The sequence below is a fragment of the Brachyhypopomus gauderio genome, unplaced genomic scaffold (genome assembly GCF_052324685.1).
Source record: "Brachyhypopomus gauderio isolate BG-103 unplaced genomic scaffold, BGAUD_0.2 sc47, whole genome shotgun sequence".
Lineage (NCBI taxonomy): Eukaryota > Metazoa > Chordata > Actinopteri > Gymnotiformes > Hypopomidae > Brachyhypopomus > Brachyhypopomus gauderio.
The window spans coordinates 1529700-1590647 of NW_027506873.1; the positions used below are offsets into that span (position 1 = coordinate 1529700).

General features: G+C 44.8%; 5 protein-coding genes and 1 long non-coding RNA gene across 9 annotated transcripts; 3 read left to right on the forward strand and 3 right to left on the reverse strand.

Moving 5' to 3' along the window:
- Nucleotides 1-3190: 3190 nt before the first annotated feature.
- grk3 (G protein-coupled receptor kinase 3) lies at nt 3191-39110 on the reverse strand. 2 transcript variants are annotated; one of them, XM_076986676.1, is made up of 21 exons: nt 37883-39110; nt 29786-29862; nt 17132-17205; nt 16838-16939; nt 16530-16604; nt 16279-16340; nt 16117-16168; nt 15726-15817; nt 15543-15642; nt 15198-15276; nt 14936-15066; nt 13303-13397; nt 12733-12840; nt 12100-12166; nt 11126-11226; nt 10740-10806; nt 10393-10488; nt 9510-9672; nt 8608-8810; nt 7097-7210; nt 3191-6962 (listed from the first exon to the last, which is right to left on the reverse strand). In XM_076986676.1, the coding sequence occupies exons 1-21, from the start codon at nt 37993-37995 to the stop codon at nt 6801-6803; spliced, it is 2133 nt and encodes a 710-aa protein (XP_076842791.1). In that variant the 5' UTR covers nt 37996-39110; the 3' UTR covers nt 3191-6800. The 2 variants fall into 2 exon arrangements, with proteins under 2 accessions (XP_076842791.1, XP_076842792.1); XM_076986677.1 differs by having other exon boundaries at nt 8674-8810; nt 37883-39109.
- Nucleotides 39111-39166: 56 nt separating this feature from the next.
- Nucleotides 39167-40835, forward strand: LOC143487632 (uncharacterized). The gene is made up of 2 exons (XR_013124316.1): nt 39167-40479; nt 40628-40835. It is a non-coding gene; the product is annotated as an uncharacterized LOC143487632 (long non-coding RNA).
- A 171-nt stretch (nt 40836-41006) lies between these two features.
- Nucleotides 41007-43769, reverse strand: cryba4 (crystallin, beta A4). 2 transcript variants are annotated; one of them, XM_076986675.1, is made up of 6 exons: nt 43258-43769; nt 42528-42571; nt 42163-42281; nt 41717-41858; nt 41443-41585; nt 41007-41190 (listed from the first exon to the last, which is right to left on the reverse strand). In XM_076986675.1, exons 2-6 carry the CDS (start codon nt 42564-42566, stop codon nt 41043-41045), a joined length of 591 nt encoding a protein of 196 aa, XP_076842790.1. In that variant the 5' UTR covers nt 42567-42571; nt 43258-43769; the 3' UTR covers nt 41007-41042. The 2 variants fall into 2 exon arrangements, with proteins under 2 accessions (XP_076842790.1, XP_076842789.1); XM_076986674.1 differs by having other exon boundaries at nt 42528-43769.
- A 3017-nt stretch (nt 43770-46786) lies between these two features.
- Nucleotides 46787-48371, forward strand: crybb1 (crystallin, beta B1). Of its 2 annotated transcripts, XM_076986555.1 has the most exons (6): nt 46787-46809; nt 47097-47246; nt 47417-47535; nt 47657-47789; nt 47868-48010; nt 48188-48371. In XM_076986555.1, exons 2-6 carry the CDS (start codon nt 47118-47120, stop codon nt 48369-48371), a joined length of 708 nt encoding a protein of 235 aa, XP_076842670.1. In that variant the 5' UTR covers nt 46787-46809; nt 47097-47117. The 2 variants fall into 2 exon arrangements, with proteins under 2 accessions (XP_076842670.1, XP_076842669.1); XM_076986554.1 differs by lacking the exon at nt 46787-46809 and having other exon boundaries at nt 46929-47246.
- Nucleotides 48372-49141: 770 nt separating this feature from the next.
- On the forward strand, nt 49142-57343 carry acads (acyl-CoA dehydrogenase short chain). Its single transcript, XM_076986639.1, has 10 exons — nt 49142-49242; nt 49910-50061; nt 50249-50398; nt 52869-52980; nt 53409-53560; nt 53944-54114; nt 54238-54375; nt 55039-55134; nt 56601-56657; nt 56747-57343. The coding sequence occupies exons 1-10, from the start codon at nt 49215-49217 to the stop codon at nt 56897-56899; spliced, it is 1209 nt and encodes a 402-aa protein (XP_076842754.1). The 5' UTR covers nt 49142-49214; the 3' UTR covers nt 56900-57343.
- Nucleotides 57344-58178: 835 nt separating this feature from the next.
- Nucleotides 58179-59457, reverse strand: cldn5b (claudin 5b). The gene has a single exon (XM_076986582.1). It carries the CDS (start codon nt 59257-59259, stop codon nt 58612-58614), a length of 648 nt encoding a protein of 215 aa, XP_076842697.1. The 5' UTR covers nt 59260-59457; the 3' UTR covers nt 58179-58611.
- Nucleotides 59458-60948: the final 1491 nt, after the last annotated feature.

Genomic DNA, 60948 nt, shown 5'->3' on the forward strand with positions numbered 1-60948 from the left:
GGCGTTTTGAAAATAAACAACCATTAAATAATGTGATAAAAAGCGAATTATTTCGAGTATATGTATAAATATTTAACTTAATTAAGTTTAACGTGCTGGAAAATATTGAAATGGACCTTTAAAGTGAAGTACAAGTGCTTTAATTCCACATTATAAAGGTGTATGAACCCTGCAAACATGATTTTGTTCATTGCGCTGAAGCGTGTCACGCGCGAAGTTACAAAAGTCAAGAGGTGCACGACCTCGCGAATGGACAGCGCGCGAGGCCCTCGCACACGGTCGGTGCCACTGCGATTACGTCATTTTCGCGCGAACCCTCGCGCCGCTCGCGACGCGTCAAGTATATAACCAGTCAGCTGTCAGAAACAGCTTTGATGTGTGGCTATATTATATACTATATGACCTAACACAAGGATTGTCAAATGACGAAATTCAAATGACGTGCGCCGGGGGGAGGGGGGGGCACATTAAACTTTCTTGTCCCGGGCCCTAGCAAGACTGTCAACGGGCCTGTATATATCTCTATCTCGGTCTGGGCTGCTCTGTGTGGAGTTTGCATGTTCTCCCTGTGCCTGCGTGGGTTTCCTCCCACAGTCCAAAGACATGCGTGTTAGGTTGATTGATCACTCTAAAATTGCCCGTAGGTGTGAGTGCGTGTGTGCATGTGTGTTGGCTATGCGGTGGACTGGCGACCTGCCCATGGTTTACCCTGCCTTCGCCCGGAGATGCTGGGATTGGGTCCAGCCCCCCTCCCGTGACCCTGACTAGCAGGATTAAGCGGTTCAGATAATGGATGGATGGATATATATATAACATATATTATATGTGTATATATTAGTGCTGTCAATTCCAGGTGCCGCGATTAAAAGTCCTCACTAGGATTTTGCTCAAGCTTGCTAGATTTTCTAATTAGCAATCCGGGTAAAATTAGTGGAATCAACACAATCCAGGAAGCCTGAGCAAAATCCTGGTGAGGACTTTTAATTGCGGCACCTGGAATTGACAGCACTAATAATATGTTTTTTTTTTCAGCTACCATTTTCTAAAATATATGTCTCTTCCCATTCCAATATAGGCCTACATGACTGTTGACTGGAATAAATTGGAGACATGACCAAAATGGCCACCGATTGGCCATAAATGTATTTATTTCTTTTAAACAAATCTGTTTGCTAGGGCCTCTCCATCTTTTAGTGTTTGAACTTCTGATTTAGCTTTCCCGATTGGTTAGTGGGCATGTTTGGGTGTTATTCAAAATCACAAATACATGCTAATATAGCTACCATACATGGAATATAGTTAAATCAGAAGCGCAAACTGAATAACTAGTTGTTTCCATAACAAGCCACAGGACAAAGGCTACATGTTTGGGATTATTTATTTATTTGGCTAATATGTAACATTAATTCAATGTGCTGTAAGTGTATGAACTATAGATTGTTAAATACGTTCAAACTGTTCAAACACGCGGTATCCTCCTCTGGACACCACAATAACAATAACAAACAATAACGAACAAAACAAGTAACGAATCTAAATCAGCAGTGGCAGGTCTATCCCAGCTTTCTAGAAGTCTTAGTCTGGGTTCGCTGAGTGTAGGCATGTTCCAAACTCATCTTCCCAGGGCCAATGCAGGGACATCAAGGGGTGGAGGGAGAAACCAGTCACAGCAGCTGATACAAGACTCTTGTTGAGATAGACTATGGAGAAAGGTTAGGGCTGCAAAGTGTTCCAGTGAGGCTTTTCAAAAGCACTCTTCAAATGGTGTTACAAGAACCTTTCTCAGCATGTCTTGTGAAACACTGGCATGATGCTCATGCAAGAACCAAAATAGGGTCAAAAATGTGGTTTATATATTAATACATAGAATGCAACTATCATAAATTGCTAATATATATATTTATATTAATTTAATAATAAAAATTAATATTTTTTATTAATTTATCTTTAGTATTATTGGGATCTAGTTTTATTGCTAATTTGCGCATGGCTGTCCCCCGTTTTGATTTTCATGTTGCGTCTTTATACTAGCAAACGCTGTTGATGTAAACACCATCGACGACCACTGATAATATACTGCTCAAAAAAATAAAGGGAACACTAAAATAACACATCCTAGATCTCAATTAATAAAAATCTTTGAAATCAGTTGAAAATCTCTCATTTCTACCTGTTGTCTGTTCCATTTACACAAGAGCAGTTGAAATTGATTCACAATCAGTGTTGCTTCCTATCTGAACACGAAGTGTGGATGACTTGAAGTTACATTGTGTTGTTTAAGTGTTCCCTTTATTTTTTTGAGCAGTGTATATAGGGCTGATGCAAGGTTGTCCTACTTTGTAGGATTTCAACCACTATTCTTTTGAATGGCTTCAAACGGGCACGGGCATAAAAATAAGAAATGGGATAGGGTTTTAGTATAAATGTCCCTTTCTTCAGACATACTACTGCCTGTATAAGGATTGACAGCCTGGAGATATAAAGTATTCCTAACTAATAAAGCACTAATGCGGTTTCCATCCACCATGTTTTTGGCTCAAAACATACCAACCAATCCTGAATAGGAGTGAATCATTTAGTTTGAGGGAAAAAAATAAATCCTGCCTAAATATCGCATAAGTATTTTTACGCTAGCATAAGGCGAGAAATCTGCTAGTGTGTGTCAAATATGACGTATCGAGCCATAGACCCAGCTAAAACACTCCAGTGGGCTTGTTTTGATGCCGACTCTAATAATATAGCCGGTCATCTAAAGTTTTTAACTATAGTTGAGAGAAACTTAATTCGCCTGCTTTGTCAAAATTTTGCATGTTTGGAAAACGTATGTTTCCAACGTATGTTTCCAAACGTATTTTTGGATGCCTAGCTATTGTGGTTGTGACTAAATTAAATCGGATTCTTGTCGAAATTAATAATTATTTATTATTAATTATTAATAATATTATTGTTGATATTGTGTTTATAATCTGTCATCACCTGTGGCTGCTGTTACACTTAAATTTCCCACCTGTGGGACAATAAAGGGTTTCTATTATATTCTATTCAAGTCTCGACCTTTACCACCACTCCTGGCGGTGCTGTACGTGATGTACCAGTATGACCAGGTGAATTATGTCCCCACAGGATCAGGGAACATGGCTGTGCATGAACTTACATCCTCAATACAGTAAAAGCATAATCACAACAAAAGCAACACAAAAAAGGGGCTTTTATTTTGGATCTGTTTTTAATGGCCAGTCCCAACAGGCTTCTCTGGGAAGGAAAAATAATCATTCTTTGTGTATCTTCATCAATAATAATAATCTTTAACTGCAATAACCCCAGACAGTAGTATTTGCATTGTGACCCCAAAGGGAAAAAAAGAAAGAAAGAAAAAAACAAACAAACAAACAAAAAAAAAAAAACAATTTAAAAAAGCATCTGGTTGACTGTAAACTGGAATCTTCTACAGCTGTGCTCTAGAGAAATCCACGTACACTGTTAGCACAGAGGGGCTCCCCAACCAGACAATAAATATGAAAGAGCAAGAGTCCTGTATTAAACAGACAAAAATAATCTGCAACTTGTAGGTACACTATCTAAACGTATGTGCAAGATCTGAGCTGATTCGTCACCACAAATATTTGAAACGTACATCAAACCCAATCCTATCCCGTCGTTTGTTTCTACATTGTTTTAAATAAACCTAACTCATGTCATTTCATATACATATATTTGTTAATGTTTTCCTATTCACTGCTCTCACTTATTTGTCAATAATTTGAAATCCATGTTCGCCAGACAAATTCACCTCTACAGATTAGACACAGAAGCATTTGAATGAAGCAAGCGACATAGTGAATAAAACGCTACCAATGAAATAAAAATATAAAAACCCCTGAATAAAACATGAATATTTGGGATTGCTGGAGGTGCCACCACCTTTGAAAATTGGGCAAGAACATCTTTCCTTTTTGTGTAGGTACCAGTGATTGCTGGTAGATCGGAAGCTACCCATTTCTCTGTGACATCTGAATGCTTCTCTAAGAGCACTGGATTACCTACATCTGGTCATCATTTTGTACCCTTTGACCAATCACCTTCATTCACATTTTAAAAAGTGCCAGTTTTGGCTTTGAGACACTGGGAATGGAGACAGTAAGTTGTGGTCTGTAAGGATCACACAGTAAAAGTTCTTCATTGGTTCTTTTACAGTTGTTTGGCACATTTCTGTCAGCTAGTGAAATCTGGTCGTCAAAAGTGCAGCGATATTCATCAAATATCCAAACCAATTTGGTTTGGAAATAAAGTCTATGAAGGTCTGTAAAACGCTTCTCCTTGATGGCACCTCCCCAACACTTAAAGGCTATAAAAACTCAACCCAAAAACCTGCAATTTTTGCAAAACAAACTCAGGGTCACATGCAAATCAATGCTGCATATCAAAATGCATGGACAAAAAACACACACAAAAAAAATTGCTGCATGGAGAAACCTGAAATTTACAAACATAGGAAACAGCCTAAACTCCCTTTCCAATCTGTTTTATGACGTTTGCTGTGCTTTTACTGACAGACAAAAAAAAGCACATATACTTCAAAAATAAGTCATCTATAGAAATCTGCATTTTCTCACATTTAAAACAATATAAAAATTAAAACTATACTGAAATCAAGCAGTACAACGAATGGGTTTGCTTTTCCCCTAGCATCTAAGTAGCTCGCCTTCTTAACACCTGTGTGATCTCACTCAGCGCAGGACACAAACACACCTGTGTTCAGCAGTCTGTCTGCCCATGGCTGGATCATGGCGACACTAACACATTCATGGCGTCTCTGTGGTGAGACACTGGGAGGGAATCAGAGATAAGCCACGTCTCCTTCAGGTCTTCTGCACAGATGTATTTGTCTCATCCTGAGGTATACACGCTAGTGAAAGCGGTCAGCCCAAACCCACCCCACCCCGGCGAAACACAGGAACAGAAACACAGACAGGCAGACATAAATCCCCGTATATGCAACCATTTTCAAGAAGATTATACTGTAGATGCACAGAGAAAGGGTTGGTTCTTTATATACAGTTAGATCAGGACCCCTTTATGCTGCTCAATCCCAACCCGGTGGGTGTCCTGATCATGTGCACATCAGAGTCTTTAAGCATGCCTCTGTGTGCCCTGTTGCACGAGGAGGTGCGGGAGAGCTGCAGGGCGCTTTAGTGCCGTCACCTCACGCCCCCTGCCCCGCACCACCTCCGGTCTGCTCCTCTCAGGGGGAGTTTACAAATCTGAAGAGTCGAGCAGGCGTCCTATGAAGAATCTTCTCGCATCTTAAGCAGTTTTTCCATTATTGGCACTTTTTGCACTTCAGTAAGCAGGGTTTAGGCTTAGGGCTGGTTCTGAGGGCGCCGTGGGAAGAGTGTGGGCCAAGATTCCATTCTTGTTATCAAGCAGCAAATCTCTTCAGACAAAACAACAACCAAAAACTCAAACACCCCTGCCCAGCCTGGGACAAAAGGAGCCTTCTGCAGACACCAACGTGGGTGATCTGTCTTTAAGCGACTTGTCACAAGTGATCGAACACACACACACACTCACACACACACACACACACACACACACACACACACACACACACACACACACACATATTACTGCATGCAAGCAATCACTCAGTAACGCAAATGTGGTCTCTCCAGGGCCTGAATACCTAAATAACTCTCCCTCAGTTGCAATTTCCATCTTCTACTCCTGGAAGAGAGCAACCACTGACCAGTCAAATCTACATTTCCCCTCAGTGTAGATCATACCCATTACGTGAAGAGGCACGAGTCAGTCTGAGGAGGGCTGGTGCCCAACGGGCAGACCGCCACAAGCCACTCATCTGTGGGTCCATTTTAGGACGACAAATCCTCTAAGACAAGTTCAATCCAGCGATGCTGTGTGTCAGCAATATTGAAAGAATGAGTCAGACAGTGTATGTTTAATGAATGGGCCAATTAGAATGGCCGTGACCATTTTAAAAGGGCCATGGCAAGATAACTCGAGAGACATTTTAAAAGTCTTTTCGCCCGACGTTTTCGTTTAATTTGATCTCCTTATTTTCATAACTTGATTCAGCTCTGAACGAGATCCAAAAGGCAGAAAGAGACGTTCTCCACTGTGGAGGTATCGGTGCTATCCTATGGCAGCCCACCACGCATGTATGTGAGGACTTCTGTGGGCCACTGTGTATTTACATCGGGGACCTGTCCTACTCCCCGTCCGTCAGTCCAGTCCACGTGTTCACAGGAGGAAGAATGGTACAGGGTGGACACTCCACCCACCATGCCAGAGTCCTCGTGCGCCTGGCTGGGTCTGAGCTGCTACCAGGCCCTGCCTGGGGGAGAAAGCACTGGGGCAGGAGGAGCTTCACAGGGGTTGGGGGTGAGGAGAAGATACAGGAGAGGAACATCTTCAATGGAAGAGGCAGGAAGTCTCGCTCATGTGGCAATGACATCGTTGGTCCTTTAAAACATCATATGGAGTGGCAGTCACCCCAGCGTGTCAAGTTGCAAGTGTGTGTGTGAGTGTGTGTGTGTATGTGTGTGTGTGTAAGACAGGAGCAACGAAGGCATGGTCCAGCAGAACTCTCCAGAGAGACCATTTGGAGGTTATGTTTATATATGAGAACAGGTTCGTGGTCGGGGCAAGGCAGAAACAAGTGTGCGCGTGTGTGTGTGTTCGTGCGAGTACGTGAGAGGGAGTGTGTGCGGCTCTGCGCGAGCGCGCCTGTGCGTGCGAGAGTGTTTATGGGTGGAGGTGGGCGACGCGGAGGGGCGGAGACCTCACAGGCCGTTGCTGTTGCGGTGTGTGAGCGGGGGCTTGGTCAGCTCCACCACGCCGGCCCGGCCCTTGCCGATGACCTTGGGGGCACGGCGCAACAGTTTCTGGGCCTCGGTGAACGCCTCGTTCAGCTCCTTCTTCCACTGCACAAACTCCGGGTCGCTCTGCGGGACGGGAAAGAGCAGACAGTCACGGGACCGAAGGCGGCTTGGAGAAGAGCGATCGGGTGTCGTCCCGAACACGGCAGCCTGGGAGGAGAGATCTGGAGATGAAGGAGAAGAGAGAGGGGGCTCCGTACCTCACACTGCAGGACAAACTGCTTCCCGCCTTTGATCCTCAGCAGGATACATTTCTTGTCCTTGATCTGCGTCTCCTCCACACTCACAATCTGCTCCATCGTCAGCAGATTTTGCTGCAGGACGGAGAGACCAGTTAGTGAGTCCTTTCGAAGAATCTCTGCTCCACATGCTACCAGCCCAACACAACTGCCAACATCCTCATCTTGTGATGAACCGATGCTGTTTGACAATGAAGTCACAACACCTCAGAGTTGCATGTGTTGAAAACCTCAGTTCATTCTACATGTTTGTCTAGGAGAATTACAGCTAAATTACACAAAGCAAATGTGCTAGCATCAATAGCAAGCGTGTGTGTGTGTGTATTCATTTCACATCTGGCTGAAACTCATACGGACTTCCAAATGAGTTGAAAACTTGCCATGTTCGTATAACCAACAGTATAGTTTAATTTAATGTACAAAAGTAAACCAATGGCACACTCTGTAACTATGCAGGCACAGGGATGTCAGAATTAACTTTTACACATCATATTACGATACTATTTCTGGATGTGGTGTGTGTGTGTGTGTGTGTGGAAAGATTTTTATCCATGTGGTGGCATAAGAACAGAGAATGAGAACTTATCCTGTCTGAACGTAGTCCATGAACTTAAACACACATCTAAATGTGCCAATGGATGTTGCTATTGGTTCTCTATTATGTTTGCAAAAATCATGGTGAGTGGTCACCAAGGCAGAAATGGCCCGCCCACACCAAAGGCCCCACCCACCACCAGTACACCTCCCCCAGCAAAGGGAACGTGTGGGTGAGGGGGAACTGTGGCCCAAACAAGGACACAGCCCTTACACTCCAGCCTTCACATCACTGAAAGGTGTGATGTGAATAAATACAAATCTAATTCACTCAAGCTCTTAATGGGAGCAACGTCCCTAAATGGTGACAAAAAACAGAATCTAAGTGATAAACTGCAGACATGTCTGTACGACTGGGGTCATTTTACACACACACACACACACACACACACACACACACACACACACACACACACACACACACACACACACACACACACACACACACACACACACACACACACACACACACACACACACACACACACACACACACACACACACACACACCTCCCTTTCAGATAAGAGATGAGCTTGAAGTCTAAGTCCGGGTAGCTTGCAAAATCTCTCATCAGATCACAGCTGAGAACTTGCTATGTACTTCCTCTGTCTACCTCCGTCTCACTGGTTCCAGCATCGAGCTCAAATCATCATCAATCCAGACATGGAATGTGGGATTTACCAGAGAAGCCAGGAGCTGTGCAGAGCTCCTCAAATTCAGGCACAACACCGCAAGGCAAAGCTGCCTTCCGGAAAGCGCAAACACTTACGGCGCCTATATTGTTACCCCGCCCCGGTTCTGAAGACCCTCGAACGATCTCCGCCGCCGAAACACGGCAGCGTAGAGAGACAGACGTGCGACGGGCGTACTGGCTGACCTCGAGCCCGTGTTGAAAAGCTGCCCCCCAAAAAGACGTCAGTGCGGCGTGGGGTCCGATCCTCACCCGGGACTCGCCTTCCCCTCTCCACTCCACACGGTTGGGGAAGAGGTAGAAATATCTGCGCTGCCACTGCGTGAGGAAGGGGTTGCCCAGTTTGAGCATGTAGCCGTGCATGATGCAATCTTTCCCCAGCGCGTAGTCTGGCAACGAGAGGGAGAAAACAAGAAACAGGAAGACGTCGTTGTGATTTCTCAACCCGGTTTGCTGTGAGAAAGAGACATAAGCTTTGCAAAAAAAAAAAAAAAAGAAAGAAAGAAAAAATACTGCAAAAACAAGACAGACAGACCAACAAACCCAAAGCGTGAAGTTAAAGAGAAATGATTCTGCTCTTTGGCTGGGTTCATGTCTATAAACATTCTTAACAAGGAGTCCATCTCGAGGTCAAGGCATTGGTACCAGTGACCAGCACAGCATCAGCCATGTGACGTTCACACTGGTCCCATTGAGCAATCCAACAGCCAGCCCTCTATCCATTCACCTCATTCTGCAATGGTGTGTACGGTTACGGTTTTCGCTGCATCTACCAAACTTCACATTTTGCTTGCTGGGAAGAAACTAAATTTATCTTTGGAGGAGCTTCGTGCTGTGATGTAGTGCTGCTGTAGGAGGCAGGATCTCCCCCACACTGACCTACAGACTTTCTGCATCACCAGATGTTTTAGGGAAAGACTAGAGCCTCATGCCTGAAGAAAACTAGTAACAATATGACCAGTAACAATCTGAGCATGAGCAGGATCTATAACTAACACACTTAAAGCTCCAGCTGTACTGAGTGTGCAGCTGGGGTGCTCTGATCTGTGTGTGCGTGCACGTACGTGCGTGTGCGTGAGGTCGCTCACCCTCCTCATGGCCCTGCTGTTTGTTCTTGGCTCGCTTCCTGGCCTCGTTCTTGTCAGTGTCGCTGTTGACGGCCTCGTACACCGTCTCCGCCACCTCCTGTTGCCAGCGCTCCGAGATCACCAGGGGGAAGTTCTTATACAGCTCCTGGTCACTGTCCAGCAGCTGAAGGTCCAGGACCCACCCGGACCAAACAGAAGAACAGTGCCATAGAGGGAGGGTGAGAGCAGACCACATGGGAGGGTCGGGCATGCCATGCGCTTGTGTGCCAAGCAACCGGACACGTCCATTTTTTTTTTTCCATTCTACTTTCCATTCAGTCGATGTCTGTAAGGCTCGGGAGTCCTTCTGAATAGAGAGAGCTGTGAAAGATCTGCTAAAGCGCACAGACCGACTATAAAACCGAATGCACAATCAATGTGTAGCAAATGCCCAAAGCCATCGGAGGCAGATGCCTTTAAATCGAATGTGTGTGTGTGTGTGTGTGTGTGTGTGTGTGTGTGTGTGGCAGAGAGAGACAGACAGGAGTGAGACTCTACTTGTTTGTGCTCAGAACACAGACCTCTGGTTTCATGGGCACAACAAGCACAGCCGGTAGCGAACAGGCCTGTGTCACTAGACACGTTTGCCACCCGCGTTTGTTCTAGCTGCGCTTGTCTGGGGCCCCCAGGGGCCCACCTAGGGCATCAGCCCCACTGACCCGGAGAAAAAGGAGGACACTGCACTTAGTGTTGTGACATTTTCTGTGGCTCTCCCTGTGGGCTAGCAAGAGTCCAGACATGTTAGAGGGTTACTTCTAGTCATAAGGTCAAGCTCTGAACCAACAGGTAGAGGTTTAACACCGAGGAAGTCGCTGTGTGATACTGATCTGTTCTGGAGCTGCACCTTGATGCCTTTGGTGTCCTCTTCGTCGAAAGAGCCGATGTCAAAGGCGTCGGCAGCGTTGACCTCTCCCCGGGGTGGAATCAGGGGTGGTGAGTACTGAAACACACACACACACACACACACACACACACACACACACACACACACACACACACACACACACACAAATGCTTACAAATGCTTCCAGGAGTCTGTAGGATTGGGGGAAAAAACTGCAAAATTTTGACGTGAGGAATAAAAAAATTGTGCACGTAATTTCTTGTAGTTGACATAAGAAATAAGTTCAGACCACACATAGCACGTATATAAGCGGATACTGCGGAAACTGCGGATGTGTGTGGTCTTACCTTCTGGAGATACACCTGCTGCCAGTCGATCCCTTTGAAGAACACGTCCTCCTTCACCTCTGAAGCTCTACATGGTGCATCACGGAGAACAAGAATGAAGGGAAGCAAAATGCAACCTACGATACACCACCGCCTCTAACCAGCAGGTGGCAGTGCTTCAGTGACCGATCACTTTCAAAACACCGTTCGAGTTTCCATCAGCTCAGGTGGTACAAATGCAGGCTCTGTACAAGCATATGTCCACAGGTTGTGGGACGGCGCCCACGACGTTCCTTGCGGTTCTGGACTGCCGATACGTCGGCCAGTCGGGTGGGAGAACGGGCTGGGGGGGGGGGGGGGGGGGGGGGGGGGTGGGGGGGGATGGGTAGATCATGGAAGGAACCTACCCGCTGCCCTGGCAACCGAGCCTCTTGGCGACATCTCGCTGAAGCAGGCCTTCTAGAAGAGCCTTCAGCTCTGGAGAGAAGGAGTCCGGCAGTTCCACGTTCTGGAAGAAGGAGCAACTACACTGAATGGTGCGGAACACAGAGTTCTGCGATCAGTTAATAATTTTTAAAAAAGTATTTTAATAGAAACATTAAGTAGTACAAGAGCTTTTATTTCTTCAGGAGTCAGTACGTTTTATTCCTTCATCAGACTGAGGAGATTACAGCACCCTGTGGGAAAATTTCTGTGACCACATATTGTATTGTGTTGTACTTCTGGGATATATTCCTTTCTGCAATGTTCTTTGTTGTAGATGGCAGATCCACTCTGGTACCACTGAATCACAGATCCAGGAGATCCAGAGGGAGAGCTGTTGTGGAAGAGCAGGACAGGTCCTGTGGGACCACGATGCCTCTGGGCATCACAACCAAAACCCCCAAAACCACCGATCGAGTGCTAGATCTGCACCTCGAAACAGAGGGACACTGCAAGAGGGATCTGTCAGTCTAAGATTGTCCGAAGGAGTGTCCAAGGGGCGGAGTCTCACACACTGAGCTCCGCCCACTCATCTTCCCCTCAGGATACTGCTCAGCTACCTGAACGCAGAGCCGCTCGCCTGACGAGCAAACTGTAAAATGCAAAGAGGGGATGCAAATCCCTACACACTTCCCCGTCCCACGGAAACGGCAGTATAAACGGACGTGTTCCGAAAATTACACGTCCCAGCAGTTATCCGTCCTTAAATCAGACATGTTCTGAATTTCCTGAGGCAATACCGTAATTCAGATATGATTTTGCCACATGAAGTTGAACTAATCCAAACGATTGACAGGTTTGCATATCTCTATACTGCACCTTTGTATGCAGAAACATGAAAATATAAAAGAGAAAATTAAAGAGGTCAAGAAGCAAGGTGTTTGGCTTCATGGCTTACCATAGTGAGCGTCATACGGTCAATCTCATGTTTATCTTTGGTCTTGTGCTGTCGGAATGGACTGTGCCTGAGAGGAGAGGAGTCAAAGGTCATATTAGTGGGCGGCGAGGCAGAGGGCACGGTGAGGTGTGCTGCCATGTGGATGAGAGGGAGACTCTCGGCATGTGGTAATATTGGTAGAATGGAAGTATTGGACCGAAGCCCTCCGTAGCTGCTGTGACCCTGGTCTTCAACGGCTTTGAAATGTTCAAACGCACATGAATGGAGAACCACGTCAGCCTACCCCCCCCCCCCCCCCAACCCCCTCTGTGCCCCACCCCCTCTTTCCTAGCCACCCCCCCAGCACCCAAGTGAGTAGCTGGAGACCCATCCACCCTCGTCACCCCCTCCCTCCCTCCCTCCCTCCCTCACTCCTCTGTGATGTCTGTGAGCTGACCTCCTGGGTCGCGACCCCTGCCATTTCAACTTTACTCTCTACATCAAACAGGTGTGTGTTACCGAGTGCTGATGGGGGAGGGAAGAGTGCCTACACACACACACACACACACACACTCCAGCTCACGCGTGTGCACACAGAGGGAGACGCAGGGGTGAAGCACTGGCCGTGGTGGGAGGTGCAGGTGAAGTCCTCACCCTCGCAGGAGTTTGAACAGCATGCAGCCGAGGGAGAACCAGTCTGCGCTGCTGTCGTACGCCGTGCCTTTCTGCAGGACCTCCGGTGCCATGTAGCCATGAGTCCCCCTGCAAAACCAGCAAACATTCAGCCCACTGCGACGTCCATGACGAGCCAACCCCCGCCAACCCCGACCAAACTACAGAATAAACCACCTGGGCACCAATCAGGAGCACACAGAGGGCTTTGGTTTTCCACGCCAGTTAGGCACGTTTCTGCGGCGTGTAGCCGACTGGGCACTGGGAATCTAGCACCCAGCCTTGGCCTGGGGCCAGAACGAACAGAGAGCGATACAGCCGAACAGCACTTCGTCAGTTTATCGGTGCACGAGCACAAACAGCAATCAAAACCCTCACACACCAGTGTCGCCTCACAGAAAATGCTTCATATTATATATATTTCATAACAAGAGGTGACAGAGGAAGCTCCTGATTCAGGACGTGAACGTTCTCCATTACGAAGCCGACTACTGACTGCTGAGTGTGAGAGTACCGCTCACGGGTGCTGAACCTGCCATGAGAAGCACTCACACGCTGGCATGTGGTTTCTTCTTGGAGAAGTCGCAGGCGAGGCCCAGGTCTGAGATGCGAACGTGGCCGTGCTCATCTAAGAGGATGTTGGCAGGCTGGAAGATAAGGCAAGAAAGAGGTGAGATCTGGGAAGAAAAGATGGACACAGTCTAAAGGGCACAACCAGGTCGCTTCCATCAGAACCACATCTACTGTTCCCTCTTACCCAGTCTGGTTCTCGCCCAGTTAACATGTACTCAAACTTAGACCAGGAGAGTTTGGAGTAACATATGTAGACTAATAGAAGCCATTTGCTTGCACAGCTGATAAAGGACCTTTATTCAAAACACCCTGTTTCTTTGGAAACGTATAGTCCCAATAGGTTTCATTTTCATCGCCACCATGATGTGAAAATGTGGGTTAAACATTTTCAACGGGACAGGAAAACATTTACTTAATTTTTATAGTTAAATTGTCTTACTTAATTGAGCAATTTGCCCAGTGAAAGTCTGTTTGAAGTATTACTTTATTGAGGAGCTATGCATTTGAAATGCGTATCCACAACGGACTTGGCCTCTATTTGCCAAACATGTCCTGACGTAAGGGATCGGCAGCGCACCAACACACGGCCTGGGTGTTTGTGTTTTAGCTCGACGCTGAATATTCCTGATCAATGAGGTGCTGCCGTGATGGATGGCCGAACTTGGGATGAGCTGAAACACCTCGGCCCAGTGTGGCCCGCGGGGGAGGCGGTCCGCACGCGGGACACAAGGAGATCCGGCTGCTGTTGGGCTGTTTGTTTGGGTTCCGGGGAAGCGACAGGTGACAGCGTGGATTTTTATGAGGTAACGCAGGATAAACAGTCCCTGCGTGCTCTTCCTCCCACTGATCGTGTATCACAGATCAGAACAGTTTAAATCCCAGAGGGTAGACTGCAGGCTGAACCAGGCAGGAGCAAGAGCTGCCAGGTTTTGTTTGAGGAACATGTTCCACCTGTGAACCTGCGTCTCCGAACACCATTTCTGTTAGCGATAGCCAAGTTAGTGCTTAAAATAAACTAAACGTCAACTATTGTTCTACTATGGCGACAATTGCCATGAATCAAATGTGAGACTGCAAACCATTTTGTGAATTTTGGCATTATGGGACCTCTGAAGATTCTTGACTCCAGATTTCTGTAATTTACCAGGCATGACCCCAGACAAGTTCCTATGCAATCATTTAATCTTATAAAAAATTACATGATTAATTTAAAGGATGCATCACGAACTGGACAAAATTAAACCAAAGCCATGTTTTCTGACACGTTCACTCTAGCAGTGGTAAGTTGACAGAATGCAGCCCAATATTTTATCTATGGAATAACCTCTAAATGGGCCCAGGGTCTTCTGCAAAAGCACTACAGAGCAAAATAAAGGCATTACTAGACTCGTAGCTTCGTAGCTGTGTTTCAGTGGCTTTACATGTCCCACCCCTGGACTCACAGTGTTACACTGCAAACCTGAATCTGGTCAGAATGCAGTGACGAGCCACCCCCTCCCCATTTACCTTTTAAAGATCACATCTCTTTCTGTCCGTTTGTTGAGCAAAGAGGTTTTAAGCGAAATAATAAAGGTACACGCACATATGCAGCATACAACGAGGAAGCTCTTACCTTGAGGTCTCTGTAGACAACAAAACGATTGTGCATGTGTTCCAAGCCCAAGATGATCTCCGCCGCATAAAACCGCATTTCCTTCTCACTAAAGACTCCATGCTGGGACAGATGATAGTGAAGGTCCCCACCTAAAGTAGCCATTCAGATGTTCAGCATGTACGGTTCGTGTGGTGATGTGTACGAGACATTTATTATGGAAGCCCTGCTGGGATGCAGCACAAGGCCCATGCAGAGAGGAGCAGGGCAGAGGGGTGCTCACCATTCATCAGGTCCAGGATGAAGCACAGCTTATCAGGGGTGTGGAAGGCATAGGTCATACATACAATAAACGGACAGTCCTGGAAAGACAGAGGGAGACGGAGAATGACCTGACAGAAAAGGACAGTTTTAAAAGTCATCAACACAAAACCACCGAACGGGTGACGAGAAGGCCGTAGTTATAATCTGTTCAGCATTATGTTTGCAGCATTTCAACGAGGCCTGAATCGGGGGCTTGCTGAGCTACCCGGTCTGCGCCGTTAGATAAAGGCCCAGCCCGGCAACTGATGCACCGTAAGCGGAGACCACGCTTTGGGTGATGCGGTGCGTGGGCGTGGCCACTCACCCCAGTGCTGACCAGTGACAGCATGATCCTCTCGTTGAGTGCCAACGTCTCCCCCTGCTTCATCTTAATCCGCTTCTTGTCCAAACACTTCATGGCGTACCTGATGGAGATGCGGCACCGACGTTAAGACGTGCCACGTTCTTACCCGCCCCTCTTCCTCTTCACGAGCGATGTGAAACTCACATCTTCCCTGTGTCTGCCTTCCTGCAGCCGTACACTTCGCCGAAGCCGCCTCTGCCAATGATTCGGTGGACGCTGAAGTCGTTCATGGTTAACTGCGCAAGAAAGCGGAAGGCTGTGTTAACGCGCTATGGCATAAAGTGAAGGCAGAGGGAGCTCTGGTCTAAACCGCACAGTGACCACAATGCTCTGTGGTAGGTCTACACAATCACTTAAAGCCTCCATTAAAGCAATCAACTAACACAAGAAGCATAATCTGAGCGAAAGGTTCTTAAAAATCTGTAAATATTTTATGCGTTTCCTGCAAGGGTGCGTACCCACATTTCTCCTATTCTTCTAATCTCAGACACACACACACACACACACACACACACACACACACGGCAAAACTTACATGGATATTCAATTCTACATTCTTCCATTGGCAAAACCGAGTGAACTTGTCGCTATGGAAGGAGAAACACATTGGGCTGTTATTAAAGCAGTGATCAGGCAATTTCACAACATTCAGATAAATAAGAAAACAGTGTAAAGCAGAATGCTGGGCAAGTCGCACCTCTCGATGAATTTCTGAAAGATCTTCCCCCGCAGACTATCACAGATTTCCACAATATATGGCTACAGAGAGAGAGGACAAAAAGCTTATAAACACCCAGTCCAAACACCACGTAAATGGCTGGCTTTACATTTATCGATATAAAGGTTTGCTCTACTTTATCAAATATACATTTCAGACTGTTCAGTCCATGGCCACCCAGGCTGAGCTGGCTTCCCCTGTGCACTGTGGATTTAGTAGAGGGGTCTCACCTGAAAGAGAGACGGAGGCACCTGTTTCTTAGCCAGATGAGACTGGACATGGTCCACCGCTTTCTTAGAGAAGGGCTGCAACACACACACACACACACACACACACACACACACACACACACACACACACACACACACACACACACACACACACACACACACACACACACACACACACACACACACACACACACACACACACACACGGTGCCTGGGGTAATGAAGCAGTAGAAGAACCTCTTTTGGCTTGCCCAGCACATCTGCGGCCTGTGGCGGCGACTTGCTAGACGGTGATGATGCGCTCTTACGTGTGAACACGACAGAAGCTCCTTCATTATGTAGCCATCGTAAATCTGACGGCTGCGACTCAGACGCTCGTCCTCCGAGTCCAGCTTCTCATAGTCTTTAATCTACAGAGGGACAAACGGACTCTTTAATCGGACACCTTCCCACCAGTGGAAGGAGAACGAGAATAAAAAAATGGCATGAGGGTTGGACCAGAGCGCCTGGTGAACAGGTGTCTGTGGAGAAGGTACAGACGGTCTACAGACTCCTTCAGAAGAGGAGGAGAGGGTGTGAGGGTGGACGAGGGCTTGACTTACCTCTTCATAGAACTTCAACTGGGGAACCGCCTCATCTATCTCGTTCATACAGTAATCCTTGAATAGGAGGAACCCTAATTAAAATAAAGGGACAGAGACAAGAGACATTTAGACATGCTTTAATAGGACAGCACTTAGAACTCAGGGCCAGGTCTCACCATGCCCTGCAAGGTCCTGTACTGAGTATAAGTACTGAGTAAGTACTGAGTATATCGCTGACCATCATACTAAACCAAAACAAAACAGATGCGGTTGACAAAGTGCTCAAACTGCACGCACATGACTATATTGGGCAACGATAGTTTCCTCTGGAAACAGAGGAACTGATCCTGACAACGTAGGTTGGTTCATATCTGTCATTTGCTGTGCTTTTAATAATATTACACTAAGTTCACCAAAGCAAAACACACAACTGAAATTTTAAGTTAAACACAAAAACAAAGGAGACTTTCATTGAATTAGCATAAAATAACATATATGCCGCAAGTATTACAAAACAAAGCCATAGCAGAAACACGTACGAAACAACGGCAGTGTCCGCGGAGAGGGTCAGCCTCGACCAGGACAGCATTGCCTCTAGTTCAGCGAATCCTCCATCAGAAAACTCCTCTGACCTTTAACTTCTGCACTCCCTGGTGAAGCCTGGCCCCCTTCCCCAGAAGCCCCTCCCACTTTGAACCCAGGGCCAGCCACCTGCTCTTGAGCCCTGTGCTGAGTCTCGGCGCACGCGGAGTTGTGCTGTGGTCTTTCACATGTTGGGACTGCAAAGTAGAGCCTTATCGTTCTCATGGCAACACCGGCTGGCGCGGCGACATTGGGGAGAGGACGACGTGCCAGCTGCCGCTACAAAGAGCGGGGCGGGACCTGCCATTTTCACGGCTTTAAAGAGCAAAAGTCAGAGGACGTCCAGAGGCCGAAGAAGGACTGCCCAACTATGAAGGTTGGCAATGGAGTCCCCACTGGCGTCACCCAGGAGCTGTGGCCAATCCAGTAGCCTCAGGCTTCAAAGGGTGCTGAGGGGGGTAGACGCGGGGGGCGGTGGTCAGCATGGCCGCCCCATCATCACAGGTTAACAAAAGAAAGGCTTCCCTGCCCTGCTTGCTCGCAGCATCAGTACAAGCTGATTACTGCTGTTATACAGGGAAGCAAGACGCTCTAATTGGATGCATGGAATAATCCAGAAGGGGATGAAGATGCCCAGATAGCCCCCCCCATTTAATTCTGAACCGTGCCACTTTAATGTGCTTTGCTTTTCCCTGCTTGCATACAGCGTTAACAAATCTCATAATTAAAAGGTCATCTGGGTCACACAAAACACTTATTTCATCCTCATGGTAAATTAAGACGTTTCGTGGCCTACTTCAATATAGGAAGCGTCTTTTCAAGTGTCTCACAGGGGGAGCAGCTGCATATTGAACTAACAGGGACAACCACCATGACCCTGTTACCACCCTGAACCCATTACCACCATGACCCTGTTACCACCCTGAACCCATTACCACCATGACTCTGTTACCACCCTGAACCCATTACCACCATGACCCTGTTACCACCCTGAACTCATTACCACCATGACCCTGTTACCACCCTGAACCCATTACCACCATGACCCTGTTACCACCCTGAACCCATTACCACCCTGACCCTGTTACCACCCTGAACTCATTACCACCATGACCCTGTTACCACCCTGAACCCATTACCACCATGACTCTGTTACCACCCTGAACCCATTACCACCATGACCCTGTTACCACCCTGAACTCATTACCACCATGACCCTGTTACCACCCTGAACCCATTACCACCATGACTCTGTTACCACCCTGAACCCATTACCACCATGACCCTGTTACCACCCTGAACTCATTACCACCATGACCCTGTTACCACCCTGAACCCATTACCACCATGACCCTGTTACCACCCTGAACCCATTACCACCATGACCCTGTTACCACCCTGAACCCATTACCACCCTGACCCTGTTACCACCCTGAACCCATTACCACCCTGACCCGTTACCACCCTGAACCCATTACCACCCTGACCCTGTTACCACCCTGACCCTGTTACCACCCTGACCCTGTTACCACCCTGAACCCATTACCACCCTGACCCTGTTACCACCCTGACCCTGTTACCACCCTGAACCTGTTACCACCCTGAACCCGTTACCACCCTGACCCTGTTACCACCCTGAACCCATTACCACCCTGAACCCATTACCACCCTGACCCTGTTACCACCCTGACCCTGTTACCACCCTGAACCCATTACCACCCTGACCCTGTTACCACCCTGAACCCATTACCACCCTGACCCTGTTACCACCCTGACCCTGTTACCACCCTGAACCCGTCCACCCACCCTGACCCTGTTACCACCCTGAACCCGTCCACCCACCCTGACCCTGTTACCACCCTGACCCTGTTACCACCCTGAACCCGTCCACCCACCCTGTATGAATCTCACACAACCCTAAAAGCCCCTGAATAATTTTTGTATTTTAAGGTGAGGGGTCTGAAAACATGGCAAACATTATACTACTTCTGGAAGAATTCTTGTTAGATGCTTGTGCATGCCTCATGGCAGAATAGGTTCTATTGAACTTGTTAGGTTCCAGGCACAAATGTGGCTTTTAAGCACAGCAGAGATTTCGACAGGGCTGAGGTCAGGACTTTGGGAAGGCTGCTCAAAGCTTAACATTAGCTTCCTTTATCCTGCCACAAGCAGCTTTGATGTGCGTCTGGGATGACTGTCCTTCTGAAGCACCCAACTGTGCCCAAGTTTCAACCATCTAGCTGCTGGGTTGGGGTTGTGCTGCAGAGTTGTTAGGTTACTCCATCCACACCGCAGTGTAGCAGTAACAAACTCCATCACCCACCTCAGACTTGCACTGAGCATCATGGGGTTTCCATTTGCACTACTGTGTGTTGGCTAATGCTGTGTGTGCTCACAAACAAACCCTTTTTATGTGGGCACAGAGAAGCTACCAGCTGTAATCATGGGCACTAACAGGAAGTGGAGAGGTCTTGGCAAGCTAAATGACATTTAGCAACTTTCAGCAACAGAGAATTTTTCTAAACTGATTAATTCAAACGTACACCAAATTCCTATTTTCCATTCACATCCATGGTGAGTTTGTGTGAACATCCAACTGCAACTGTACAACTATACAAGCATCAGAGGAAATAACTGAATCTAACCAAAACACACAGGCATGCTAATATGGGTTATTTCCAACAATACCCAACGATTTTTTATAAAAATGAAAGCTGTGTTCTGTGGTTGGTATAAAGATGGCTCGCTGTTACAAAGTGTGATGTAGGCAGTCTGTACATATCAATTACAATCTCCCTCCAAAGGATCTCTTCATGCTGTTAATATGGTTAGCTCACTGGCGGGGAGGTTTGTAATGCTGATCAGAGCAGTGCAGCAGACATCACAGACATGGCGGCTCATTCCTGATCCCACGGCTAGTTGCGTTTACAATGTGCTAACAATGGGGACGTCAGTCCTAAAATGGTCTGGAGTGAACCCGGGTGAGAGCCCTGATGCCTGATTGAAGTGGACCTTTTGGTTAAAAACCAATCAGCACAGATAAAGAGGGAGCAGCAGGTTGAAAGGTCGCAGAGGGCTCGAGACGGCACCTTCTGAAGGGAAGGTGAAGAGAATATGACGGAGGGTAATAACTGCCATTTGGTTTTCAAGACTGAAAGTTTATGGAATCTTGATATGTGCTTACAAATAAAAGTAATAAGTAGAGCTGGGCGATATGGCCCTCCAAAAAAATCTTCGATTAATTTTTTTTAAATCCGATTTTCGATTTTAATAGATTTATTTTCCTCTACTAAAAAACTACAGATGATAAAGGAATGGTTAAAAAATGTTTTAATTTATTTTTTACTTAAATTTCCCCTTTGGGGTTAAAGTGTAACCAGAAACAAGCAAAAAACAATTGTAAACAAGTGAGAACATTCAGTAACTTTTAGAAGGCTTTCTCCAACATAGTTTAAGCACTGACACAATGCAACCTCAAACTTAAAATAAATAAATAAAACACACCCTCAAAAAATAAATAGATATAAATAATTTGGTGCCCTTTTTAATAAAATGGAAAACAAATACAATTTAACAATTGTTGCATGTTGCATACTGACAGTCACGCTGTCTAGATTCTGATTAAGAACAGGGCTGCCCTCACTTTAGCCTAAATACCAGCACTTTTCAAACCTGAAACACAATGTAACACAATGTAAATTGGGCTTGTTTGAAAATCCAGCCGCGGGTAAAAATTCTGGGGTCGCGGGGTGCAGTTTTTTGGGCTACTTTTGAGTTGGGCCACCGTGGGAGTTACAAGTCAACACTAAGAATGGATCGCGATATAGTACTTAATTTGTCTCCATTTTACACACTCTCGCCCCCTCCCAACTTAAACTTGCCCGCGGAGGGAAACTTTATTCGCAACGCAACTGAACAATAGTACTCTTCGCTCTCTCCCTCTATCGGTTTCAAACACACCTTACAGCGAGGACTTGTTTGGTCTACGTCTGACGCCGCAAAACCGAACCAACTCCAGATCACGGAGCTAGTTGCTCTTTTCTTGGGCACAAGCTCCGCCGTCATGTTTGTGTGTGTGTGTGTGTGCGTGTGTGTGTGTGTGTGTGTGTGTGTGTGTGTGTGTTGAGGGTGGATGGGTGGGAGGTGCTAAACTCACTGAACTACGGGAGCCCACAGTGCAGCGTCGGTGGTGAATATTAAAACTCAGAAAATCGATTTTCTTAAAAACACATCGTCCTTAACTATAAATTCGAATTAATAGATAATATCGATTAATCGCCCAGCTCTAGTAATAAGTATCATATTTTCTTAATGCTTTTTAATTTTTCTTAAACGATAATGATATTTTTCCTGGTGAATAAGTGAACTCCAGCTAATGGGTCTTCTGATATTCATGGCATTCTGGCCTAAACAGGGTGCTGGTACGAATACTGCGAATCAATATATCAGTGTTAACATTATCAGTAGTGTGTTTGTGGATAAGCTGTTATCCATTACACTACCAGTATCACCCTGCATTCCCTGCATTGCTCATGCTCAGTAGCCTTACTCTTGACTTGAAGCCTTCCAGCAGTGTGGCGTTATAGCGTAGAAGCCATGCCCCCCGGCCACCCCCACCCTCCTGCCCCCTCTCTATCACCCCAGCTCTCCTCTTCCCCTTCTGGCTTATCTCTCCGCCACTCATCTCCTCTGGCTAAGGCCTTTCCACATGCTGGATGCTACTGTACACAGAGCCGTGGATGGTGTTTAACTGCGTTCTACGCCCAGACAGCTTGGGAGGAAACTGGGAGGGGTGTATGCACCCTTTGGATTGGTGACTTCTGTAAGGAATATTAAGTGGTATGTTCATGGCGACGTAGGCGTAATCAAGCAAAACCAACTGGTGCCACACAACGACAGCTGCTCAAATTAATACCAGGCTCTGCTAAATAGCAAACGCTTGCAATCATCACCTGATTTTACTACTGAATGTCCTTCAGAACAAAACACTATAGCTAGCACAACTCCAGACAACAGGGTGAGACAGACAGAACCAGCAACACACACACACACACACACACACACACACACACACACACACACACACACACACACACACACACACACACACACACACACAGAGAGAGAGAGAGAGAGAGAGAGAGAGAGAGAGAGAGAGAGAGAGAGAGAGAGAGAGAGAGAGAGAGAGAGAGAGAGAGAGAGAGAGAGAGAGAGAGAGAGAGAGAGAGAGAGAGAGAGAGAGAGAGAGAGAGAGAGAGAGAGAGAGAGAGAGAGAGAGAGAGAGAGAGAGAGAGAGAGAGAGAGAGTGTGTGCGTGCCTGGGGCAGCTGTAGAGAAGCATTTGAAGATGACTAACCTTATGACTGTTATTGCAAAAATGGCCAGAAAATAGAATATCTCTCTAGAGAGAAATGCTGTTTGGATTAGATACTGGCTAAAAACCCTCAACAGTTAATACTGTATGTGCAGCTTAAACAGAACACTTTACTGGCCGTTAATGAGACATGTTTGGCCCCCAATTTGAGAGGGTAATAAACACTTTGAAGGTTTGGGAACAATTTTTGGAGCTCAAAGGACAAAAACAAACGTTTTTGGTTTTGGCTGTTAAACATGTGAAACACGGCCTTGTCCCTGAGCACAGCCAGCATGGTGTCATGTTACAAATGCTCACAACTGCTGGGCACAAGGTCCTATGTATGTAGCATCACTGCATTCTAGCACTGAACAAATCACGTTTCAAATCACTACAGTATCTCTGCGGAGGAGCGTCCACAGCCCTGTCTCACAATGCTTGAGCCTCAACATAAAGCACTCGCCGTGAGCCAAACACATTCCGCTGGGCTTATAGTGTTAGCCTTGACAAGACACGAAGGCAGAAAAATAAGAGTTCAACTTCAACCCAAAACCTGTGAGAAAAAACTCATTTAAAATCTGAACTCCAGTAGCCTAATGTGATTCTTAGTACCTCTACATCGTTGCCTGCAATACACCTCAGCTGTTTTCCGAGTTCATAAGGGGAGTGTGTTTGAAAAAACACTTTGGGGTGGAAAGCAGCCGAAGAATGAACCCACCTCAGCAACTACGGTGTACATGACCGAGCAAATTCTGTCACTTTTACCACCCTGCATGTAATCACCAGAGGAGCCCAGGTGTGAGAACACCCCCAGCCACACACACACCACCCACGCACTCGAGAGGAACATGTGCATAACAGTGCTAAGCTCACCCTGCAGGCTACTACTGCCTTCAGACGGCCGGTCCCTCCCCTCACACTTCATTAGGGGGAGATCTCGGCGTCTGCGGGGATGGGGTTAAAACATCGGCGCCTGGCACGCCAAACCGTCCGTCTTGCATGATGAAAGGCTGCAGGCACGCGAGACTCTCTATGCAAATGGTTTATTTTAGGGAGCGTTTTCGGCACTCCTGCCCACACCGTCGCACTCTCTCGCTCGTACTCCGCTTCACACACGATCCTTCCCCCGCGCAGTTGCGACCGCGATCGGGAAGGGGGGCGGAGCCTGAGGGGGTCACTGCGGCCTTCTCTTACGTCTTCTCAGGCGGCACAAAACCGTGGAGGCCGGCAAGGTCTTCGGCTCGCGGCCGCACGGGCGCTGGAGGGCTCTGCCCCCTCCCCCTCGGCCGAGGGGCTAGTCGGGCCCCGCGAGGCCGGAGCTGTTGACGCACAGATCCAGAGGGCTGCCATTTATTCTGCAGCGCCGCTGAGCAAAAAGGGCAGACTGTGTATTATGCATCAGAACAAAGTAGCGAGAGCGCTTGGCTAAATAGTCATAATCTCACGTGACGACGCCCCCTTTAGAATTGGCGTTTAAGAGCGGCAGCATAATGGGAATGCGTCATGAAATGCAAAAGATCCAGACACGACCCTCAATATCTGGAGTTGTGACTGCTTCCTAGCTCTGGGACTGTACATAAACTAAATGAACACTCACATGGCAAACTCATTTCACACATGCACCCCCCCAATAGTGCCAATAATTGCATGTGCAAGTGTGATTTAACAGCTAATCCAACTCTGCCCCAGGAAGTGGAGCACAGAGGGTCAGAGAATCACTGATTAAAACAGTAATTCCTATTTTTCAGACAGTCCTGTTTATACACTTCCAGGCATGATATACTATCCAATTTAAGAAGTCTGTGTAGACATCTAAATGGACAGAGGGGATTTTGGATTCTTTTATTTGAAAGCCCAGTGAGAAAACAGAAATGGGTAGTAATGTAACGCGAGTTTAGCAGTGGAGAGGTGGGAGAAACATACAGACCTCGGCGCTACAGCCAGTGGCGGGGAGACGAGCTTACGCAACCAGGAGGCTGCTGCAGTTTCACAGAGATTCGTTCTGAATGTTTACAAGAAGCAGGTCCAAATGGAGTCATCTGGACACGGAACGTCCCCCCGTCTTTCGTCTCCGATCCTGGGTCTCATCCGGCAGTCTGACGGGCCCTCGTAAGCCCCGCCCAGACACAGGCTGCTACGGAAAGCCATGCTTTGGAGCAGCAAACGAGTGTGTATGTGTGTGTGTGTGTGTGTGTGTGTGTGTGTGTTCGCGGTGGTGTTTATGTAACTGGCTCTGGTCTCTGAGCAGGCACAGGGAAGGCCAAAAATGAAAGGGGGGGTGGGAGGGGGGATCTGGACAGGAAAGGACACGACACAGCTGACACCGACTGGTCAATTAATCCACCCAATCCCAGAGCAATTATGGGCGTCTGGCGGATCAAAGGACTGTCAATTAAGCGGGCAAGCACACGCATGTACGCGGTCACACACACACAGATCTACACGCAAATGACTGGAGCATTAATAACGCAAACGCCAAAGTTTTTCAACCTGGGCTGTAAACAGACCCTAGTGCGCACACACACACACGCACGCACACACACAGCTGAGACTCTGGCCATGCATCTGCAGACAGCAGCCTAAATCATTAATCGCTGTAAATGAATGTACAAAATAAACAGTGCCTACTCAAGGTAAGAGGGAGGCTAATGCGATTACAACTGGATCATCGTGCTCGCTGCATTCTGACATGCAGCTCCTCATTTCCAGCTCAGTTTTTATTCATCCTAATTAATTTCATTTTCCCGGTCGCCAAGCAAACAAGGGATTTCTTCAGGTTCCCATGGCAACCTCAGTTGCTAAGCAACACAAAACTCTCCAACATCCATTCCAGAACTCTGACAGATGGAAGGAGAGGGAGATGTGCGAATAAGGGAGGAGGGGCGGCGGATGAGAGGGGCGGGGCGAGGGGCGTGGCATAACTGAGCACTCCTCCTTTCAGGTGAGACACCTCCTGGCCTGCGCCTTCTCTGTAGCAACGCAGCAAAGAAAGAGTGGAGTGATGGGCCACTGATTCGGGAAGAGAGAGAGAGAGAGAGAGAGAGAGAGAGAGAGAGAGAGAGAGAGAGAGAGAGAGAGAGAGAGACTCCACTCTGACTATGACTGACTTTGGCTGGTGGTGATCCTATCATTTGCCTCCATAAAGGGGCAGGGCCATGCGAACAGGAAGTGGGGCCAGTTGTGCGAGAGGGAGGGCCCAGGCCCATGGAGGCATCAGGGGAAATAAAGGGGCAGGAAACGAGCAGGGAGCTCATCTATTTGTATGATCATAAACAAGAGACGTCCCTTCGCACGAATTCACCGGCACTGTGCAGCGCAGAGTCAGAGAGACATCCGGAACTGTTCTGCTGAAGTCAGAACCGCCGGTTTTCTCTTACAGTAGTCCAAAACGATTCCATGGAACTTACACGTCCATCCTACATCTGAGCAGCCCCGACCATGAATGCTAACCTCCAATCTTTACACAAACACCGGCTCAAGTGTGACTTCTCTAAAGTGACAGTAAAAGGAGAATAGGCGTATGGGGAAGGGAGGGAGCCCGTTTCTCTTTTGCGTTACTCTTGCTGCTCGTCCACCACGGAGGTTGGACAGAGCTGCATGTTAACAGCATCAGCATTTAATAACCTCCACCTGTGGGGCTCCAAGCACTTTTGACCCATTTCACAGCTTCTTAAAAAAACACGATTGTGTGCAATGTGGTTCCTCCTCAAATCAGACATTTACTGCCGACATGCAAACATCAGCAGGAAGATAATCACCCATCAAGAGTCCGTACCCACACTCGTACCCACACTCGTACCCACACTTGGAAGCGAAGGGCAACTTGGATGCAGACATCTCCCCCACTCATCCAATTACAAACAGCCTGACTGGGCTGCCTTGTATTTGAAGAGAGCGACACAGTTGTACCAGACCTCGAGGACAGATGGAGATCAAATGTGAAGCAGTGTGGACCAAAGCAGTGCATGACTTTTAAGACATTTAAGCACGGATCTGCAGACTTCTATGTTCACTACATGTTGAGGACCAGCTGCCCAGCAACTTATAGGATCATTACTATAACCTTTGCTAATGTCTGTTCATGGACTGGTACAATAACAAATCAAATGCTCACTAATTAAGCTGAATTTAATCAGAGGTTGACCCGCTTCCTAAAATAAGAGGCCTCGACAAAGTAACAAAACTGGGTAGTGATTTACTTATAATTGCAATGATTCAGATATTCGTTTAAAAGCATGAACTTCAGGAAATGTCATTGAATATGAATGACATAGGCAAATATCCCGTTATCCCAGGCGACCAATGCATGTCCTTCATTCAAAACCACTACAAATCTAGTAGCAAAACACACTCTAGACACACCGCAAGGGGAACAACAAACCCCTAAACAGCACACACAAAAGCAAGCAGATCCCAAGTACCATTTACTGGACAACATCCGCTGCATGCAAATCACACGCATTTGTCAATCAAATCAAGGGGCACGATGTCACGGCAATTCAGGTAAGTCTGGGTTTTCTGGTTCACCAGTGTCCATGCAAACATAACACCACAGAAGTGCACCAAGACAGTGACCCTCACGCTTTCTATTTTTCAAACATATCTTCAGGTTCAGCTTCCTAGGCACAGATTACATCTAACCTTAGACTACAAAGAATTTCCAATGGTGAATCATAAATGATGCTGGAATACAGTCCAGTGACTGCTCAACTTGACCTAAATAACTTCCTAAAAAGTGACAGCTCAACTCTAGAAGGCTGGCTAGACTTGTTGGGTCAGAGTAATTTTCCAAAAATCATATATCCATAGTCACAAGGCCATGATTACAGTCACAATGCATAGATAGGCTTTGGAATCAAGAACTTTCATTGAAATGATCAATTACTGTTTCGGTGAAATACACAGGTCAATGGATTTAAATAGGTAATTGATTTGAACAGTGTTCGTCGGACCCTTCTGCACAATTATTAATCTTGTGTGCACTTAAATCTGACATAATAGTCCCTGCATCATTCAAACGAAAAAGACATTAAGATTTCAGAACCCAAACACTCTTGAGGATCTCTGTTAATTAAAAAGACTTGAGAATGCAGTGTGCAGACTGATGGTGGTAACGTAATGGAAAGGGCAGGAATATAGACTGGGTATAGGTAATATAGGAAAAATAGGAAACTTTTCATATGCAACAATAAATTTGTCATTTTTGTGTAAAAGCCCATCACTGTGACTGTGACTTAGTAAAACTAAAACGATTCTTCCAAGTAGTGCTGGGCGATAAAACCATATCGATATGTTTCGCGATATTCTTTTCTCTCGATGATTATAAGCTTGGGAAATAGAATTCAATAAACCTTAGTTTCCATTTCCCGCCTTAAGCAACGCTGCCAATGGAAGTAATCTGATGACGTAGCACATCAGGCTTCAAGCCATATGCCATAGTCACCTGTATGTAATATACCGATTTCAATGGCATATATCAGTGTAACCTTTATGCAAGATGCTGATGCCATTCTGTGTTATTACTGCCCCTCCTAGAAACACGAGTTGTGGTATACAGTATCTCATTACGTAGATCGGGACTGAATTAGTAAAGCTCTTTAAATGTAGATAGCTAGGTAGGTAATTAAGCCTGAAAAAGTGTATGCCTTAGTTTTCGTCTAAATGTTATAGTTGTGTTCACTTCTCACTTAAAATATAAAGGAAATGGTGATCTAATTTGATATCAACCGATATGAAAAATATCATGATAAGATTTTTTACCCATATCGCCCAGCCCTACTTCTAAGACTATTAAACCATTCCCCTCTGGGAAACTGACTGGCCATAGGTGGCACTCATAAACAAAGTTTGGAAAAGACTGCCTTATCATAGCCAAATGAAAAATGAGATCTCAGAGAATTAAATATCTTAGATCCATTGTTGAAACACCGGGGAGAAAATGAGATCTTAAATAAATCTTAACAAACTACGAACACGAACATCATCTACACAAAAATATCGAAGAGAACATGTGTGAAGAAGAATGAATTTCACAGCAGCCTAATTTCACTGGGGACTTCTGGCCTAGATGTAAGTAACGTTAAGCCAGGCCTGCAGGGCTGACGTAGTCTCACGGGACATTTGGAGCCAATACTTCATTCACAAAACGAGCCTCTTTTTTAATTCAGGAAAAGAGAATGGAATCCCTGTGTGCTTTGGGTGCAGGTTTATACAGGCAGAACACCACAAAGAAGGGCTTCTGCACCAGAAAATTCCACAAATGGTTTGACTGTCTCTGACTGCTTAGGTCATTCAACGGAGAAAGACAAATGAGGAAACTGCGTGTGGTGAAAAAGAACAAAGAGTTGTCTGACTGCAACAGACCCATGAACTGGAACAGACAATTAAAGTATCTTCAGTTCTCCTTGATGACTCAGCATTATCTTATACAGGTTTGTGGGTTTCTCATCAAAGGACCATACAATTTCAATCTTGGAGTGCAGTGCAGTTAATGCATTGCTCACAACAGCAAGCCTCATTCTACCGATGAAGCTCTTCATGACTACGGTGAAGTAAAACACCTAACCTGCATCATGCTAGGACTCCTCAAGCCTGGAAAAAGGCATCTCCCTTCTACACCTTTGTTCACGGCACATCCATTGTCAATAAATGTGAAGCATATTCAAAGTAATAACTTTTTAGTTTGGAAAATAAGTTAATTAGTCTTAAACTGTTAAAAATCAATGGACTGAAACTTACCAATCTTCTGGTTGAAGATTTTGTCAAAGGTGAGCTCGTCTCTCTCTTCCAAATACTTCTGCATGACACTCCGAATACTGGCAAAAGGAAAAGAGTGATGACAAGCTTACCAAAAAATAGCCCATCATGAAAAAGGCATAACCATTTAGCCATATCTGGGTTCAGAAATGAACACCTAAACAAAACCTGTGGTAGGGACGTCAGCACACACCACTGCCCTGCAGCTCAGCCCTTGCCCTCTTTGAGTATTTCATACATCCTCTTTAATCCCCCATCTCCTCCACATTTTGTCCTGGTGGCTGGCACTGCCGAGCTGCCCTGGGAGAGGGTGTTCATTAGCACCACGTTTGGGTGAATGAATCAATTAGCACCCCCTCCGAGGTCTTATTATCACCCAGCTCCAGTCCCACTGGGAACCAGGATGCAGGTCAAGGGAGAGGCAACCCTGACACGTTTGCATGGCTGCACGCTTGGCTCGGGCGAGCAGGAGGCATTGAAAGACCAGCTGTGAAATCGGGGATAAGATCCAGTTATCAAATGGAGTAGGAACTCCTGTTTTAAATATTAATGGAGGACTGCTTGCCGCTCTTAATACTGTGTATGAACCTGCTGTTATGGAACAAGAGATGGCAAGAGGTTTGCATGTTTAGTTAAGAATGTGCTTTTTGACTTTTAAATGGACTGACTGACTTTTAAACAGATGACAGACAAGCCTGATTGGTCTAGAAAAAATGTAAGTTTGATCGTTAGTGATTGTTAAGATTTTATGACAATGAGAATGCTTGTATTTATTGAGCTTGTATATATATATATATATATATATATACCCACATTGTTTACATAACCTTATACAATGCAGGAATACATCCTAATGGTGTCAGCTGTAGATGTTGAACAAGAATAACTTTTAGCTAGATACTGTCTATGAAAGATAGTATATTTGAATATACTTTGAAATCCTTATTATCATTTTACTCTCAAAACGTTACCTTTTAATCTTGTCCTGCATGCCCAGCATATTTATTACTCATATTATGTACATGACAAATTCCATTGTGTGCATGCTAATATCACCCATTTATTTTATTTGTTTATTTATGTAAAATCATTATGCTACTATTAGTATACTATTATAAGTTAGGAACCTGGGCTTTGCTCTGTTGTATCTTACCCCTTTAAGAAAGCATCACGAAAACTTAAGATCACAAAAGCCCTCAGCAGTAATCTCAGTAGAAGAAAAAAATACCTTGAAAACATTATTGCCAACTAAACGTAAAGAGCTTGTTTTATAATTCCTGCGCTTTCTTAGATCATGGATCAGATATTCCATGGCCTCAGCGGCTCTTTAGTCCTTCATATTCAAGATGTAGAAAGTCAAGACTGAAAAAGTGCACAAGACCGAGACACTCAAGATCGGTCTTGAGTGTTGTAATTCAAAAATGCAACTCCTCTGCTCAAACAAGGAGGACCCAGACTATCAGACATCTGAAAAGTGATGCATCAAATCTTTTTACAGTGAGGGAAATACTTTACAAGTTCTCTCACTTAGAAATCATGGAGAGGTCTTCTCAGGTGCATGTACACTGTGAGAGACAGTAAAAAAAAATCCAGAAATCACAATGCATGATTTTAAAATCATTTATTTGTGTGTTGCTGCTGCAAATAAGTATTTGAACACCAGCAAAAATTATGGCCCTCAAAGGCCTGCAAGTCTGCCTCTAAAAAGTCCACCTCCACTCCACTTATTATTCTAAATTAGTCACCTGTTCGAGGTCGTTAGCTGCATAAAGACACCTGTCCACTGCACACAATCGGTAAGACTCCAACTACTAACATGGCTAGGACTAAAGCCCAAAGACACCAGAGACAAAATTGTCCACAAGGCTGTAAAGAGTTACGGGGTAATTGCCAAGCAGCTTGGTGAAAAAAGATAAACTCTTGGACCAATTATTAGAAACATGACCGTGAATCTCCCTCAGACTGGAGCTCCATGGAAGATCTCACCTCGTGGTGTAGCAATGATGCTAAGAAAGGTGAGGAACCAGCCCAGAACTACATGGAGGAGCTGGTCAATGACCTGAAGAGAGCTGGTACCAAGGTTACTGTGGGTAATATACGTCATAAGACGCACCGAAGGTTCCCCTGCTTAAATCATCCCAAAAATACCACCCCTACTATGAGGTATGGGGGAGGCATCATGCTCATGCTTTGGGGGTGTTTTGGAACAGGATGACTGCACTGTATTGAGGAGAAGATGACCGGGGCCATGTATTGAGAGATATTGGGGAACAGAAACCTGGCTGATCTAGAGAAGATCTGTGTGGAGGAATGGGTCAAAATCCCTGCTGCAGTGTGTGCAAACCTAGTAAAAAACTACAGGAAACGTTTGACCTCTAATTGTAAACAAAGGCTACTGTACCAAATATTACAATAGATTTTCACAGGTGTTCAAATACTTATTTCCAGCAGCAACACAGAAAAAAAATTAATAATACATTGTGATTTCCAGATTTTATAAATTTTTTGATTATGTCTCACAGCGGACATGCACCAAAGATGACTATTTCAGACCCCTCCATGATTTCTAAGTGGGAGAACTTGCAAAGTTGCAGGGTGTTCAAATGCTTATTTTCCTCTCTGTAGAGAAATCACAATATAACAGTGAATTGCCATGGATATACAACTGTGAAGAGGGAGATGTCACAAAGTGCTGCTATTTAGTACTTCCTACCCAAGACTGAGTCTTCTCAGATATCAAGCACATCATTGCACTGCCACTAAATATCCATCCATTCCAACCTCAACTGCCGACTATCACCTACAGGTCATCTCTCCACCCACTTGGCTCCTCCTCTCGTCCTCCTGTGCCCCTCGAACCCTCTCAGGCGTGCCGTTAAAGCCTGGACTCTCTGCTGGTGTGCGTAGCCTCCGCCCGAGAGCTTCTCCACTCTGTGCTCCCTCACACCTGCCCTCAGATGACAAAGCACCTTCCATTTGTCATAGTCTCCCTGCCCCCCACTCCCCCTTTTAAGACTTTATTTTAAGTTTCCTTTCGTTATCATCACTTCCAACAGTACCTCTCTGCAGTACAGTAGTTTTAAAGAACAGATTCTCACTTCTGAATTATGCACAGACCAAATGCTTAACAGTTTTTAGTGATATGATGTCTTAATCTGTTCCACAACTTGGCTCTGCACAGGATCCTGCAAAACATTTCAATGTTAGTAAAACAAGACATCATACTGCATGATGATGTACAACTGCTCCTTGTTAAACACTCTCTTTACTATGCTTAAATTCAACATATTTCTAACATAGCTTCATTGGTGCATCCAACAGTGATCAAAACTGTGACACTTCTGCACGAACGGCATTCTCACATTGTACATGTTTAATGATTAGCCTACATTTTTCTGAAAATCTGTCAGTGGGAAATAACAGTGACAACTTTGTACTTTATGGCAATCTACCAGAACAAACAGTCACAAAAGCAATATGATCACAGATACCAGATGAAGTGTTTCAAAGGCATCTCTCACTGCTGTTTTAGCTAATACTAATCAACCAATACAGGAGCAATACAGGACAATGATTTTAAACACCACTTTTTTAGCAACTATGCACAGAAGAGTATAATTATGATTGGATAAAAGACAGCATCAAAAGTGAAATGGGTTTAATAGCTGTAAGACAATGATGATCAGCTTTTATCTCCCGTGATCTTATGATCTACTGGATCTTTCATGCCCTTGTTGGCCTTATGCGCATACACAAGATCTAATCCATCACAGGCTCACTTTAAATGCTAACTGTAAATGGACCCTTAAGAATAGATTGATTTTTCAGTTGATTACAAGCCACGGAAGATTTAACAGACGCCTCTGCACAACTCCTACCAAGCTAGTGTCCTGAGATTAAATGGACTTGCAATAAAAAAGTACAGAGAGCATTGGAAACATTTATTTAATATTAAAAGCTAATTTTGGAATCTTATTTTAAATAATACAATACAATACAATACAATAATGAAAATTAACATAATACAAATTTCTACATGAAAAGCAATGCAGACAATGTAGGTAAACTAGTGAAATGCAGTGACTCCATTTTACAAGCTATAGGTGGTACTGCAGAGCCCATTTACTTAATTTCTGTTTGTATGTTTAGTGAGTCTTCATGTGTTCTCACTACAGGAACATCTGTAACAGGGGTTCTGCTTAAAGGTCACCAGAAACAATTAGAACAATTACCTTCACTGTGATATAAGTTGTGTATGGTCAGTTTTTACAGAATGCCTCATACATGTAAAACTCAGCACTGATGCTGCTTTTTTTGCTAGTCCATAGCCAACCAGCAATGATATAACGTAAGAAAATCTATTTATAGTCTGTAGCTTGAGTCTGGATAATTTGGACACTGTGACTTGATCGCAAAACCACAAAGGCGCTACATATGCACAAGATGTCTGACGAAACTGTCACCACTGACCCCAGCTTAAGATGAGAACCTGTCACTAGTCTTTTAAAGCTAGAACATTTCTGGGCCCTGTCAAACGTATAACCAGTCACATGGATGTAAACGAGTGCATAGCTTATTAGCATTTGTGTTTCATTACACCCATTAGCCTGGTAATGATCTTGGCCAATAGCAGGGATAATACAATTCCCAGGGAACAAACCTTTTCTCAAGCCTGAGACGAATCAACATATCGACCACGATACAAGACACGTCAAACACGTGGTTAAGGCGGGTTACCCAAGGCGTAGGGTGCCGCATGCTTCCTTAGCCTGAGACAAGGACGGGAGCCACTAAGGGCTGGTTCGGCCCTGAGCCAATCAGCTCTGAATTTATTAGCATTGGCGCCATCATGTCCGATTAATCCTCCATCTTACTCCACTGGGTTCTGTTTATGCCAACTGCATGCTAGGTGAGGTAAAAGAACAATTTAAACAGTCGAGAGGTAGTGGTGGATCCAGACGTGCAGTGACAGGAAGTGGTAAATGCACAGAACCCATAAAGCCTGTGGTAGCCATACCAGCTCCACTGAACCTACCAGCTCACATGGAGCAGTCACTCAACTTTAACTGTTGACCGAATTACAAATTGAGGCATTTATAGGACAGAACCACATACAGCTTTTAGAAGATTTAGCTCAGAGGAAAATGCCGTTCCATCAGTTTATGAAGCAATATTTCTCATTTATTGAAATGTATACAAACACACTTGGAGGACTATATTCTCAGCGATGTGACTCTAGACCTAAAAATATACCAGGACTAATCATTCAGAGGCATCTGAAGATAAACAAATTCCTGTCTTACCACAACAATATTGTAAAGATTTAAAGTATAAATATATGTATTGCTAGGCTAATTCGTCTTTACTGTATACAAGACAATTCAATGCATAAGAAGTCTTTATGCCAAGTTGTGAAGTTAAAGTAACTTGCGTGCTAGTCAGCAGTGGTCTGTCAGTACTTCGAGGAGCAGCGTGGACAGCATACATCCACAGTACACACATAAGTATGTAAATGGGCCTTCTATGTCAGCCCCTGGGCTCCCAGCAAGATATTTTTAAATATACTGAATGTGGAACAATGTGGAATTGATTTTACTAAGTAAGAGGCTCTTGTTCCTTCATACATACAATACACAAACAACTGTTTAATACTACTAAGTTCTCAATCTCAGATGAAATTATATCACTAACCAAATAATTAATTGAATGTAATTTCACCATTGCACTTATCTATTCATTGTTATTATACACTTACTAGCCACTTTATTAGGCACACCTGTCCAACTGCTCATTAACGAAAATGTTGAGTCAGCCAATCACATGGCAGCAACTCAATACATTTAGGCATGTAGACATGGCCAAGACAATCTGCTGCAGTTCAAACCGAGCATCAGAATGGGGAAGAAAGGTGATTTAAGTGACTTTGAACGTGGCGTGGTTGTTGGTGCCAGACGGGCCGGTCTGAGTTCAGTGGGCACAAATGCCTTGTTAATGCCAGAGGTCAGAGAAGAATGGTCAGACTGGTTCGAGCTGATAGAACAGCATCAGTAACTCAACGTTACAACTGATGCATGCAGAAGAGCATCTCTGAACACACAACACGTTGAACCTTGAGGTGGATGGGCTACAGCAGCAGAAGACACACCGGGTGCCACTCTTGTCAGGTAAGAACAGGAAACTGAGGCTACAATTCACACAGGCTCACCAAAACTGGACAATAGAAGATTGGAAAAACGTTGCCTGGTCTGAAGAGTCTCGATTTCTGCTGCGACATTTGGATGGTAGGGTCAGAATTTGGCATCAACAACATGAAAGCATGGATACATTGAATCTATGGTTCATGCTGCTTGTGCAATGGTGTGGGGGATCATTTCCTGGCACATTTTGGGCCCATTAGTACCAATTGAGCATTGTGTCAATGCATCGTGCCAACGCCAAAGCCTACCCGAGTATTGTTGTGTGTGTGTGTGTGTATATATATATATATATATATATATATATATATATATATATATATATATATATATATATACTTTTGCATCATTTACTGCATACTGATATGTTCTGCAACATGTGAAGGCATTTTGCTAAATGAGGGTGGGGACCATCTAGCACTACAGACTGAACTCTGCAAGGCACTAAGCAGCTTTAAATCAAATGTGTTGATTCACTTTACATGGCATCATGCTACCGATAATCCTTCTACGATTTGTAAAATCTACAGAGCAAAAACAATCTGGTAACCTCCCGTAATCTGTCAGCACATCCTGTAAGAGACCATAAATTAGACAAGGGGGACGTAGTTCCGGAACAACCACGTGTGCAATGGTCTCGGTGTGGCAGAGTTCTCCACCGAGGGGAGAGTGTGCATCTATGAAGCAGTATGTGATCACAGTGAAACTGTACAAATCCCCCACCCCCTTGAGGTTTTTCATACTGAAACGGTGCTTTAGATTAACTAAAGCAAATCTTTCGACGTAAGAATTTCTCATGAAATACAAAATGATTTGTAAATGCCTGGTTATCTTTGTTTTTGTATGTACAGGTCTGAATTTAACAACAAAGGCACTTTGTCTATGAAACATCCGTAGGCATAAATTCGCTTGCTAGACACATTTGGTTAGAACAGTTAATGTATCGCCTCACAGCTCCTTCAGTGTTTTAGGCTGCATCACACTTCCTCTTAATCTGATGAGGTCACTGGTGTATTGCATCCCAACCCTTGTGTTGATGCACACTGTATCATTAAAACACTCATTCCCACTCTTAGGATGCAGAGATGGTTTTGCCACTTCCTTTCAAAACACACCCATTTTCTAACCAAATGTTGATCTAACGTTTGCTGCAGTGGTCTTCAATGTAAATAAAGTCAAATTAATACAATCTCTGCTTGGCCTGCAGAGGATATTTGACATGAGAATGAAGTGCATTTTTGAAGCCATCCTCTTGTGACAGAACAAAGATAAATTCTGCTAATTATGGTACGCACAATTTTGTGTTGTAAAACTAACATAGTGACTGGTGTAAAATGGAGAACATTTTAAGGTATTAAGTAGACTGTGTACCCTTAACATAAGCAAAATAATTTGTCTACGCACTGAAAAACGATGATCAACCCTCACGGGAAGATATCTACAGGTGATATAATAACTCAAGGAGGTCACTAGTCCTGACGGATTCAGCCACTCCATTTGGGGCCAATGGTGGGCAACGTTATATGCGAATGCGTAGTTTTGAAACTAACCGTACACAAAAACGACAAAGACTAATACCGTAAAGCAAGAGCTCTGTGGACAGCTTCCCTTTATCGGTTTGCTGCCGTGCCGTGCAGTAGGCCTCCGCGCTGGGTTGGGGTTATGCCTGAACCTGAATGTATAGGGACCGACTAGGTTGAATCGTCGGTTTACCGTGAAGCGAGCTTCATTTTAACATTCTTTGCCATTGTGTTTGTTAACCCAACAATTCAACATGACCAGTGACACACACACACAGACACCCGTAGGTGAAGAACAAACACTCAAGTGGTAGTAGAATGCACACGGGAAACGCAAGGTGCACGTCTGGTGTAATCTTGGTTACCTGGGTTCGGGAAGGATGATTTTCTTGCTCGCCCGGGCCGCTGGAGTAGATTTACTCTTCTCCATCGCCATCAAATAGCTGACATCGGCGAGAACTGCTTCTAGGTCCGCCATCTTCAACCCTGGGTCGCCCGAGTCGATACAGAACCAGTCCGGAGAGGCGGGTACGCGAGGACGGCGCAATCAACACGAAAACGGCACAAGCGCGGCGATGCGGGAGTCTGAGGCGAGCATCGACCCCCAACCCTGTCGTTTTCCTCTTCTCGACGTTTCAAATCTCAGAAAACAGCCATCGTGACAGATAAAACAAGGTTCATAGCTACGAAGAAGAACCGGAGGCTCCGTGTGGCGAGGCGGCTGGTTATATCGGCGTCTTTTTAAGAAAAACTGCAGCGCGAACACAAGAGTAACAATTCCGTAACCGTTGTAGCTGAACACGACGGGAGCGACATTGGGCGGATTATTTCACGCTCAGCTCCCTGTCTCGGTGAGCTAATTCCGAGGACCCACCTGCTGGTTCTGACTGTCAAACCCGTGCTAAGTGGGCAAACGTAGATTCACGTGAATGTGCCGCTAGCTTAGCCGACGCAGCTACCCGGGGAGCGAGTCGTGGAGCGGCAGCCCAGCTCCCCGATAACGCCTTCACACTGGACCGAAATAACGCACAAGCAAATCTAATCTGACAGGTGAAATACAATCTGTGTGAAGTCCTCCGCGTTGAGAATTAAGAGCGAGCCATCTCGTTAACAGGGATTTGGAAAAATATAAACTGGCGACCACAATGAGCACAATGAAGTTATATTCTTCTCCAATTTCCCGGTGATTTTAAGACACATTAACCAGCGATCCACGCAGTGTCCCGATTTCTGCGAGGTTTCGATCAGACTGTAAAAACAATGTCCATCACGACTGGTTAAGATGACTAGATCCCCCAGAGGCCAGCAGGGCTGTTTATTAACACTCCCCGTCTACAACTGTCCTCAGGTCGGACTAACGCACCTTCGTCTAAACACCCAGGACACTAAGACACACACCGCTTCTCCATTTTCTTGGTCGGTAACACAAAGGGCGGCGCTGCCACTAAAACTGTCCTACAGAATTAACTCACGACGGCGGACGGTGTGAGTCCAGATGAAGCCGCTGCTTATTTACAACACAAACCGTGAAGAAGTGAAGCGCTATTACCCCCACACCACCGCCGTTATTACCCCCACACCGCCTCTATTACCCCCACACCGCCGTTATTACCCCCACACCGCCGCCGTTATTACCCCCACACCGCCGCCGTTATTACCCCCACACCGCCGCCGTTATTACCCCCACACCGCCGCTATTACCCCCACACTACAGCGCCGGGCACTACGAGCTTGGCCAGCTCCGTTCAGTCTGTATGGACTAGGATTATTACTGTGTAGCTGATGAAGACTCCTGATGAAGGCTGGGATTATCACTGTGTAGCTGATGAAGACTCCTGATGAAGACTGGGATTATCACTGTGTAGCTGATGAAGACTCCTGATGAAGACCGAGATTATTACTGTGTAGCTGATGAAGACTCCTGATGAAGACCGAGATTATCACTGTGTAGCTGATGAAGACTCCTGATGAAGACCGAGATTATGACTGTGTAGCTGATGAAGACTCCTGATGAAGACTGGGATTATCACTGTGTAGTTGATGAAGACTCCCGATGAAGACCGAGATTATTACTGTGTAGCTGATGAAGACTCCTGATGAAGACCGAGATTATGAGTCTACCTGACAGAAACTGAACAGCTCAGCCTCAAACGCGCCGTCACGGGTCGCTGTTTGCTAACTAGCTCTCTCCCTCCCGGGTATCGGCACACGTAAAACTGCCCGTTCGACTACACTTAAACACGGAGCATCTACAGTGTCTAACACTCCGGACGGCTGAACCTTTTTAGCACCACAACACCACAAGTTCCTGCGGAAGTTCAATGTTCACGGCAACATTAGCTCAGCTCGTTAGCCACACACGATAGCCGCCACTCCGCGCGCTACACGGCTAGCTCGGCTAGCTCAACTAAACTACGTCCTCGTTGTTTGCTGAATACACGAAGTTAGAATCTGCGCTGATATAACACGTTGTACTGCGACACGTCCAGCTTTCGGCGTTTGTTCATAAAAAACATGAAAATAAACTCTTCGCGGCGCTGCTTCTCATCCTGGCGGAGCCCCCGACTCTCGTTAGCACCGCGCATCCGCGTTTGGGCTGAAAAAGTCTTCCAACTGCACACGGTCGTCCAGCATAGTTCACGGAACCAGTCCGACCTCAGGCGTTCCGTCCGATCCTTATCAAGCTTCCGAATAAAAAGTAACCTTCGATGTTTTTTTGTGTCCTTACCCTGACGAGAGTATCTTAACGCCTCACTTTCACGTTTGTAGACGATCTAACGAACCCTCGGTGAGCAGTGAAGAGGATTTTCGACTGGGAGCGCTACTTCCTCTCCAGCGCAGATGTACAACATGGCACTGAACACGGTAGAGCAGGACACGCCGTGTCGGCCGAGTAAAGCCTTACACCATCCAGTTTCACTATACTATTCGCTATACTCGAACGAATTCATTTTATTTTAAGGTTAGTCTCTGTCCTATTTAGGACTTAGTTGACATGATCAAGTGAAAATGCTTTAATCTCCTTTGATGATATACGTTATGCAAATTGTATTTAGTGTATTGTAATTTTTTACTATTATTGTTGTTGTTTTTTTTATTATTACAAACAGGCCAATTTTATAAACTACGGTGGGCAGTTCTTCTGGTGATATGGCTCCCCCTGACGGATAAATTTAGTAGGCCTACTTTGCTTCACTCTTCAATATCTACATGACGTCCCTGAGGACACAGTACCGCAGACGCTTCTAGAGATGGTCCACATTATTCCTTTACCATTTCTTTAAAAATAGCATGAAATAAAAAAAAAAGTCTATCAGACATTGCTTGTGAACATTTTCTGTACTTTGGCAGAATGCTATTTTTGTTATGGTAACCAACACGTTGAATTTCATCCAAGTTTAAATCAAGTAGCAAAATATTTGTGATAAATTTAATGATGTAAAATCAAACTGAACAGAGGTTAGGTTTACGAAACAGTTTATTCAGCTTTGGCCAATGAGGTGTAAGCTGAGGCATGAGCAGCAGTTAGTGCTGGATACGACGAATGGACTGGATGTGAGGGGTCTGACAGTGGGAACCGAACTCCCTGTAGTGCTTGTACTCGCCAGCATGACGGTCACATTCCATGATGTACTGAAACCCTCGGTAGCCAGGGTACTGGTAGCAGACAAATCTATCAGGTGATAATAAATAAAGACAGAGGTAAGAATTACAACTTCAGTATCAAATATTAAATCTTATTTGTAAAAATGCTGGCTATGACCTGCATTTATGTTAGATGTTGAGAGAAGAGTGAATAATCAGAAAGAGAGAAAAGTAAGTATTATTTCCATATTATCTAAAATAAAAAACAAATAAATGCTGTTTTTGGAAAGTCAGAGATTAAAAATGGCTAGTGGGAGAATGTGTGGGAAGGTGTGCTCACGCTCCAGAGAGGACGCGTATGGAGCCCACTTCACTGTTGCTCCAGCCCATGGCCTGCAGCGAGGGGTAGTCCTCACTCAGCTCCCCTTTACGGCCCAGGTAGTTCTCCCTCTCGTAGATCGTCATCCTACTTTCCCTGTGATTCTACATCGGTGTGTATATATATATATATATATATATATATATATATATATATATATATATATATATATATAAAATCGTGATAAGAGATCAGAGTGGCCTATAACTTGGCTCATGCAGTTTAGCAGACTTACAGCGCAGGAGATGGGCCTGAAGGAGGTCATCCTCTCAATATGGTAAGCGTTGTTTCCCCCAAAAGCATCACACTGAGGGTACTCTCCACGCTCCAGCACAAATTGCTGACCCTGATAGGAGGGGTGCTCAAAGCCAATCCACCTGTGCAGAGGTGCTAGTTAGGAGAAGAACTGAGCCAACTCTCATGGGTATGTCCGAATGTGAAAATATGATCTTCTTGCTATTTATCTCCCAGGTCAAGCTTGCATTACTTCCTCATAATAATATGCATTCTAGATGTATTATTTGAATGCATGCTATACAAATTCTACTATAAACTTCAGACCTATATCTTGGGCTGTTCTGTCAATACTATGGGTTTAGGTGTAGGTTCCTAGTGTGGTGGTACATCCAACTGTAAATGGCTAAATGACCCATTGCCACTTGCTCATAGTATTGTACTTACGCTCCACTCTCTACCCTCAGTGAGCGGACACTCTCAAAACCAAAGTCCATTACATTCCAACACTCAGAGGTGAACTCATGATGGCGACCTTGAAAGCACTCTTCATCATACACAATAATCTGGAAGACAGTGGTTAGGAATGTTTTAACAAGACATATTTTGGCTATGACTAATCAGATGTGAAATGAAAATCACATCATTAAGAATTCTAAATTAGAATTTCTGTCTAATTTATAAACAAAAAGGTTTAAGCTATGTTCAGTTAGAAAAAGCATGGAGTATGCCTGATAGAGAGCTCCTTAAAGGTTTCACAAATAAAGACCCAATAACCTATGTATGTTAATGGGGTCATAAATCAAGCATACCTTCCAATGGCCCGAGAACTTGGTGCAGTGGTGAGTCATCTTGCCTGTACCAAAGAAGCATGTCATTTAAAGCAATGATAGTAAACTAGCAACAAAAAAAACATCTTCATCATCAGTGTTTTTGTCACTACTAAGGAATATTCAAGTTTCACAATACCATAAAGTACCAGTCAGTATCATATCATCCTCAAATGTCTATAGCCTGACCTGTACAAACTACACATTTGTACTGAGCACCAGCACATGCAGATCTCACACATAAGTGACAAGTGCATGATGCAATAAAACATGCAGAAAGATTTACACATGACCTGCTTTTTAAATTAAACATTGAAACCAAATAAAACAGGGTTCAGGTTGTGGATGAGTAAAGAAGTTTAGCCTGATTTTTGTCATAACATCAATAGCTAAAGTAGCTAAAGAGGGTCTTCACTGTAGAACAACACCTGCAGAGTCATCTTTAGTCCAGCCGGATGCCAATAAACCCTGCAGGTGTTAATTCATCTCTGTGGATTTTATTACATGTTTGAAAGCATTTGCAAGCTGTTTTTAGATCCAGATGGGAAATGCACAGAGATGTAGTCACCATAAAAACACTAGACTTTGCTCATCGCTACATCCGAGTGTAGGTACTGGGCTAGCTGCACATTGAGTGTGAGTGACAGGTGGGGACTTGCAGTGACTGAACACAAAGGGAGGGGAGTTGAGCAGAGAGCCTAGAGGAACTCACCTCGCTTTGGTGCCCTCGGGATGTCCTGATGAGAGAGTGAGATCCAGCACGCGCGGACACCCTTTTAAAGCCCCCTGGAGAAGGGCTCCACCCAAAGCCCCGGCTCAGCATCGAGGGAGGGGGGCACGTATTGTGCCGCTGACAAAGGTGGGGTTAAACCAACACAGTAGAAGTGCAAACGCCACACTACACCTGGGACGGAGTCTCTACGCTAGCCGGGATAAGGCACACACATGCATGTTGAGAGAGAAGTGGCACACGAAAGCGGAGGAGGTGGTGGAGCCTGAGGTGTTCTCGTGGGTCAGGTTTGCGTTCCACCCAGGACTACACAGGCCATATCGCGCTGGGGATTGCTCCGTGCACAGCTGTGTGTAGGAGTGAAAAAAAAACTAATTTCTGTGATGGGGCTGTCATGGACCTTCCTAAGGATTAAAAGTGATAAAATTGATAAAATTGTCTATTTTCCCACAGCTTTTCCCATTAAAAAACCAATTAAAAGAACAGTACCAGTCACGAAGTTGCCATAGTTCTGAACACATCAAATATCAAATGTGAGAAGACCCAGTGAGATTATAGTTATGGCTTCATATACAGTTGTGATCAAATTTATTCAACCCCCACTGAAATAAAGTGTTTTGGCCAGTTTGACATTGATTTTGATCATTTCAGTCATCTTATTTACAATTATATCAAAGAGGCACTTATAAATTAGACAAACATAACATAATATTTATGATGGAATAACCACAAATGTCTTTACTGTGCTCACATCATTATCAGTTTTATTCAACCCCCTAGTGACATTATTTTTTAGTACTTAGTACAACATCCTTTTCCAGTTATGACAGTTTTCAAGCGTGAAGCATAGCTTGACACAAGTGTCTTGCAGCGACCTATGGGTATCTTAGCCCATTCTTCATGGGCAAAAGCCTCCAGTTCAGTCACATTCTTAGGCTTGCGCACTGCAACTGCCTTCTTTAGGTCCCACCAGAGGTTCTCAATTGGATTTAAGTCTGGTGATTGCGATGGCCACTCTAGAATGTTCCAGCCTTTCATGTTCAACCATGCTCTAGTGGACTTGGATGTGTGCTTCGGATCATTGTCCTGTTGGAAGGTCCAACGTCTCCCAAGCCGCAGGTTTGTGACTGACTCCATCACATTTTCCTCCAAGATCTCCTGGTACTGAAGGGAATTCATGGTACCCTGCACACGTTGAAGCTTTCCTGTACCATTAGAAGCAAAACAGCCCCAAAGCATAATTGACCCCCCGCCATGCTTCACAGTAGGCAAGGTGTTCTTTTGTTCATAAGCCTGGTTCTTCCTTCTCCAAACATAGCGCTGGTTTGATGACAAAATTTAGTTTCATCTGACCACAGTACACTGTTCCAAAACCTTTGTGGCTTGTCCACATGACTTTTGGCATACTGCAGTCGACTTTTCTTGTTCTTTGGAGTCAGCAAGGGGGTGCGTCTGGGCGTTCTGGCATGGAGGTCTTCGTTATGCAGTGCGCGCCTTATTGTCCGAGCTGAAACTTCAGTGCCCACATCTGACAGGTCTTTTTTCAGTTCCTTAGCAGTCACGCGGGGATTTTTCTCCACATTACGCTTCAGGTAGCGCACAGCAGTCGCGGTCAGGATCTTCTTTCTGCCACGACCAGGTAACGTTTCCACTGTGCCCTTTAACTTGAACTTGCGAATGATACTTCCGATAGTGTCTCTTGGAATATTTAACAACTTCGCAATCTTTTTATATCCATTGCCATTCTTGTGAAGAGCAATAACCTCTTCTCTTGTCTTCTGGGACCATTCTCTTGCCTTCACCATGCTTGGAAACACACCAGTAGATGTCTAGAAGGAGCTGAGTATCACAGTCCTTTTAAATCTGCCTAATTGGTGCTTATCATGCTTGATTGCTGCTCGTTGACATCCACAGATGTTTTCAATACCTGATGGAAAACACTGGAATGAACCTCTGTTCTTAGGAGTGGTAGTCGTAAAGGGGTTGAATAATTGTGTCAATGAAGAAATCACAAAAAGGCCATTTAATACTTTATGACAAAAAAAATTGATGCTATCTTAGTTGCATTTAGTTCTTTAACAAGTCCTTGTAAGATTTCATTATGAACACAATTACAAATGTGCACTGAATTCCATAAAACCCTTCGCAGCATTGGGGGTTGAATAAATTTGATCACAACTGTAGAAAAGCAAGTTTTCATAATAAAACTGTTTGTATAAACTGTAAACATAAAAAATGTCATAAATAAAAGAGATTGAAATATCCTATTATTCATAATAATTCTAGGTAGCTTTAACAATCAATAGCTAGCATGATTTCTGCCTTTACTGTGGCAGCTCCTCATTGCTTAGGCATCTATATAAAACTTTACAACATACAGTATATATAAAACTTTACAATATACAGTTCGGGTGAATTGTAAACTCCAAACAAACACTCACATTACTTTCCTGTGGGCCTCTCAGAATTACTGTGAAACCACATTGAAAGGTCACAGCAGAAAGTTTCTCCACTTAGTTTTTATCTAGACCTTAGAAGGTGTGTGTGTGTGTGTGTGTGTGTGTGTGTGTTTGTGTGTGCATGCAGAATAGCTAAGGTACTTACTGTGTACATCTATGCATGCATTTGAATTGTAAATACATTTGTGGATATGTATTTCTCCAGTGTAGGTATTTTTTTATCTGAAATTCAAAACACTACATTCACATTTAAATGTATGTTTAGGGCATTTGACAGACCCTGTTATCCACAGCAACTTACAAAGTGCCCAAGTGTAAAAACAGTATTACAATCTGTTTAGAAATATCCCAAAATTAAACAAATATGAAGTGTTAATGCAGCAGGTGTGCAATATTATTTCTAAAACTATTACTATATATATTTCACATCTGTTTCTAGTCCTTTACAGCCTTCATATGTGAGTGCATCTGGTGCATTTTTAAACAAGTGGTCAATGTTTTTACCATTCATTGCACATATAGTACCATACCAAAATGTTCAGAAAGTGTTCAAGATCTCTTTAAACCTCGCACATGTGGTTAACATCTGTTTAATCAAATGTTCATTTTTGTCTATGGTATGTTACTGTTATTGCAATAACCTTGTTAGGATGTACATTATTGTTCTCACTATTAAACAGATGTTTTTTGTTTTGTATTTATTTGCAATCAAGAGTGTCTGTTTCTTCTGAAACACAGGTAAACGCTAAAAAGGGGCTAGCATTTGTATAACCTGATCTCTGGATCATACATTCCTCCTGCTCAGTCTGAGATTCACAGCACTACCACACTGGGGAAAGTGCAGTTGTCAGGGATTTGCATTGACAGTAAAGTGCTTACAGGCAATGGGGGAGAGCATTCTGGTCGGTGAGACACCCCCACGGCTTTAGCACACACAGACTCTGATGACGGAGGTGTTTCTATTGTATGCCCAGCCCCTCTACACTCCCCTTGCCAGGGTATAAAAGGTGGGGCGTTGGACTTCGAGGGCAATGCAAGCCAACTAACTCCTCACCACATAGCTGTACTCAAGCAGGTAAGAGGCCAGATATAAAAAAAAAAAAAAAAACACTCTTCCCCCTCATTATCTATTTGAGGGTCTACTCACCCTTGGCCTCATTTGATTATGGAATAGATGATTTAGCTACTCTGGATTAACTTAGTTTTTGTGTATCTGGGTAAGGGAAACTTCCATTCGCAATACGAAGCCTACCCAATGAATGCCCATTCCAACTCCATCAGAGTTTACCTGGTCCTCACATGGATCAACCCTCTGCTCAAAGTATATGCGCAAAGCCCCACAACCTTCATTCTTTCTCGCAGACGCTCCTCGACTCCATCATCATGTCCCAGACTGCCAAGTTCACCACCGGCCTGGCCTCTGATGCCAAGGACAAGGGACAGCCTGGCTCTACTGCTGCGACCAGCAAGAGCTCCAAGACTGGAGAAACCAAGACTGTGGGCAACTACAAGGTAAGATCTCCACCAAATGGGGAAAATACTAAGCTAGGTGCTCTGGCTTGAACTCTTCCTCAGCAGCTTTAACAGGAAAGTTTATTTTAACACCAAGCAAAGGAACTGTGGAGTGTACTTTAAGTTTAAAGAGTGAAACTTTATCAAATGGTTTAAATGTCCTACCACAGATGATGCTGTTCGACCAGGAGAACTTCCAGGGCAGGATGATGGAGGTCCATAATGAGTGCATGAACATTTGTGATGGTGGCATGGACAGAGTCCGCAGCATCATTGTGGAGTGTGGCCCGTACGTGACTATCACTATCGCCTGGACCATACAGCAGATGATCACGGAAATAAACAAGTGGTTAGGCAGCAGAGCCCTTGTGCTATGATCTTGTAATCAACACCTTCTGCTTTCCTTCCAGCTTTGTGGCTTTTGAACAGACAAACTTCCGTGGGGAGATGTTCATCCTGGAGAAGGGAGAGTATCCTCGCTGGGACACCTGGTCCAACAGCTACCGCAGCGACTGCCTCATGTCCTTCAGACCCATCCGCATGGTAAGAGCACCGGCTGTGCTGTGTCATGGGTAGCGTGGGTTCCATGACACATTTCAGCACTTTGCCTCTGTACCACAGGACCCCATGGAGCACAAGATTTGCTTGTATGAGCTGTGCGACTTCCAGGGCAACAAGATGGAGGTCCAGGAGGATGACTGCCCCACCCTCTGGGCGCACGGTTTCTGTGATAGAGTGGGCAGCGTGAAAGTCCCCAGTGGAGCGTGAGTATCGCTGCCAACAAGCAGTTGATTCTAAAATACTAGACAGAATTGTGAAAGAAACTTTGAAAATGAATGTACCATAAAGTTTCAAAGGTTTACAAAGTGCTAAATAAAAAGTCTTTATAATGTGATACAATAACTAACCTCTTTCTCTCTCTTTTCAATTTTCCCCTGCAGTTGGGTGGGATACCAGTACCCCGGTTACAGGGGCTACCAGTACCTGTTTGAGTGCGGCGACTACAGACACTATAATGACTTCTGCGCTTTCCAGCCTCAGATTCAGTCCATTCGGCGAGTGAGAGACATGCAGTTCAACCAGCATGGCTGTTTCACCTTCTCTTCTGCCACCACTAAGCAGTGAGAGAGTCTGGAAGTCTGTGGCAGCTCAGCTCACCCACTCATGCCACACAAAAGTCAGACATCTGATGCTTGACACTTTGTGTCAGACACTTTTTATGATTCCAGTAATAAAGATGTTTTGGAAAACTAACTTTATAAGCTGTGTTTTGAATGAATGAATGTTCAATTTATATAGCGCCTTATATATATATATATATATATATATATATATATATATATATATATATATATATATATATATATATATATATATATATATATATATATATATTAGTGCTATCAATTCCAGGTGCCGCGATTAAGTCTTCACCAGGATTTTGCTCAGGCTTCCTGGATTGTGTTGATTCCACTAATTTTACCTGGATTGCTAATTAGAAAATCTAGCAAGCTTGAGCAAAATCCTGGTGAGACCTTTAATCGCGGCACCTGGAATTGAAAGCACTAATATATATATATATGTTAAAATAAATAGATCATCCTTGTTCTTGGAACAGGGTTTTAAATGGGAAAATATCAGCAAAATGACATCACAACACACATGTTCGGTTCGGTGACAATGTATTTCAGAGGTGTACATTTCTGGAAATAATCAAAATAATATAAATCAAAATCAGATATGATGTGAACACATACCTTACGCAAATTGTACTCGCATTTGTAACGAAAATTACTCCCGTTTTATGAAATGGCTTTTTGGTACAGGAAGTTAACATGCATAGGTTGCTATTCAGTCCTTCCTAGTGGCCATGCGCTGGTGAGCCATGCAGTGATTAATGTCTCCAGTAGGCGGCAGCAATGTTGCCAAACAGGCCTGAAAGAAAGGCGAAGAAGAACACTACCGAAAATGGCAGCACTTTTCAAAGCTCGGAGAGGTCAGTAGCTGCTGCGCTGTTTGCGGTACAGAATCTTTTAGCTACTTATTGTCGAAACATAAATGGCTAATAAATTTAATCAATAGTTGTGACTGAAAGCGGCACGTAGTATACAAAATCATGTCAGCGGTGTTAAATGGGCACTGTAGAACCCAGCTGGTGAAACAATTCAATAAAATACTTGTAAAATAGTGTAATTATTATAGAATTATTGTGTAGCTAGCTTGCGTGTTGGCTACCTGCGGCTTGAGGTTAAAGGTCAGCAGATAAACAGGGTTAGTCAGACCAAACGGTCCAAGTTCTGCTTACGAGCGATTTGTTTATTTGCTTTAAAAGCGAATACGCCATGTAATTAAACATGTTGTCTTCATGTCGGCTTGATTATTGTCCATACAACGCTCTTTGGGGGCTTTTTTACGTTTTGTATATTTCAAAATATTTTTGAAATACATTATTTGCCGGGTAGGATCGAGTTGTAGAAGCTCGAGCGCTTGTGGCGACCTTTCACCCACTTCTGCAGTGACTCGTGAACACGCCGCGTTAGCTGAAACCACGATATTACAGCTGAGAACGACACTTTATACGACATGTAACGGTCCATTCCCATTTAATGAAGCGCTTTAACCATGCCTTACACGTTGACGTGTCGCCGGTGTTGTGCGTCCAGCGCTGGGCTGCGCCACCAGGTCCCTCACGCAGCTCGCCGCGCTGCCCGAGCTCCACCTCATTCTGCGCCAGACGTGTCGCGACTACGCAGCCAAGGAACTCGCCCCGATCGCTGGCCAGCTGGACAAAAATCACACCTATCCTGCTAAGCAGGTGACCTGATATTTACATCACCTGTGCCCTTTTAATAATATCAAACGGTTTAAGTTCCGTTTCCTTACATACTTTCTAAAGTAGCAATAGGTCCCGTTTTGCAGGAAAAGCAAAGAAAGGGGCATCTATGAACATGCGGTGGATGTGTTCACTCGATCCAGATTTACTTTTTAGTTTTCATCTGCAGATACGGGAGCTTGGAGCAATGGGTGTGATGGCGGTGGAGGTTCCAGAGGGCCTTGGGGGAGCTGGGATGGATTACCTTGCCTACAGCCTGGCTGTTGAGGAGATAAGCAGAGGGTGTGCCTCCACTGGAGTCATCGTCAGTGTCAATAACGTGAGTCAATTAAACTGATTGGTGTTTGGGCATATGTCCGTAAAGTAATTTTACCACGGGACCTCTGTAACCTTAATGACTGGTTCACCCACGATAAAAAATGTCAAAGTATTTTTTTAAGTATAAACCAGGGCTTAATTTGTAAATCAAACGTTGCCGGAACGCATTGTAACCTGAGCGAGGGGGGTGTGGCGTTGGCGAACGTAAAATGGACACAGATTGAGTGTTATATCGCCGGTGGTTGGCGCCAGAGCTAGCGAACTAGTAACTCACGCAATGCGTGAGAGTTGGCAACCCAGCGGACAACATTAAATGTTACCGGATCGAGGCAGACAGTTACCGGAACGCACGCTTCAAAATTAAACAGTTCCCGGATCCTGTTCCGGCAGGATCCGGCTCAAATTAAGCCCTGGTATAAACTAAAATGATAGATATAAAGTTTACGCATTCCTGTTGCTTTCACTGGTCAAATTACAAAACATTATTGTTGTATTAAATATTAATTAACATGATATCTAGGAATATATTGCACCAGAACACTTGAATTAGGTCTAATTCCTCCACTCACATGTCCCATAATTCAACACACATTTTCTATGCAAAATGTTGGTATAAAACCGCTTAAGCCAGGCTCACACTACACAACTTTTCAGTCGTCAGGTTTTTGTGCCGTTCGCACTACATGACCGCTTGTGCTGTAATCGCGAGTCTTTCAGTTGTTGTGGCTTTCACACTACATGACTGATCGGCAACGCGGGCTCACGAATTAAACGACTGGGGAATCGCCGACTCATCTCTCTCCGCGTTCCCATTTTGCCTTGGCTGTCAACATTAGGAGGGTATACACTCACAGGCCACTTTATTAGGTACACCTTGCTAGTTCCGGCTTAAACCACTATTTGCATTCAGAACTGCCTTAATCCTTCATTCAACAAGTTACTGGAAACATTCCACAGAGAGTCTGGTCCATACTGACATGATAACATCACACAGTTGCTGCAGATTTGTCAGCTGTACATCCATGATGTGAATCTCCCGTTCCACCACATCCTAAAGGTGCTCTATTGGACTGAGATCTGGTGACTGTGGAGGCCATTTGAGTACAGTGAACTCATTGTCATGTTCAAGAAAACGTGTTCTGAGATTATTCGCACTTTATGACATTGAGTGTTATCCTGATGGAAGTAGCCATCAGAAGATGGGTACAGTGTGGTCATAAAGGGATGGACATGGTTAGCAACAATACTCAGGTAGGCTGTGGGGTTGACATGATGCTCAATTGGTACTAATTGGCCCAAAGTATGCCAGGAAAATATCCCCCACACCATTGTACCACCACCACCACCCTGAACCGTTGATGCAAGCAGGATGGATCAATGCTCTCATGTTGTTGACGCCAAATTCTGACCCTACCACCCGAATGTTGCAGCAGTAATGGAGACTCATAAGACCAGGCAACATTTTTCCAATCTTCACAGTTTTGGTGAGCCTGTGCTAATTGTAGCCTCAGTTTCCTGTTCTTAGCTAACAGGAGTGGCACCCGGTGTGGTCATCTGCTACTGTAGCCCATCTGCCTCAAGGTCCGACATGTGCGTTCAGAGATGCTCTTCTGCATGCCTCAGTTAAAACGACTGGTTACTTGACTTACTGTTGCCGTTTTATTAGCTCTAACCAGTCTGGCCGTTCTCCTCTGGCATCAACTAAACATTTGCGCCCACAGAACTGCCACTCACTGGATATTTTCTATTTTTCTGACAATTCTTTGTAAACCCTAAAGATGGTTCTGTGTGAAAATCCCAGCAGATTAGCAGTTTCTGAAATACTCAGAACCAGCCCGTCTGGCACCAACAACCACGCCACATTCAAAGTCACTTAAATCACCTTTCTTCCCCATTCTGATGCTCTGTTTGAACTGCAGCAGATCGCCATAAACATGTCTACATACATAAATTCATTGAGTTGCTGCCATGTGATTGGCTTATTTGACGTTTGCGTTAATGAGCAGTTGGACCGATGTACCTAATAAAGTGGCCAGTAAGTGTATAATAACAATGAATAGATAAGTGCAATGGTCAAATTGCAATCAATTAATTATTTGGTTGGTGATATAATTTCATCTGAGATTGAGAGCTTAGTGGCCGGTGAGTGTATATTTGCAGTAGAATTTACCTAATGCAACCAGAGGTGTCGCTGGTCTGAAATGGTCTGAGATATCAGTTTATTCTGATTTTTGTGCTACAAAGTATTGTAATCATAACAGGGTTCCCTGAAGAGTAAAACCAGCAAATGATTCCCATCAGAGATGCAGGAACCTGCTTCTTCACATTTAGAGAGAATCTAAACAAAAAAATCCCAAAGCAACATAAAGATGCAGCATTATTTTTTCGTGTTGAATAAGTCAAACAGATGCCAAAGTGACCAGCAGCCTTTCGCAGTGATCTGCTCATGCATTGTGTCTGGTGTCTTACAGTCGTTATACCTGGGCCCCATTCTGCGATTTGGCACAGAAGAGCAGAAGCGGCAGTGGATTGTTCCTTTCACCACGGGGGAAAAGGTGGGCTGCTTCGCTTTGAGTGAGCCAGGTACTCGCATCTCCATCTCTGCCATCCACAGAACATACTAACAGATAACAGATCTGCTCACAGAGATACGAACTGATGGTCGCACCCAAGTGTCTGATCACTGGAAATCACAACATTTTGTGCTTGTTGAGTTTACACTCTTCTAGATCGGTTTCTCTAACAGCACTAATAGAAAGAAGAAGGACTGTCTGAAACTAAGAGTCTGTTGACCATAAACTGAAAGATTGGCTCCATATAAATCCAAACATAAGAGATCTTGAGGATCAGCTTTTCGAGATGCGTGGTTTTAGTGCATTCCTTTTGGCACTGTGTATACAGAAGTTTCACATTTTAAAAACCAACATCTTTCACAACCAAGATGCAGGGGCAATTCTCCCTGTGTGTTCCGCCTGACCAGGCACTTGTGTGTTCTGTGTTTTTGTGGGAAGGCAACGGCAGTGATGCGGGGGCGGCATCCACGGTGGCCCGTGAGGATGGGGACGGCTGGGTGCTGAACGGAACCAAGGCCTGGATCACCAACTGCTATGATGCGTCTGCCGCTGTCGTCTTCGCCACGACGGACAAGAGCTTGAAACACAAGGTGTTTGCAATGTAGCAGACTGCTTTTGTTTTCTATAAATAATGGATTTTTAGACCATACATCAGTTGTCTGCTTTTGCAGTAAAAGTGGCCTGAGCTTTGTCTCTGTGCAGTACATTTGCAAACGAATAAATTATGCAGAGCTGCTCATCCTGGGTGAGCAGCAGAGACTGATGCTGAATCAACGTTTGTCTGTTAGTTAGTCTGTTGTTACAAGGAGTAACACTATGAAGGGTTGTATATAAAACTTGGACTGAAAATAGCGTTTACAACAGTTAATACACTATTTCACAATGTGTAAACGAAACACAACATGGCTAAGGATTCTATAAACTGACTTGAAGAAATACTTTTCATGGGTAAATATTTTTTGTGTCTCCTCAGGGAATCAGCGCATTCTTGGTGCCTATGCCTCATCCTGGATTATCTCTGGGGAAGAAGGAGGATAAGCTGGGAATCCGAGCCTCCTCCACAGCCAACCTCATCCTGGACGACTGCCGTATCCCACTCAGCAACTTACTGGGCCAGCGTGGGATGGGATTCAAGATTGCCATGGTGATTCATATGAACCTTCTCTTTATAACCAAACGGGTATTTCAGAAATAAGAATAAAAACAGACAGGTTTAGCCCCCCCCTTCATTACCTGCTTCATGAGCTTTGTTCTGTCTCACCTGCAGCAAACTCTGGACAGCGGGCGTATTGGGATAGCATCACAGGCCCTTGGCATTGGCCAGGCAGCCCTGGACTGCGCGGCTGACTACGCCCACAAGAGGATGGCATTTGGAGCACCGATAGCGAAGCTACAGGCCGTACAGGTACACCGCGCCCGTCCCCCAGGTCGGGCTCACTGCTTCGTTAAGGCCTCTGTAGTTACAGTATCCAGCACAATGTTTAGTTTATCATCAGTTCTTTAGAGATCGAAGTAATGCAGTTACCATGAGTGTTGCGGTGAGAGGCAGCAGACATGACGACCTCTTTAACGTTGTCACACCGACGTTTATTCACACACACACACACGACAAAGTCCCGCGCAGACAGCACAAGCACTCAGTACATGGAACATCTACTACACGCCACGAGCTTCAGACGAGCACGGGACATGGCGAGAACGCACATTAAATAGATGAACTACACAATCCCCAGTGTTCACGAGACGAGCCACAGGTGAGACCGATGAACATACCCACGAACGACCCACACTCACGGAACTACAAACATGGACATAACCAGACGCAGACTACATAAACACATGCCCAAAAGGAGGGGTCCGGAGCTGTCCCGTAACAACGAGAAACCTGAAAAACCTCCATACCAACCATTATTAAAGTATCCAAGGTTAATATGATGTGTTTCTTGTTTTGGATATGGTTACAGAATCAAGCCTCACAGTTTACCGAACCCTTACGCCTCCCAGTTTTCACAGACTGTGGCGAGAAGTGAAGAGACTGAAGCATTTTTAACACAATTCTCTTTTCCAGTTCAAACTGGCGGACATGGCCGTGGCGATAGAAAGTGCGCGTCTTCTTACCTGGAAAGCCGCTCTGCTACGCGATGGAAAGCAACCTTACTCTAAGGCTAGTACATCATCCTCACTCTCCCGGTACATCATCCTCACTCTCCCGGTACATCATCCTCACTCTCCCAGTACATCATCCTCACTCTCCCAGTACATCATCCTCACTCTCCCAGTACATCATCCTCACTCTCCCGGTACATCATCCTCACTCTCCCGGTACATCATCCTCACTCTCCCGGTACATCATCCTCACTCTCCCGGTACATCATCCTCACTCTCCCAGTACATCATCCTCACTCTCCCAGTACATCATCCTCACTCTCCCGGTACATCATCCTCACTCTCCCGGTACATCATCCTCACTCTCCCGGTACATCATCCTCACTCTCCCGGTACATCATCCTCACTCTCCCGGTACATCATCCTCACTCTCCCGGTACATCATCCTCACTCTCCCGGTACATCATCCTCACTCTCCCGGTACATCATCCTCACTCTCCCGGTACATCATCCTCACTCTCCCGGTACATCATCCTCACTCTCCCGGTACATCATCCTCACTCTCCCGGTACATCATCCTCACTCTCCCGGTACATCATCCTCACTCTCCCGGTACATCATCCTCACTCTCCCGGTACATCATCCTCACTCTCCCAGTACATCATCCTCACTCTCCCGGTACATCATCCTCACTCTCCCGGTACATCATCCTCACTCTCCCGGTACATCATCCTCACTCTCCCGGTACATCATCCTCACTCTCCCGGTACATCATCCTCACTCTCCCGGTACATCATCCTCACTCTCCCGGTACATCATCCTCACTCTCCCGGTACATCATCCTCACTCTCCCGGTACATCATCCTCACTCTCCCGGTACATCATCCTCACTCTCCCAGTACATCATCCTCACTCTCCCAGTACATCATCCTCACTCTCCCAGTACATCATCCTCACTCTCCCGGTACATCATCCTCACTCTCCCGGTACATCATCCTCACTCTCCCGGTACATCATCCTCACTCTCCCGGTACATCATCCTCACTCTCCCGGTACATCATCCTCACTCTCCCGGTACATCATCCTCACTCTCCCGGTACATCATCCTCACTCTCCCGGTACATCATCCTCACTCTCCCGGTACATCATCCTCACTCTCCCGGTACATCATCCTCACTCTCCCGGTACATCATCCTCACTCTCCCGGTACATCATCCTCACTCTGCCGGTACATCATCCTCACTCTGCCGGTACATCATCCTCACTCTGCCGGTACATCATCCTCACTCTGCCGGTACATCATCCTCACTCTGCCGGTACATCATCCTCACTCTGCCGGTACATCATCCTCACTCTGCCGGTACATCATCCTCACTCTCCCGGTACATCATCCTCACTCTCCCAGTACATCATCCTCACATGGGTTTACCTTCTTCTTCACACCTGCTCCCTCTCTGCATGCTGTGTGATGCTTCCTGTCTCTGCTTCCTGTCTCATTGTACGTCTCAATTCTTATGGCTGCAGGAGGCCGCGATGGCAAAGCTGGCCGCGTCTGAGGCAGCGACATTCGTTTCCCATCAGGTACGAGATTCCTCCTGGATAATGGGACACACACATACACGTGTGTATACATATAAGTGATCTAACCCTTCTGTCTTGTCCACATTAAGGCCATCCAGGTACTGGGGGGTATGGGTTATGTGACGGACATGCCGGCCGAGAGGCACTACCGTGACGCCCGCATCACCGAGATCTATGAGGGCACCAGTGAGATTCAGAGACTAGTCATCGCCAGTCAGGTGCTGAAGGAATACCAGCAGTAGGAGCTGAAGGCATTAAATAAGTCATTACATCAACACAGCAACAGAAATTCCTTTGATGACGGTCTGGTGCCGTGGACCTGCAAGTGACGAGCAGTTAGTGCTCACTAGTGTCACGAGCTTCAAGGTTCTCCGTGTTGTTCTTTGGAATTGATTTGATATGGAGTTTTGACTGTTCACGTGCCAGAAGAGGAGTCACAGGATCCTATTAGAGTTGCATATGAGTGTTCTATCTCTTACCACAAGAGGGCAGCAGAGTGCATGTGCCACTTGTAGCTGAAGACTACCTCACTAGGATACTACTGAACAATACTCAGAAAACTGAAGGAGTTTGCAGGCAGAAATCGTTTATGTCTGTTAATTATTACATTAATGTTTTAAGAAAGATTATTTAATAAATCAGTCTAGGGCTCTTGATTTTTTTTCCACACAGTGTGACTAATTCTACATTTGTCATTTTGAATTATTTTTTTACATTTCTAAGTGAATGTGTTGAATGTAATTTAACAGGGCTTGTTGCTGACCATGTCCAGTGTTAATTATTCTAGCCCTTAAAATACAACGTGACAGAATTGCTTTGAGGAGCTGATTTCTTAGGAGTACAGTAACAACGGTTGCCAACAAACGTCGTGATATGTAGTTTTTTAGCATTTCACTGTATGTTAAGCTCAAACCACATTTAATGAACTGGTATTTGGATCTGCGGTGAATTACAATATTATAAGTAATATTGTTTTATTATTGACGAACTACAATATTATGAGTAATAAAATACAGCAGCTAAAATCATAATTAGATATTATAGACACGAAAACAAGTCAGTTATGCAAAGATCTTGTGGGTTGTAAATTCATACTCTCAAGACCGGTTGTATATTTCCTCAGATGACCGTACTTTATTTCGAATCCAAATAGGGCGGGAATAAGATTTTACTTCTTCGCATCCTATAGTGGCTGTAACAACGATATTTATCATCTTTATCTCATTAAGAAATTAGCTCAGTAGCGAGATAAATACTGACTCATCTAACGGCTGCAGTTTGGGGAATAGTCGCCATAGTTTTTAACAGGCGCTTGGAACAATTGTTGGAAGGAGGGTTAACTTAATTGCATTGCCTCTGCAAGAAAGTCACTGAAGTAAGTCAGTTGTTACGCAGGTAGTACTTAAAAAAACTACCCAGTTCTCTAATACAGGTTTACCAAAACACAAGCATGTTTCTGCTCCATTCAAGATGTGCGCCTCAGGCTGACGGATGCACTGTAATAAGACACGGTCAGGTCCATTTATCTACAAATGTTTTATTATAAAAGACATTAATTCAAATACATATTCACCCATAGATATGCTTACAAAGATTTCTTTAGAAACTGGTTACAGTTGCTATCAGTTTAACAAATTTATGTAAAATTAGGAGGTCTATCTTATTAAAACAGTGGCAGTCTTTTATTGTTAAGGCACTGCGCAGTCTATATAGACTAAGAAACAAAGCAAAAGCCAATATTCACTCAGACTGGGACTACACAGCACAACTAGTGGCCCCTTTAACCGTCTCCCCGGCGTCTGATGAACGCACACCATCTCGTGCCAACGTGGGCCATTGGCAACCTTTACACTATCTCACTTTTGCGTCTTACATTTCTTTTTACTTCGTGATGCCTCAATATTAGGCCTTTTTGTCGTTTTTGCTTGTCATCAAAGTCCATCAGAATGTCTTATCAGACATAATTTCGCTTATCGTAGTCTCCGTTTTGCATTACGCTTTTTGTGGGTGCGTATTTGACGGGATACGTGGTGTTCCCATCATTAAGACAAGAGCAGCACAGGATAGATCCCCCGAGGAACAGCAGCGCCGCCGCTGCCCACCCAACGTACAACGCAGACCCGATCTCCTTCTTATTCGAGGAGGGAATTTGGGGATTATAAAAATCCGAAATTATGTTGTTTGCCATCCAGCACACGGGCACTAAAACAAACAGACCGGCGATTATGTAGATCACTCCGCCGGCGTTGACAACTCTGGCTTTGGTGGATTCTGTTTTGATGCAGTTGGTGCACTGCGCGCCAGCGATGGTCACCATCAAGCCCAGGACTCCCATGACGGCAGAGATAACGGTGAGGGCGCGCGCGGTTTGTAAGTCTTTGGACAGAGCCAGCATCGAATCGTGCACCTTGCACTGCATCTGACCCGTGCTTTGAAAAACACAGGACATCCACAGCCCGTCCCAGATGGTCTGCGCCACGACGATGTTCCCTTCAATAAACGCCGACACTTTCCATGTAGGGATGCCGCAAGCCACCATCACCAAGAGCGTCCCAGTGATACTCAGTCCCATTCCAAGAAACTCCAGACAAATTGAAATCATCTCTGCAGTGTTCTCAACTCCTCTAATAAAAAAGTGACCTGTGTATTTGACAGGTATTAGTCTACAAATGTTCAGTGATCCAAAACGTTGCTGTACTTCAATAGAAAAACTACTGTGTTCTTCGTCTCAACGAAATTATTTTGGAGCAGTTAAAACCACGTGAAGACCACCACGCGTTTGCACGACGCTGTACGTGGGCCAGGTAATTATACACCACTTCAACAAAGAGGTTCGTCTTCGACCAGTGAGATTTCACGTCGATTTCTACTGGCCAATGAGAAGTCAGAGAAGGTAGACGAAAACAGACAACGGGAAACCGCTTGATTTATCAGTAGATGCGGTACTGATAGCCGCGGGAAGACAATAGATGTGCCGTTTAACAGTCTTCCTGGAATTCTTCCTCACTGTGGAAAAAGACGCAAATTTCTTATAAAGCGTTAAAAGAGGAACGGTCATACACAAACTATCTGGGATAATATGCTTTAAGATTGTACATATTATAGCCTATATTATATTGGTTAAATACTGCAAATGCAAAGTTATACAATTAAATATTTCATATCGGTTTAATTTACATTACAGAAATAAAGTAAAAAAACAATGTTTCATACAATGGATATATAGTATATATTTAATTACACATACATAATCATATTATTATTAATTGTGAAGGAGCAAATCATAGTATAACCACTTCATGGAGCTAACTGTGGAAAGCCTGACTAAAATGGTGCAAATGTAAATAGTATTATTTTATCCAACTGTAAATGCTGTGTTCACCGGTCGTCCAAATAAGTTAAAACCCACACAATGAACGCTGCGTAGCAGTATACCCTTTACAGTACAGCTTATGCGACTTCCTCTTCTTTTACGTGCGCAGGAGGAGACTTAAAGGAAAACTACAGGAAACGGGGTGAGCTATGTCACATTTGTACTGTATTGTCCGACGCAGCTGTTGGGAAGAAGGAGGCGACGGTGGGACGCAGCACGCTCACAGACCATACAGAAACGACCGTAGCCGATAACGTTGAAACGGCTTTATCAACGAGACAAGTTTCACATCACATCTTTGTCGATTACGTGATGATTTTGATAATACCCCTCATCAAGAACCTGAGGTGATTAAGATTCACCTTGCATGGATTCACGTGGATCTGATTGTGCAAATTCACAAGTGAAACTAATGAACAGAAAAAGATTTTTAAAAGTGACTTGTTCCAGCAGCTAGACTTTATTTATTTAGTCATGCTTTATACCTTATATTAATTATAACTTACAAACTTTAAAAACACTAAACAACCAATTACTAATTACACAAACGAACAGAAAAATTTTACTGCTGTTCAACATTTTTGCCAAATTCCAAAAGAAACGCTGACTGACAAATTTCACCGCTCCACTTGTGTTGGGCCTTATATCAACAGCCTCCCTATAGCAGGATACTCTCCTAAGGAAAAGACCATGTTGATACAAGCTATTGTTCCATGGAAGGTCTTTTAGTGCTTTTTTGTCTGTAGACATGCACTAAGGTGAGATTATCTAAGATTGTCCTACGTGATGTGTTTGTGTTCAGCACTGCCAGGAACAGACTCAGCAGTTCAGTTCCCTCACATTCATATGAGTGACGTTTTTACTACTACTTCTCATAGGTGTTGTGAGATGGATTGCATGGATTACTGAAAATAATCT

Excerpts from the sequence above, each read along its gene's own strand:
- acads (XM_076986639.1), top strand. The coding sequence starts at position 49,215 with ATGGCAGCACTTTTCAAAGCTCGGAGAG. Across the intron at positions 52,981-53,408 it reads CTTCGCTTTGAGTGAGCCAG|GCAACGGCAGTGATGCGGGG; the intron begins GTACTCGCATCT and ends TTTTGTGGGAAG. Across the intron at positions 54,115-54,237 it reads TGGGATTCAAGATTGCCATG|CAAACTCTGGACAGCGGGCG; the intron begins GTGATTCATATG and ends TCTCACCTGCAG.
- crybb1 (XM_076986554.1), top strand. The coding sequence starts at position 47,034 with ATGGATCAACCCTCTGCTCAAAGTATATGCGCAAAGCCCCACAACCTT. Across the intron at positions 47,790-47,867 it reads CCTTCAGACCCATCCGCATG|GACCCCATGGAGCACAAGAT; the intron begins GTAAGAGCACCG and ends TCTGTACCACAG. Across the intron at positions 48,011-48,187 it reads GTGAAAGTCCCCAGTGGAGC|TTGGGTGGGATACCAGTACC; the intron begins GTGAGTATCGCT and ends TTTCCCCTGCAG.
- cryba4 (XM_076986674.1), bottom strand. The coding sequence starts at position 42,593 with ATGACATGCTTCTTTGGTACAGGCAAGATGACTCACCACTGCACCAAG. Across the intron at positions 42,282-42,527 it reads AGTTCTCGGGCCATTGGAAG|ATTATTGTGTATGATGAAGA; the intron begins GTATGCTTGATT and ends ACTGTCTTCCAG. Across the intron at positions 41,586-41,716 it reads TCAGGCCCATCTCCTGCGCT|AATCACAGGGAAAGTAGGAT; the intron begins GTAAGTCTGCTA and ends ACACCGATGTAG.
- grk3 (XM_076986676.1), bottom strand. The coding sequence starts at position 37,995 with ATGGCGGACCTAGAAGCAGTTCTCGCCGATGTCAGCTATTTGATGGCG. Across the intron at positions 12,841-13,302 it reads AAGAAACCACATGCCAGCGT|GGGGACTCATGGCTACATGG; the intron begins GTGAGTGCTTCT and ends CTGGTTTTGCAG. Across the intron at positions 11,227-12,099 it reads ACCGTATGACGCTCACTATG|AACGTGGAACTGCCGGACTC; the intron begins GTAAGCCATGAA and ends TCCTTCTTCCAG.
- cldn5b (XM_076986582.1), bottom strand. The coding sequence starts at position 59,259 with ATGATTTCAATTTGTCTGGAGTTTCTTGGAATGGGACTGAGTATCACT.